The following is a 72,089-nucleotide window of genomic DNA, read 5'->3' on the forward strand; positions in this document are numbered from 1 at the left end:
ATGATGGCCGGCCACACCAAGGAACAAAAGAGGGAGAGGAATAATAGATGTTGTATCTTGTGAAGGCACCCTCACCCCTTCTTTTATATTCCTTGGCCTAGGTAAATTAGGAAATTTAATTACAATAAATTTTCCTTAATTTCCTTGACATGATTTAATTGAGAAAAATAAAATAATATTTCCCCAATTAAACAATGATGGCGGCCAAATCAATAGGAAGCAAATTGGACAAGTTTCAATCAACAATTAAAACTTTCCTTATTTGTTTCCGAAATTTTAAAAATAAAATTTCTCTTTAAAATCTCTTCATGGTTAATAAAAGGAAATATCTATAATTTTAATTTTATTAACATGTGAATAATTTTAAAGAGAAAATAAAACATCTCTCCAATCTACAAATAAGGAAAGAGATCTAATCTCTTTCTTTAATCTTTTGTAAATCTTTTACAAGAGAGATATTTTAATTTTAATTCTCTTTTAAATTAAATCTTCCACATAATAATAAACATTAAAATTAAATTTTCTTTTTAATTAATTATGGCCGGCCCTACTAGCTTGGGTTCAAGCTAGGGCCGGCCACCTCAAACCCAAGCTTAGGCCGGCCCTAGCTTGGTTCCCAAGCTAGCTTGGCCGGCCCCCTTTAGGTGGGTATAGAAGGTGGGTATATGTGGGTATAGTACTCTATAAATAAGAGGCTACGATAGGGACCGAGAGGAGGAATTGGTTTTGGTCTCCCGATAAAATTAAGCATCCCATGTTCGCCCCGAACACACAACTTAATTTTATCAATGATAATTCATTCCACTAGAGAACTATCATTGAACTACCGCACCAATCCCAAATTACATTTTTGGGCTCCTTCTTATTATGAGTGTGTTAGTCTCCCTGTGTTTAAGATATCGAATGTCCACTAATTAAGTGAGTTACTGACAACTCATTTAATTAATTTCTTAGTCCAAGAGTAGTACCACTCAACCTTATTATCATGTCGGACTATGTCCACCTGCAGGGTTTAACATGACAATCCTTATGAGCTCCTCTTGAGGACATTATCAACCTAGTATCACTAGGACACAGTTTCCTTCTATAATCAACAACACACACTATAAGTGATATCATTTCCCAACTTATCGGGCTTATTGATTCATCGAACTAAATCTCACCCATTGATAAATTAAAGAAATAAATATCAAATATATGTGCTTGTTATTATATTAGGATTAAGAGCACACACTTCCATAATAACTGAGGTCTTTGTTCCTTTATAAAGTCAGTATAAAAAGAACGACCTCAAATGGTCCTACTCAATACACTCTAAGTGTACTAGTGTAATTATATAGTTAAGATAAACTAACACCTAATTACACTACGACCTTCCAATGGTTTGTTCCTTTCCATCTTAGTCGTGAGCTACTGTTTATAATTTATAAGGAACCAATAACATGATCTTCTGTGTGTGACACCACACACCATGTTATCTACAATATAAATTAATTGAGCAACTACATTTATCATAAATGTAGACATTTGACCAATGTGATTCTTATTTCTAGATAAATGTTTATACCAAAAGCTAGGCTTTTAGTATACACTCTAACAGTTGTCTCGGTTCTTAATTGTTGATGGCTCCGGTGCTCACTCATTGCCCCATTTTACCCCATTGTGTCCCCTTAGGAAGAAATCAGTAGGTGAGGGTACTTCCAAGTCCAAAGATAAATCCAAAGCTCCTGCTGCTCCTTCCCGACCTCAACCATCCAGTTCGGGAAGATTTCCCAACCAACAGTTTGAACAATCCTTTAAGGAAAGGACCTTCAAATTGCTCCCATGTAGATCAGTCGATAGAAAATACATGAATGAGTTTTGTCCAGCCATTACGGAAACCATAGCCTACTATAAACTTGATTCCTTGGTCTATTTAGAGAGAGATATCAATTTTGACCTAGTCTCTGAATTCTATAACAACCTTCATCAGACTATTGATGGTAGTTATAGATCAAGAGTGGCTAAGCAAAACATTGATTTCAGCTTAATTGCCTTCTTTGGTTATTTAGGCTGTCGTATGTGTTCGGGGACGGTGTTCTCATTCTATCCTTCTTTGCCTGAACCCGTGCCTCATCCTCTTGATGTATCATCTGATTCGATTTATGAGTACTTCTTTGGACATCCGAGACCAAATGGATTAGATGAGTTAGATGTCGACTTTCCTATATTTGCAGCCCTTGGCCTTTCTGCTCCTGATTACATTCTTTTCAAAATTGTTACAAACTGTCTTCTCCCTATTACTTCTAAACCATTGGCAGAGATTCGACCGTATCATTGTCTGATGCTTTACGGGTTGCGTAGGCGTCTTGACTTTGATGTCATGTCGAGTGTCTATACTTCTATCATATCCCATAGCGAGCCAAGCGGTTACACCATCTATATGCCTTTTGGGCATGTAATTACTGACTGGCTTGAGACCCTGGGTATTGATGTCTCTAAGGGGAGGGTAGTAAAGATGGTTAAGTAGGATTGTCGACTTGGGAAACGTGCGTTTTCCAAGTCTGGAATCTTAGGACAGGATGAGACAGTTAGGTGGAAGGATGGGAGGGCACTTGGTGAGTTACCTCGACGACAGGTTGCTCCTGTTGCTGCTCCTCCTGCTGCTGACGATGGGGAGGCCGATCCTGATCTGCGCGCCGAGCTGGAGAGTCGCTTTGATCGACACGAGGAGATGGTGGCTGCTGAGTTCGATGGACTACGTATTCGGATAGACCAGCGCTATGATGACCTGCGCGGGCATATTGACCAGCGCTTCGATGATATGCGCAGTCATCAGGTGGTGACACAGCAGTTGCTACTCGGATGGATGACAAGCTACCCGCCGCCGCAGTCTTACCCAGGCTATTCATCCTCCAGCGTGCCGCCTCAGGATTTCACCCCTCCTGCCGATGATGGCGGTGTTCCTCAGTGTGAGGATGTTGATTGATACAGTTTGTTTGTTGGCTGTCTGCATTTTGGATGTTATTTGTTAGTCTTTATGTCGGACCTGGATGTTTGCACTTCTGATGCTACTCCTATATTTATGCTACTCGGTTTTATATTTGCTTGCTCCTTATTATGCTTCATTTTCTATGTTTTTTTTTTTATTATGCTGTTCCTATGCCATGATTTGATTGTATCTTTTGTCTTTCTTACTGTCATATTGTGACCTTAGAGGGAACTCTAGGTCAGTTAAGAGAAGGCAGTATGGATTTAGGGGGAGCCTTTTGAGTTTTTGTCACCTCATTTGCACCTTTTCGGTGTTTGACAAAGGGGGAGAGGATACCTAAGTTTAGAAATGTATGGAAGCTTGATTTTAGGGGAGAGGATAACGGGAAGGATCTTGATTCCCGTCATTGACTTGGTGGTGTATCCGTCTTAGGGGAGGATCCTGATTTCCCTAAAATTATGGGTAGATGAGCATTTCTGATCTAAACTTAAATCGTGTTGTCAAACAACAAAAAGGGGGAGATTGTTGATACAGTCTGACCTGGATGTTGTTTTGCTGTTGACACTGATTTAAGTTGTATCAGATATTTAACTCAGATTAATTACTAATCTAGGTTGACTAGGTTGACCTGATCGAGAAAGTCCTAACTGGGATGTTAGGCGGTTGGAAAGTCCTGGTGAGTGAAGCCGGCAGATTGGAAATCCTGGTGAGTGAAGCCGGTAAAACCCTAGTGAGTGAAGCTAGGTGCAAGTCCCGTGAGTGAAGCCAGGCAGGAAAATCCAGATGGATCAAGGGTGATCGGACATCCGGTGTTGAAAAGTCCAAGAAGGAAGCTTGGCATGCAAGTGAGAGAGGGCTCGGTAGCTCGTTCTCTAGGACCGGATGAAGTCGGAGAGAGCTAGGGAGCTCGTTTCTCCGGACTAGGTCGAGAGGGCTCGACCCGGACTGAGTCAAGAAGCTGGATCGGTCGGCACCGATCCGTGAAACCTGACACCGATCGGTGCGGACCGATCCAGCTTTATACCGATCGCCGACCGATCGGAATTGATCGAGCTATCGAACGCCATCGATGCGGGCACCGATCGTAAATCGATCGCAGCCTCATGATGTTACCGATCGGTCGAGACCGATCGTGAAGTAACGCTTGGGAAGAACGCTATCGATCGGTCCGGGACCGATCAGATATTCTCGATCGTCCGCGATCGTGATCACTATTTACTCATCGACCTCTGATCGGTCCGGGACCGATCAGATTATTCTGGTCCGCGAGGATCCTGATCGGTCCAAGCATGGATCGGTCGCGACCGATCCACGATTGTTTGTTTTGCATGTACTTTTTTCGATTGCCGTATTTGTCTTCACCATCTATTTTTAACCATCTGTGAGTCTTTCTAGCTTGCAGGTTGCAGGTCACATTCTCATGTTTGGATTCAAATTAAGCTTCATTAAGAGAAGGAGACAAGTACCCTTTTCACTGTAATTTGCTGCAACAGATACATTTGAGGCATCAACGTTCACTGGCGAAATCCAATTACGATTGGGCTGCTCAGTTTGACTTCTACCCATTGGTTGGTATCCAGAGACGCCAGTGATTTCCATTGGCATGTGTTCAGAGAATCAGAAGAGGAGGAGAGGTGATTGGCTACGCCTTGCTGGCAGCAGCGATTCTGCAGACGGCGGTGATTCGAGCCAGTAAAGCAGAGAGACATAAGAAGGAAGAAGAGGAGTTCAGAAAGGATATTCTGAATTCTCTGTCTTTTGTGATCAAGCCTTCGAGAGAGCAAGTTGGTGAAGCTGTGAGCTCCTTGCTGAGAAGGTTGATTGTGCGCTCTCTGCTCTGTTCTCTTCTTCGCGTGGCTGTAAGCTCATCTTAATATTTTTCTCAGCCACTGTAAGTCTTGTGCTTAAATCTATAATCAACTGAGACTTTGTTGAGAGGTTGCTCCACCGAGAAGGAGACATCTTTAGCCGGATCTTGTCCGGGGTGTGATCTACCGAAAGATCAAGGAGTTGTCCTCCTTACGGACACGCCGAGGAGTAGGGGCAAGTTATCCCCGAACCTCGTATATCCTTGTGTCTGCTGTGTGTTTGTTTTTCCTTCGCTTTAGTTTTCTGTTTCCGCTGTGCTGTGCTAACAAAGTTCTTGAAGAAATTTGCGTTTAGTGTTTTTCAAAGAGGCTATTCACCCCCCCCTCTAGCCATCTAAGATCCCAACAATTTGGACTTCCTACTCGGTATCTGATCCTCTAAACCCTAGGGCTTCCTCTCAATGTTTGGTCCTCCAAACCCCATCGACTTGCTTGACGTCGGGTCCTCCAGTCCTGTCTAGATTTCCCACCTAATTCACTCTCAATCTGTCAAGTTTTCCTATCCAATCCCAGCAATCAGGACTTCCTTGATAATTCCATTGACTAGGACTTCCTTGCCTAGCCGCAACTAATACTTTCCTTTTGCCTAGATCCACTAGGACAATTGCCTTGCCTAGTATCAGTCAACTTGACTTACAAGGACTTTTTGGTTGAGCTATCTGCACACTTAGTCAACCTCATTAGATCATAATGAAACTTAGCTTTGAACCTTTTGTCAATATCAAAACCTAGCTTCGACTATCTGGTGCTCCCTGCACTAACACAAAACACTTCAAAATCTTCTTTTATAAGGTTGTTGTTGAGGTTGATTTTCGCTTAGCAGTTAACTGATCTTACCCATCAGTCGACTGCCATGTAGAATCTGATTATTTAAATCTACAGAACAACTCTTTTTTGACATGTTTGACCACCATCAGTTGACTGCTAAACTCTGCTGTCGATTGATCATGAACAGTCGAATCCTACAGTCGAGTTCTGAACCTTCTATACGATGCTACAGTGCTATCAATTAACTGATTAAGATCAGTTGAGTTGAACAATTAGCGAGTTTCTAACTAAATTTTCTATTCGTTGTTGTAATAGTTGACTTTAACTGTTCATCAGTCAATTGGCACTCTAGCAAACCATAATTACGATAGTAACCCTGAAATTACTGTAATAAGCCCCTAAAATATCCCAAATTCCAATTTTGAGGTTTAAAGTTTATCAATCAATCGATACACTCTAACAATCAATTGATGCTCATGTTTTAGCCTTACCAAAGTCGTATTGTCAACTTGCCTAATATCCGGTTGACCTCAATCTACCAAGACTTCCTCTTCTCAGCATCTCGGTTGACCTTGACCTATTGAGACTTTTTGTTGCCTAGTATCTGATCAATTTTGACCTGCTGAGATTTCATCATTGTCTGATATCCGGTGAATTACCCTGACTTGTCGGGAGTTACGTATTATCTAGCATTCAGTCAACCTTGACTTGCTAAGACTTCATACCTCATGCCAACTCCCTGTTGGACTTTCAATTACTAAGTATCCAAGCAACTATGATCTACTTAGATTTTTCATATTTTGTCAAGTATCCAGTCAATCTTGATCTGCTTAACTCTTCTCTCAACAAACTTAACATATTGATCGACTGTCAAATATCTATCTATTTGACGTCTCATTCGACTAATTAACATATTGATCAAATATTAAAATCCTAATTCAATTTAACTCGAGCTTGGTCAACCTTGATTAGATGGTTGATTGCACTAATAATCTTTAACTTGGGGTTTTATCGCCTAATATCCGATCACTTAATCCGCTAGGATTTTTCTTTTTTTCAACAATTCAGCCTCTAATCATTTTGGACTTCATCACCTTGATCGGATTATCAAACCTATTGAGAATCAGGTCTCTTCTTGGACTTCATCATTTCTGTCACATTGATTACTTCTGCACATTTGACAATCATGTGAGACTCTACAATTTACCTTAACTTAAACACTATCCAATATCAAAACAAAGTCTTATGTGGAAGCTTTTGTCCGTATAAAATTTTGTTGAGGCATGATTGCATCAACTTATGAACTTATGTTTTCGATTTCTATAATAATGAAGCTTTTATTGGATCCCAATTTAAGCCCAACAACCCCTTATAGGGAAGCTTGTTTCACTATAAAATTAGTTCCCTTGAAGTGATTTAGTGGCTAACACATGAGATGCTAATAATCTAAGGTCTAAAGTTTGAATTTTGGTATAATCAAGGTAAATACTTCCCTCATGCGTCGTCAGTCATTATTCCAAGCATTAGTAGACACCCGTGATTTATCTCCTCTGTATTGGCCTTGAGACGGATTGACGGGGGAACTGAGGGTGAGCATAGTCGTCTTTTACCAACTTGTTTCTTCTAAAATTATCCCCTCAGGGCGGTGCGGTAGTTGAGGCATGGAGTGTTGCCACATTAGGTCATGGGATTGAAACTCGACACGTCTGAGTATGTTTTCTCGCATGCCTTGGCCATTGTACTAATGACTAGTAGTTATCCATGATTTATCTCCTTCATGTTAAACTAGGGACAAGTTAACAGGGATATTAGACAAGCAAATCACCTTTCACCCCATTATTTCCCTATAAAATTTTAAATTTGAAGGTAAGGGATGCAATTTTTAAATTTGAAAATAGGAATGTAATTTTTATAAAAGAGATCTCATTATACAAGAATTATAATTCACTAAGGCTGCGTTTGGTAGGGGGTAATCTGCCTTGTAATGTAATCCAGATTACATTACAAGGCTGATTAATTTGTTTGGTTTCATTTTTAACTTGTAATGTAATTTAATCTGGATTACAAAATGTAATGAAGTTTTGTAATCTGGATTACAAAACAAACACATTGTAATCTGATTACATTACAATGTCATCGTTTAACAAAAATTTAAATGTCAAATATATCCCTAATCAGTCGCCGCCCATCGTCGCCCGTCGCCGCCGCTGCCCGACAACCGGTGGCAGCGGCCGACGACCGGCGGCGGCGACGACAACGACCGCAAACTCCGACAGAGATGTAGCGCCCACCGGTAGAGGTCGTAGGATATTTTTGTCATTTTATAATAATACGAATTGCATTCCTTATAAAAAATAATGGACACCAAACAAAAGAATGTAATCACCCTTGTAATCAAAGATTACATACATTACATTACAAAACGTAGTAATGTAATCAGGATTACATTACATTACATTACAAATTTGATTACATTACAACCTCAATTATATTACACCCAACCAAACGTAGCCTAAAATCTCAAGTTATTTTTCTCTCTTGAGTTTTCCTTTCTTTCCTTTTCTTCGATAAGAGTATCAGATGTTGAACATTTGTCACATCTCAAAATTTTAAGTACTTCTATTAAAATAAAGATGAATATGTTTTAAGAGTTAATTATTAATAAACTGAAAGTATTTAGTGGAAGTAATATCATCTTAAACAGAGAGTTCAACTGTTAGTACCACTAATATGAAGTGGGTCGACTACCGAAAGGAATGGATCAACAAAGTTAAACAACTGTAATTAGAAATGATTAGCATCAAGGAGTGTGTGGATTACTCAAGGAGGAGTGTGTCAACTAAGTATGATAACTACGCATTAAAGATGACTAACCTAAAAAGTAAAAAAAAACACTCATGTCTAGTCTCATACGTGATGTGGCCGAAGAAAGCGGTGATTTCACGCCGGGCGTCATCAGCGGATTTGGTGCTACCGAAGTCAGGGTAGCAGCTGGTGGCGATTAGAAAAGTGTCGCGCGAGCAAAATCCTCTGCTGGTTCAGTTGTTGTCGGCCTGGTTAATGATGCCATCAAAGAAACCATGCATCACGACCTCGACGACTGAGCCGCGTTGTTCGGCGAGGAGTAACCTAGTGACATAAAGTGCCACATTGTAAAATTTTGACACTTTAAGTTGAGGATTGTTCTATTAAAATTCATATGAATTTTGGTAGATTATATCTGGTTTAAAAAATTATCCTTGTGTATTTTTATTTCTGAAATATAAATGGTCCATCCAATTAAAATTGTAAGCATTAGAAAATAACTCATGCCTCTTTTGTTGATCCATGATTGGATAAAATTAATGCTCAGACTAAAAATACTGATTATCTATTTCATCTCCAAAATATTAAAAATATGGATCCATGTTAAAATAAATCTCCTGTTCTTCTACTACAATACTAACAATCAATATTAGAAGACTCAAGAGCATATAGTTTCAAACACATGAATATATGAATATTAAAACCTTAATAATTCAAAAATAAGCCAACATGAAGATACAAAAAGATAAGCAATCAAATCAATAAATATGCTAACAAAGAAAACCAACCAATGCTGGATTCCCCATCAGTTTAGTAGGACAATTTGAGCTCATTTTCAAATTTCAAGTCTTGGTGTGGTTGTTAGCTTTAGATGTTACTGATGAAAATGATCACAACAGGTACTGGAAGTAAAGAGGTTGGCTCATAATTTTGAGATTGAATTGATAACTGTCCAAGATACATACAGTAGCCATCTGAAGAAGTTGTTCTTGTTTTTTTTTTAAAAAAAAAAATAGTAGCCACAAGTCAGCTAATGAATTCCAGAACTGTTTTATGCCAATTGTTGATGCTATTTTTGATCAGCATTGTAGTTACTTCATAGCTCAAGAATTCTCATGATATAAGTTGAAACTACCTTAATTTATAGATTTTGAAACTGCATAGCTTCACTGCATTGCTAGTAATTAGAGGTTGCTGTAAGATTGAGTTTTAAGCAGCAGTTTGCAATTTAGAATTCCTGAGCTATTTCAAGAAGCAGCAGCAGATAGCAAGGATACAACCTACAAGCTATTTCAAGAAGGGAAGTGAACAAAAGTGTTTGTAAATTGTCCATTTATGTTCAGTAAACTTGATAGCAGAAAAGGAAATGAAGTATAAGAGAGAAGGAAGGGACTTTCATATATCTAGTGTGCCATTTTGGGACTGTTGTGATGACCACCGACACTTTTAATTGGAGAATCTGTTAATTCATGTCCAAATAATACCAACTTCTAAAGTGAATTCTTTACTAGTTAATCTGAAGCTATTTTGATTCCTTAATTCTGAAACTATGAGCTTAAGTTTACAGAATTTCATAACCTAGCTCAGTTCTGGAAATTCTTAAATTGGAATCTGATTTCTGAAAAGGAGAATCTTAAGAAATCTGGCTAATTAGATGCCTGCTGATTCCCAATCAGTTTGATGTGTGAATTTTGAGTATCTTGTGTGTTGATTGGATAGGATAGGTGATGAACGCTATCAAATGTTGAAAATTCTGAATATAGATTCTTAATATGTAATGCAGAATGATTTTGAGACAATAAGAATTTGTAATGTGGATGGGAAGGAGTTAAAAGCATGCAAGAATTGATGATGGGCTCTTAGAGTTGCAAACAGAGGTTCAAGTAAGTAGAAACTATCACAAGAAGATGGGCTTACACAGAAAAAAAAAATAGAGTGCTGAAATGATTGCAACTTTGTGAAATCTGCATAAATGAAACATGAAATTGAAATATCAATTATTATAAGTTGTGTGCCAAGTATCCATTGCAAGTATATACTCAGTGAAAGTCTAAGAGGAACACATTGCTTTCTTATTGATGTATGGTGATTGCCCTTTATTAAAAACCTTTGGTGAATCGAATCTTGAAAAAAATTGATATTGTAATCTAGAAACTAGAATTTAAGAAATCCAAATAAATTTAAGCTATCTAAGATGCAAGATGGCAGTTGGCTTTAATTCAGTAACTCATGCATCCGGCCAACAAGGAAGCAGTTGGTATTGGAATGTTTTTACAAATCACATTCTGATTTCCTTGGAATTGTATTCTGCTTGATGGCAATACAACATTTGAGAGGATAAGAGACAACCTACCATAAATGCGAAGCGATGGTGAGCCCAACAATCCAACTTTTCCAGCGTTACATATCACTATAATAAAGGCAACTTTACCTTTGATTCGATGGACTGAGCCTCGGGGAGCCGTCCACCTGTCTCAAAGGATAAGAAGCTGAGTGTGCATCTAATAAGCCTATTACTAGGCCACTAGTAAAAGGAGATATGATAGGATGACGATGGAGCCCAATGAGCACCCGATTCATCATTTCTCCTCTCTTTATAAGCGCTTAGAAATCTCATTGCAAGACACAAGTCGAGTTCACGACACAAGTCTTACTCTGAGTTCTCTGTAAGTTTTCTTTTCAAGTTTCAAGTTTCCTTTCTTACAAACTTAAGTTTTGTACTTTCAAGTTCTTTTGGTACATTATCTTAGTTTGTTTGCAAAGAAGACACGCTTCCACAAACTTTTTGGTATCAGAGCTAGTTTCATGGCTGAGTAAACACTTAACGAGGTATTCTTGGCGAGCGGCACTGATAATAATTGTTAGAGTGTATACTGAAAGCCTAAGCTTTTGTAAACATTTATTTTGAATAAAGAATCACATTTGGTCAAATTGTCTACATTTAGTTATAGTTGTTCAATTAATTTATATTGTAGATAACATAGTATGTGGTGCCACATACAGAAGATGATGTTATCAATACCTTATAAATTATAAACAGTAGCTCACGACCAAAATGGAAAGGAACAAACCATTGGAAGGTCGTAGTGTAATTAGGAATTAGTTTATCTTGACTATATAATTACATTAGTACACTTAGAGTGTATTGAGTAGGACCATTTGAGGTCGTTTCTTTTATGCTGACTTTATAAATGAACAAATACCTCAGTTATTATGGAAGTGTGTACTCTTAATCCTAATATAATAACAAGCACATATATTTGATATTTATTTCTTTAATTTATCAATGGGTGAGATTTAGTTCGATGAATCAATAAGCCCGATAAGTTGGAAAATGATATCACTTATAGTGTGTGTTGTTGATTATAGAAGGAAACTGTGTCCTAGTAATCTAGGTTGATAATGCCCCCAAGATGAGCTCATAAAGATTGTCATGTTAAACCCTGCAGGTGGACTTAGTCTGACATGACGATAAGGTTGAGTGGTACTATTCTTGGATTAAGATATTAATTAAATGAGTTGTCAGTAACTCACTTAATTAGTGGACATTCGACATCTTAAACACAGGGAGACTAACACACTCATTATAAGAAGGAGCCCAAAAATGTAATTTGGGATTGGTGCGGTAGTTCAATAATAGTTCTCTAGTGGAATGAATTATTATTGATAAAATTAAGTTGTGTGTTCGGGGCGAACACGGGATGCTTAATTTTATCGGGAGATCAAAACCAATTCCTCCTCTCGGTCCCTATCGTAGCCTCTTATTTATAGAGTACTATACCCACCTTCGTACCCATGATGTAGGGGTCGGCCAAGCTAGCTTGTGGTTCAAGCTAGGGCCGACCAAGCCTTGATTCATGGGTGGCCGGCCCTAGCTTGAACCCAAGCTTAGGTGGCCGACCCCCATTAATTTTAAAAGAATTTTAATTTTAAATTTTTCTTATGTGGAAGATATAATTTATTGAAGAGAATTAAAATTAAAATATCTCTTCTACAAAAGATTGAGAAAAGAGATTAGATCTCTTTCCTTATTTGTAGATAGGAAAGATATTTTATTTTTTCTCTTTGTAAATTATTCACATGTTGAAAAATTAAAATTATAGAAATTTCTTTTTATCAACCATGAAGGGATTTTAAAGGGAAATTTTATTTTTTAAAATTTCTAAAGACAAATAAGAAATTTTAATTGTTGATTGAAATTGCTTTGTTTGCCCTTGTTGATGTGGCCGGCCAAGACATGGAGTTTTAAGAAATTTTGTTTAATTTTTCTTAATTAATTCATGTCAAAGAAAGTTAAGGAAATTTTATTGTAATTAAATTTCCTTATTTACCAAAGCTAAGGAATATAAAAGAGGGGGTTGGGGTGCCTTCATGAAAAAAAAACCTCTATTATTCTCTCCCTCTTTTCCTTGGTGTTGTGGCCGGCCATCCTCTCTCCCTCTCTTCCTCTTTGTGGTGGCCGAAACTCTACCTTGCTTGGAGCTTTTGTGGTGGTCGGATACTACTTGGAGAAGAAAAAGAAGAAGGAGAGAAAGCTTGCATCCCTTGGAGCTTAGTTGGTGGAAAAAGTTCTTCATCCTTGGATTTTGGTGCTTGGCCGAAACTTGAAAGAAGAAGAAGAAGGTGCTAGGTGGTCCTCATCTTGGAAGATCATTGCCCACACAACATCCGAGGTTAGAAGAGGAATACGGTAGAAGATCAAGAGGTCTTTCTAAAAGGTATAACTAGTATTTTTCCTTTCCGCATCATACTAGTTATTTTTGGAAATAATACCAAATACAAGAGACATACGATTCTAGTATTTCGAATTTATTTTCGATGTTGTGTTCTTTTATTTTTTTTCCTTGTGATTTGATTGTTCTTTTTGGTTGACCTAAAGTTATTTAAGGAAATTAAATATTAACTTTCCTTAAAAGGCTTTGTCTAGTCGGTGGTGGTTGTTCCCATATCCAAGAAGGTCATGTGCCTCGCCACGTCAGTACTGGGAGCCAATTTTGGAAACTAATATTTAATGAAATTAATAACCTAGGTGATTTGGATCGAACGTGTTAAGTTCCGCAGGAGATCCGAGTCTAAACCTAAAAGAACAAATAGATTAAGCTTTGGATCAAACGTGTTAAGTTCCGCAGGCGATCCAAGTTTAATTTAAAAGAACACATGGTAGCTAGGAAAAGGTTCAGACCTTTGTACAAAATTTTTGTACAGTGGAACCATTAGGTTTTCCGAGTAGCAACCAACAATAATTAGGATATAATAATACAAAGGCATTAGCGATTTCCCAAAACTCTAAATGGATATCCTTAAAAAAAAAGGGGGGGGGGGGGGTATCTTAAGGATCCATCATTCAACGGGCTTTATAGTTCTTAACTATAATAAGGCGACCGGGGAACGACGAGTGGGTTGCAAAAGGGCAGGTCCTAACTTGGCAATAAATTAAGGTAAGCCCAAGGGCACACCTGCATGAGCAAGAAATCTTTTAGAAACCTCTAAGCCGTAAGTAGTTAGGAAATAAAGTTTGAAGAAAGATATATACTTATGAGTGTCAAAACATAAAGTCTGAATTGAAAAAGGAATTGCTTGATCGCCCGCAAGCCTAGCAATTTTGGATAAGGTGGATAGCCAGAAGCCTTAGCTGGGTATGATTGGTGAATAGCCAGAAGCCAACCTAATCGAGAGACAACTATATGTCTAGACGTTGGGAAATAGCTATACAAGAATGATATTCTAAATCACCAACCGCAAACCTTGAATATCTCAACTTAGCAAAAACCAAGCCAACCTTAAAAGAACTAGCTCATAACATTGCAGTAACTTATGATATGGTAAGTTTGTCAATAGAATTAATTTAAAGAACTTCAAACAAATTCAAGAGTTGGAAGTTCTTAAATCTGAAAACAAAAGGCTAACCCAAGCATTAAAGGACCTAACCCAAGAAGTTCTTGAAAATAGGCCTTTGACAGAAAGACAAATCAATAGCCTATTAGCTAAAATAAAAGAACAACCCAAAGTTGTTGAAGAATGAATGGTAAAAGAAGACTCGAGTAAGAAGCTTGAAAGGGTTGAGAAACTCCTTTACAAGTTAGAAGCCTGGACCTCTTCATGAGTTATATAAACACCCAGGCAACAAACAGCTATAAAGAAGCATTGAAAGCTACGAAAAATATTGAAGCACCAAGCTTAGGGTTTGTTCGTCCAGCTGATCATAAAGGCCCTACATCAGGAGCAGCAACCACCATCAAACAAGCCAATACTCAAATACAACTTCTGGTGACAATTCTTGAAAGATTGGAAGCGCTTGACGAGCGTATTAGAAAGCTTAAAACAAAAGAGTCAAGCACTAGCACTAATCTCCCTGAAGATGTAATCAAAAATTTATCTGACAAAATTAAAAGTTTATCAATTCAGGAGAAGCCAAGGGAAGGGAAAGGCAAGCTTCACATTTTCAAGGACCCATACGACCTCTTCAAAGAACAAGCCAAGAAATAATGAGGACCACTGCAAACCCTCCAGTCACCACAATCACAAGAGGGACTGCAATAGAAGAAAATCCTCTTTTTGAGGACCAAGTTAGAAATTATTGCCAGCATCAACGAAGGCGGTACAATGCGCAACGAAGACTACAATGGGCATCCCAAAGAATAACTGGAAGAAGTTACAATCAGTCTCTAGAACAACAGCTAGACCCTCAGGCACAATTAAGACTTTCTATGCAAGAAAGAGTTGCAATCGTCCCTGCTGAAGTCTTATACCATTCTCGACAAGATGACACGCACCACCGGGTATACACCCACCATTCTGAAGAAGCTCTGCTCGTAACTACCAATCAAGTAGACAAACCTTTCATACAGCCAGAAAGCTTCAATCAACTACAACGTAGTGGGATGTGATTCATCCATATGGGAGTCATTCAGGTCCGCATTCAAATCTTACACCGACAAGAAGAAGGAACACTAGCTCTTGTGGTATTCAGGGATAATAGGTGGCAGGGAGATCAGGTCATCTTTGCAACGATGGAAATAGACTTAACACGAGGAAGTCAACTGGTATATGTAATACCTGATACCATGCTAACAATCTCTGATTTTTACAGAAATATTCAAATATCCATCCTTGCTCGAGGATACGAAGCATGGCAGCATGGGGAAGCTAACCTGCTACTTACAAGAGGGTTAGTTGGAAGACTTTCAAATACACCAAATGTAGGCTTCGCTTATGAAGTCCAAAACGTCGTTGACTACTTAGCAAGCAGCGGAATAAGAGCACTACCAGGGCGACGATATAATACAAGGGATGTTCTCGGACAAAATTGGATTATTAGACAATCTACAATCAACATTCCAATGCAACCTACTGAGGTAAACACAAGGAACCTCCTAGATGGTAGAATTTCACTACATTTTGAAAATTATCAAGTTGCAGCAGCATCTATGCAAGCAAGAGACGATCATTATGATAATGAAGACAAAGAAAGAGCTCATACTATTGCGGTCTTATTAAAGGATAACGAAGAAGATGTACTATACGTCAAATGTCTCACAAGCACAGCGGTCTTACCACAAAGAAAGACCGAAGGGGCCGCTGGGTATGATCTCATCTTCAATCAAAGCTACCATATTCCACCATATGGGCAGGCCATGCTAAATACAAGCATTAGCATCAAATTACCCAAAGGGACTTATGCGCGAATAGCACCAAGGTCTAATTATGCCATGAGAGGCATGACTATCGGAGGAGGAGTGGTTGACCCTGATTATAGAGGTGAAATCAAAATCCTTGTTTATAATTATTCTGATGATGAAATGAATTTTGCAGAAGGAGAAAGTATTGCCCAACTCATTTTAGAATGCTGTAAAACTCCTCCAATCATTCAAGTCCATGACCTTGATAAAATAAAACGACAAGACAAGAGTTTTGGTTCAACAAGCCAACAGTATCCATGCACTAGTGAAAAAGCAAATCCACTCAGTGACGGATGTCCTAATTGTAATGATGGTGAAGAAAGTGCAGCTCCATATGACTATTATGTGACACCCCACCCTGATTATATTGATGAGCGTGAATATATTGAATACCAACCACCCAAGTCAAAAGTTGCAATACAATACACAAATGACGACGACTGTCATGAGGTCCAAGCTCGCATCCAAACTCAAAGGGCTCTCATACGCGAAGAAACATTGGATGAGCCAGAGTGGTATTCCTATGGAGAAAGTTTTGAAGACACTTATCGGATACTGAGAGATTCCATAACATATCGTGCTGAATTAAAGCAGTAATTAGATTCCCTACCAACAACATCCTCCAGTAAATATTTATGCATGGCCCTTTCAGAAACAACAACACTGGAGTCCGAATCCGATAACAATAATTACATTGAATATTTACAATATTTAGCTTCACAACCCTTTGAAAATCTTTCCACAGGTTACTCTTCTGAAGAATTTACTAATCCCTTCGCAATGGAAGCTGGTGGGAGAATAGATGCTCCAAATACAGCTGATGACCCGAATATAATTGCCGTCACACTAAGATCTACATTTTGAATTTAGAAGACTATGGGTGTGTGGATGGTATCACTTGAGCCATTGAAGAACCTGAAGTCCAAAGGAAATAAGGAACAGGAATTGACAAGAATTCAGAGATTCATAACTTGGCATCTCAACCCTGTTTTGTGCCAACTTCTCTTGCTGTTTTTATTCAGAATACGAATTGAATTCCAGTTCTATCAATTCAATCCTAAATGGGATCTCATTCCAAGCTAAACATTTCATAATTCAGGTCAAAATTTCCTTGAATTGTGAATTCTAGAACTAAAACTGTTAGAAAATCAGAATCCAGAATTCAGTCTCACTGAATCTGATTTTGGAAACTTTGAAACTTTGGGCAGCTACAAACCTTTGAATTCTTGCCAAATTTTAATTTCTGAATTGTTGAAATACAGAAACTTCATTGAAACTGAATTTTGGAAATGTTTGACTGGATTCAATACCTAGGATTGAACCTTCACTACACATAAATGGACTTGGAGTATCAAATGAAGTTCTCTGAGAATTAATTTCTAAAACTGAAACTATTGTTGGTGCGGGAAGCATCCGATGATCGAACCTAAGTTTTGATAATGGCAAAGGATTCAAAGTTAAGGTGCTTTGTTATCTGACAGCTTTTGCTGAGTGTTTCAGGAAAGTCCTAACTGCGGTTAGGCAAGGTAAAACCCTAGGGGGTGGTAACCCTAGGTCATAGGGGGTGGTAACCCTAGGTCATAGGGGGTGGTAACCCTATGCGGAAAGTCTTGGCAGGTCGATGGCTTCAGGCAAAAGTCCTAGGGGGTGGTAACCCTAGGTGGAAAGCCTTGGTGTCGCGAACCAGGTGAAAGTCTGAACTGGCCGGTGAAGCGGATGTTCAGCAGAAAGTCCAGAAGCATCGAGTGCCGAGCAAAAGTCCAGTCGATCTGGAGGATCGTACTGGCAACAGGTAAATCTCCTGAGTAGAGTAGGTGAGGACGCGTTCCCCGTAGAGGGAACAGTAGGCGTCGGGTCGACCTAGGGTTTCCGGTAGGAAACCTGAAGTCAGACTCGGACAGTCAAGAGACTGTTAAATATTTCAATAGTTATATCATTGTTTTGTGCTAACTTTGTGCTGCAGGGTATTTTTGGGATTAACATATCTTGCAGGGACCAAAGTACAAAAAAGACCTCGGATGAACAGTGCCGAGGCTAGGAAAAGGCCAGCGCAGCAGACTGGAGGCGCCTTGAATGGAGTTCAAGGCGCCTTAGACCGGAGGTTGAAGGCGCCTTGGATAGGCTGAAGGCGCCTTGAACCAGATAGAGTTCGACCAGGTCTGTGCTGATCCACGCGGGTGACTCGGCTCGTTCAAGGCGCCTTGGTGAACAGTATAAGGCGCCTTGAACCCCCTTTATAAGGGGTCTCGACCAGCAGCTTCAAAAAACAACTTTCAAGTGATCTTACTGCTACAGGCTGCTCACGAGACGATTCCAAAGTGCTGTTGCGAGACATCGACGACCCGGAGCTCTGAATCTTCAGATTACGATATTGTCGTCGGTATAACTGTATTCTTTTTAATACTTAACTGTAATACTTGTACTCTTGTCGAGCTTATAGTTGTTGCCCACGGAAAGCGATCAAGGATCGCGGGCCTTCGAGTAGGAGTCGTCACAGGCTCCGAACGAAGTAAAAATCCCTTGTCTCTCTGTGTTATTTTATTCCGCTGCATTAACTCTTACGTTTTACGATTCCGATAATTGAACGATTATAGCCACGAGCGCTATTCACCCCCCTCTAGAGCGTCTCGATCCAACAACTATGAGTTGCAGAACAGATTTGAATCCCTGATTTTAAAACTAAAAAGAAGGTTTTCTACTGAGTCTTATTTCAGTAGTGACATTTCAGGAAGATGAATGAAGTGTTCCTTCCAATTGATAAGCATTTTTGGAAGAGGAAAACTATTTTAATGATGAAGGGGAGAACTCATTTTTGTTCCAATTGTTGACGAAGTTTTTGTTCAGTAGAATTCGAGTTCGAAGTAGGGAAGAAGGTTGCTGTTGGACAGGAAACAAAGTTTGAATCTGTAGGAACAAAGAAAAAATAGGAAAAACCTGTAGAATGAAGGAAGAAAAAAGAAAGAAAACAGTGGCTAAAGGAATATCAAGTAATTAGATAGTTGATGTATTGCATTGTCCGAGACAGACAATATTTTAAGTGTGGGGGGAGCTCTTCTTCATAAGGTGATTTGAGATTGTTTTAGCTTCCAAATTCTGGAATTGAAGTGTGGAAAAAAAAACAACAACAAACAGTGGCAAATAAAGAAAGTATCAAGTGTGGAGACAATGTATCAAGATTTTTGGATAGCTATCTAATTGAAGAAGGGTTAGGCTTGATATTTTGTGTTGGTATTGTCAAATGGTATTCATCTCTTTTCACATCAAATTGGTCAACTCATCAAGTATATTCCTCCAATACTCTCATTTCTTCATTAATTCCTTTTCCTTAACCATTTTGTTTACTTCACTTAATTCTTTTGATTCTATTTTAGTTCTTAATGAAATCCTTTTGATTCATGTATGCTATGTTTTATAGTAGTGGAGAATTAGAAAACAAGCAAGCTTATGGTAGTGAAATGTTGTGAGTGACATTGAGTTGAGCTCCACTTATATACATGTTTGAGTGTAAGAGTTAGAATAGGTGAATACCTTGTGAGATTGTATCTTGCTTAATTTTTCAATTGGATTGAAACCATCATACCTACTGATTATTGTTTGGATTGAATTCATGATTGTTTGTGATCTTTAGATGGTCTTAGTTAAATTCCTTTTACTATCTTCTAGGTATTACTAGGGAATTATTGCGGAGATGATTTTTAGTTGATTCTTAGGTTTTCTTGACTTGCACAGGACGTTCAAGACTAAGTGTGAGAGATTTGATAATCATGATTTTTCTATACTATTTTGATTCATACATGCATGATTTGATATCTTGTTTATAGATGAAACTCATATTTACATAACATTTTATGCATTTCATTTAATCTTGGACTTAATTATAAATTAGCTTATAATCATGGTATTTGATGTTAATATTCGATATATTCTTTGCAGGCATCAAAAGGGGCATGAACCCGATTAGATCAAACTAGATTTGTGCTTGAATCGTAGTTTAAACAAGACGATCAAGGATTGGAGCAAGTTGGACCGTTAATCAAGAACAAGAGAGATTTGAATCATCCATTGAAGATCTGATCCATCCAAGTCAAGGGGAAGTAGATCGCAACTATTGATCAAGATCCAAAGCTTTTGATCTAAATTTAAATTTATCTAGTCGTTAGATGAGATCTGAAGCATTCTCAGCCATTAATTGAATTTGAGTTGATTTAAAAACCAGTGAGAAGCTACAGTGATCTTGGACCTCTGTATTTCTCTTCTCGCGACATTGTCATGTTCATCTTCTTTCGCCCGATGCTCCCATCCACGTTCAAGATCGGAGAGCAAGTCTTCTTCACTGACGACGATCTCTGAGCTGTCAACGTTCATCTTCCAAGATCAGAGAGCGGCAGAGGGAGGTACCCCAGTCCGCGATTTGGATTCTATTTCACCACCGCGTTCCTGATCGAGGGAGGTTCCCAATCGGTGATCTTCGCATTCATCAGAACTTGAAGGGAGGTTCCCAGGAGTTTCTAATCCTATTTTCGATCCTCATTCTGCAACGAAACTAGATCGATTTGATCAATCGATCTGGTTTGTCAATTCCAGAATTCTTCCTCTGTTCTTCAGTTGATGAGATTACCAAACGAATGGAGCTTGAAGGGAATTCCCAGGAGCTGTGAGTGCCGCCTGGTAATAGCTGGAAGCTTGGTCATTCATCGTCGGAGCTTGAAGAGAGGTCGCCAAGAGCATCTCTGTGTCAACACAGAGAGAAGGAGTTTGATCTCGGGTTTGGGATGTGGAACATATTTGTTTTTATTTACCTTTTATTTCTGATACTCTTGTTCAGATCTGATGATCTGATACTTATTTTTGCAATTTGTTTCCTATTAATTTGTGCATTTTGTTACTGCATTTTCATCAATTCAAATGCTAAAATCAAAAACCCTTAATCTTTACATTCGGTTCATTGCAATTTGAATTGTGTTAATAATCTGAGGCTAGGATTTGAGTTTAATTAAGTGGATCTATTGATTTTTAGTTAAGAATCAGTTGAAGTCTGTAATCAACTCCACTTTATTTCTGATTATATTTTATAAACATTAGTGTCTGTATCTATTAGCTTGATTCTGAATAGTATCACTTGAACTGACGTTTCACTAGGTATTTGAATAAGAACTTAGTTTTATTTGAATGTTTCATATTGTCACTGATTGAGCTAGAATAATTACGTGTAGCACATGACTTGCTAATTAGATAATCTCTTTAATTGTAAACAAAAAAATAAAGCAATCACTTCCATTAGAAAAACCTGAAAATAGTTTTGAATCAAGAATTTACACATACACTCATTAGTTATCCTTAGAAAAAAATATGACTTAGGACTCCTTACTACAACTCTTATCTTTAGTTTCAGTAGGTTCCAATCTTTATTAATTTTGAAGTGCCTAGTGACATGTAAAATGGCAACATCAATCCACTAGGACAATTGTCTTGCCTAGTATCAATCAACTTGACCTACTAGGACTTTTTGGTTGAGCTATCTGAACACTTAGTCAACCTCATTAGATCATAATGAAACTTAGCTTTGAACCTTTTGTCAATATCAAAACCTAGCTTCGACTATCTGGTGCTCCCTGCACTAACACAAAACACTTCAAAACCTTCTTTTATAAGGTTGTTGTTGAGGTTGATTTTCGCCTAGCAGTTAACTAATCTTACCCATCAGTTGATTGCCATGTAGAATCTGATTATTTAAATCTGTAGAACAATTTTTTTTTGACATGTTGGACCACCATCAGTTGACTACTAAACTCTGCTGTTGACTGATCATGAATAGTCGAATTCTACAGTCGAGTTCTGAACCTTCTATACGCTGCTACAGTGCTATCAATTGACTGATTAAGATTAGTCGAGTTGAACAATTAGCGAGTTTCAAACTAAATTTTCTATTCGTTGTTGTAATAGTCGGCTTTAACTGTTCATCAGTCAATTGGCACTGTAGGAAACCATAATTACGATAGTAACCCTGAAATTACTGTAGCAAACCCCTAAAACATCTCAAATTCTAATTTTGAGGTGTAAAGTTTATCAATCAATTGATACACTCTATCAATCAATTGATACTCATTTTTTAGCCTTACCAAAGTCGTATTGTCAACTTGCCTAATATCCGGTTGACCTCAACCTACTAAGAATTCCTCTTCTCAGCATCCCGATTGACCTTGACCTATTGAGACTTTCTGTTGCCTAGTATCCGATCAATTTTGACCTGTTGAGATTTCATCATTGTCTGATATCCGGTGAATTACCCTGACTTGTCGGGAGTTACCTATTATCTAGCATTCAGTCAACCTTGACTTGCTAAGACTTCATACCTCATGCCAACTCCCTATTCGACTTTCGATTACTAAGTGTCCAGTCAACTGTGATCCACTTAGATTTTCCATATCTTGTTAAGTATCCAATCAATCTTGATCTATTTAACTCTTCTCTCAATAAAATTAACATATTGATCGACTATCAAGTATCTACCTATTTGACGTCTCATTCGACTAATTAACATATTGATCAAATATTAAAATCCTAATTCAATTTAACTCGAGCTTGGTCAACCTTGATTAGATGGCTGATTGCACTAATAATCTTTAATTTGGGGTTTTATCGCCTAATATCCGATCACTTAATCCGCTAGGATTTTTCTTTTTTCAACAATTCGGCCTCTAATCATTTTGGACTTCATCACCTTGATTGAATTATCAAACCTACCGAGAATCCGGTCTCTTCTTGGACTTCATCATTTCTGTCACGTTGATTACTTCTGCACATTTGACAATCATTTGAGCCTATACAATTTACCTTAACTTAAACACTGCCCAATATCAAAACAAAGTCTTATGTGGAAGCTTTTGTCCGTATAAAATTTTGTTGAGGCATGATTGCATCAACACATGAAATTATGTTTTCGATTTCTATACTAATGAAGTTTTTATTGGATCCCAATTTAAGCCCAACAACCTCTTACGGAGAAGCTTGTTTCACTATAAAATTAGTTCCCTTGAAGTAATTTAGTGGCTAACACATGAGATGCTAATAACTTGAGATCTAGGGTTTGAATTTTGGTATAGTCAAGGTAAATACTTCCCTCATACGCCTGTCATTATTCCAAGCATTAGTAGACACTCGTGATTTATCTCCTCTGTATTAGCCCTGAGACGGATTGACGGGGGAACTGAGGATGAGCATAGTCGTCTTTTACCAACTTGTTTCTTCTAAAATTATCCCCTCAGGGCGGTGCAGTAGTTGAGGCATGGAGCGTTGCCATATTAGATCATGGGATTGAAACTCGACACGTTCGAGTATGCCTTCTCTCATGCCTTGACCACTGTACTAATGACTAGTAGTCATCTATAATTTATCTCCTTCATATTAAACTAGAGACAAGTTAACAGGGATACTGGACGAGCGAATCATCTTTCACCCCATTATTTCCCTATAAAATTTTAAATTTGAAGATAAAGGATGTAATTTTTAAATTTGAAAATAGGAATGTAATTTTATAAAAGAGACCTCATTATACAAGAATTCTAATTCACTAAAATCACATGTTATTTTTCTCTCTTGAGTTTTCCTTTCTTTCCTTTTCTTATAAGAGTATCACTTGTCACATCTCAAAATTTGAATTACTTCTATTAAAATAAAGATCAATATGTTTTTAGAATTAATTATTAATAAATTGAAAGTATTTAGTGGAGCAATATCATCTTAAGCAGCGAGTTCAACTGTTAATACCACTAATATGAAGTGGAATCGACCAAAAGGAATGGATCAACAAAGTTAAACAACTGTAATTAGAAATGATTAGCATTAAGGAGTGTGTAGATTATTCGAGGAGGAGAGTATCAACCAAGTATGATAACTACGCATTAGAGATGACTAACCTAAAAAAGGAAAAAAAAAAAAAAAAAAAAAAAACACTCACGTCCGGTCTCATACGTGACGAGGCCGAAGAAAGCGGTGATTTCACGTCGGGCGTCATCAGCGGATTCGGTGCTGCCGAAGTCAGGGTAGCAGCCGGCGGCGCGCGGTCAAAAAAGCGTCTTGCGAGCAGAATCCTCTGCTGGCGCAGCCGCTGTCAGCCTGGTTAATGATGCCGTCGAAGAAGTCATGCGTCACGACCTCGGCGACTGAGCCGCCGTTGTTCGGCGAGGAGTAACAGGGGGCCCTCCTGGCATCCGTCGTTGCAGTAGTCATCCTCGGTACCGCAGTATCCAAATCTGCTGCAGCAGAGGTCGGCCGAGCAGCTGCAGTTTTGGGCTGCGGTGGCGGCGATTCCAGTGAAGGGAAGGTACACGAGCAGAACGGCATTTGAGCCATTGGTCTGTTTACTAGGAGGGGAAGAGGTGGACGAGGAGACGATGCAATTGAATGGAGAAGACAGTGGAATTTATAGATCATAACAGAACTAAGAGTTCTTCAGCCACAGGTAATCGATGACAAATGCACAAGTCTCTATAGAGAATACTTCTGCAAGGCAATTAATAGGGAAAGAAAGAACATATCAAAAATTTGCTTCTGCAAACTTATTTTGAGAAAATGGTTTGGTTTACGTTTTCCACGTTGTTTTCTGTTTTTATTTTATGAGAAAATGGAAAGCACGTTTGGTTTATTTTTTCCACGTTTATTTTTAAGAAAATGATAGAGCGTTTTATAAGAAAATGAAAAATACGGAAAAGTCATTTTTTAAAAAATGAAAAATCCATGTTTTTTAGAAAATGAAAATAAAAATAGGACAAACCAAATGCACCCTAAGTTTCTCAGAAATTCCAAAAAAGAACTATTCGATTTAATAATTTTCAAATGTTCATGAGATATTTATCCAGAAAAAAAAAATGAGACACGGAAACATCGTATACTAGTAACTAGCTGGGTACCACCCTTAGAGCCCAGGGCGCGGGCGCTAGCGGAAGTTATTATGGAAATATTTATGATTTAATTTCTAAATTATGATATATTTATAGAAATTTTTTTCTCTAACTAAGATGCATAACAGAATATTAGATTTTTGAACTACTCATTGTAAATATTTTTGATTTACCTGGTGCACGATTGGTGAAAAACTTTTATAAAATTGGACTAGTCTTCCTAAATTTAATGTCAATTTAATTTTTTTTTGGTACCACCCTTAGATGGTGTCACCTTCTTAATTTTTCAATTATTTAAGAATAAGTCTCAATCTCAATAAATTAATCTAATGATAGATAAAAAAAATTAATTATATAAATGTTGAGACAAATTAATAAATGTTGAGAATTAAAAACTAATTATATATCGAAGTCTTAATTTTCAGACACTCAAATTGATAAACTGTATTTAAAAACTATAAAACTATATGCTTTTTGTGTCCTTTAATTTTGTAATTATTTACGACTGGTTTTTATGAACTTTGAAAAATCAATAAATCCACTTCCAAGCACATTTATTCATTGTTACGTTATTAATGTGTAGTAAATCTGTGCCAGATTTATCTATGATCATCAATTAAGAACTCAACAAGTGAGATTGCTGCCGGGGTCAACGCCCAATTGACTGCAATAATCCCTGTAGTAGCCAACACGAGCGTTGACGGTCGCCGGATTGTTGCCGTCGCACTCTAGGGCGCCGTTGATCGCGCGGATGGTGGCGCCGAACCCTTGGCCGGAGATGATGAGGGAGTGGCAGTTGCTCATCCAATACCACAGGGCGGTCCTGAAGGAGATGACGACGTCATTGGCCACCGTCTCCGGCGCTCCGAGGCCGTCGAAGCCGATGTCCCGGCCGGCGGGGCCGTAGTTGAAGTTCCAGGACAGTTGGATGGGGCCGCGGCCGTAGTAGTTCCTCCCGGCGACGCACAGCCATTCGGTGTTGGTCTCGTCGCAGTAATCCCTCGACGCGCCGTTGATCTCTTCGATGTAGCAGAAATCTGCATATTTCCATTAGAAGTAAATGCGATGCATTTATGATCTTCCAATTGGTGGAGAAAACGATCGAACTCACGTCCAGTCTCGTGCGTGACGTGGGCAAAGAAGGCGGCGATCTCACGGCGGGAGTCGTTGGCGGAGCCGGTGCGGCCGAAGTTGGGGTAGTAGCCGGCGGCGGTCAGGAAAGCGTCGCGCGACTAGAATCCCCTGCCAGCGCAGCCGCCGTCAGCCTGGCCGATGATGCCGTCGAAGAAGCTCTGTGTCACCACGTCGGCGACCGAAACGTCGTTGGTGGGAGAGGTGTAACACGGCCCTTCCCGGCAACCAGCGCCGCAGTAGTCGTCGCTGGTGCCGCAGTAGCCGAAGCGGCTGCAGCAGAGGTCGGTGGAGCAGCCGCAGTTTTGGGCTTCCGCAGTCGCGATCCCAGCAAGAAGGAGGGCCACCGCGAGTGTCATAGGGATAGATTTGGGGAGAGCCATTAGCGACTCTGTTTCGGTGAAAGGTGAAATAAGAGATGATGGAAATGAGCGAAGAGAGAGTAGAATTTATCGAGCAGAGGAGGATGTTGAGCTGTGGCGGCGCGCTGACTCTCAATGGTTGACGAAGGTTCATGGATAAGTACAGGGAAAGCATTTTTGGAGTTTTATACAGAAGAGTCAAGGAGTGGACGAGTTGTTGTTAAAATTTTCTTCTTTGATTACACGTGTCAAAAATTTCCTTCGTACAATATGGCAGGCTGGCGGCCATCTTTTAAGAAGTCAAACCATAACAAGAATATCTTGGACTGTTGGCCTCGCTACCAATTTACAATTTGATAAATTATAAATAAATCCGGGTAACTTTAGAGGCTCGAGATAAATTACAAAATATCTTCCTAATTAGTTTAACGATAAAAGAGATTGGATGCATATTTTAAAAATGAATATTTGTGATTATAATTATATTGTTTAAAAAAAAGATATCTTAAACTACTTACTAAGTTAACTTATATGTTTATTAGATTAAATTATTTGAATAATTTCTTATGTACTTTTTATTTTTTTTAAGTACTAATCATCCAATTTAAACACTTATAATTAGGAAAGCTCTTTGATCATTATTTCGACTGGGACTATGGATGATTGAGCTATTGGAGAATGCACAAAGATTGAGGAAAGATTCTGAAGGCTCCCGAGAGAGTAGCAATTACAAGACCTAAAAAACTCAATCGAAGATGTTAGATTGATGATACCAAGGTGTAGAGTCATTCTGACGCTAAGTTAGTACAAGAAGTTGAAAAGTAGAAAGAGTTTGAGATGCACAATGTGTGCATACTTGTACCCACAAAAGCGAGCTCTCTTTTATACCATTTCCTAAGAGGTATGCATGAACCCCATATTCAAGCTCTAGGGTTGCCACGTAGGCTCATATTCTACAAAGATTGTATCTTCTCTTGATTAGCTTCGATTCTTCGTTCAATGACTATATAGCTAAGGAACTGACCACTCTTGACATTGAATATGTACTTATTCGGGTTCAACTTGAGACCGTATCTTTTAAGCGTACTATGTTTTCAACATCGTTGATCAAGTTTTCAGCTTGGACAGACTTGATTATGTTGGTTGCTACTCGGAAAACCTAGAGGTTCCACTGTACAAAAATTTTGTACAAAGGTCTGAACCTTTTCCTAGCTACCATGTGTTCTTTTAAATTAAATTTTGGATCGCCTGCGGAACTTAACACGTTTGATCCAAAACTTAATCTATTCGTTCTTTTAGGTTTTGACTTGGGTCTCCTGCGGAACTTAACACGTTCGACCCAAATCACCTTAAGTTATTAATTCCATTAAATATTAATTTCCATAATTGGTTCCCAGTACTGACGTGGCGAGGCACATGGCCTTCTTGGATATGGGAGCAACCACCACCGACTAGACAAAACCTTTTATGGAAAGCTAATATTTAATTTCCTAAAATAACTTTAGATTAACCGAAAAGAACAATCAAATCACAAGAAAAAAAAAAATAAAAGAACACTATATCGAAAACAAATTCGAAACTCTAGAATCGTATGCCTCTTGTATTTAGTATTATTTCTAAAAATAACTAGTATGATGCGGAAACAAAAATTACTAGTTATACCTTTTAGAAAGACCTCTTGATCTTCTACCGTATTCCTCTTCTAACCTCGGACGTTGTGTGGGCAACGATCTTCCGAGATGAGAACCACCAAGCACCTTCTTCTTCCTTACAAGTTTCGGCCATCAAAACTTCTCCTAGGATGAAGAGGTTCGGCCACCACCACCATGCTCCAAGGGATGCTAGAAAGAGGCTTCTGATCTCTCCTTCTTCTCCTTCTTAGATCCGGCCACCAAAGCTATCTCCACCATGAGAAGGTTTCGGCCACACAAAGGAGAGGAGAGGAAAGAAAGGGCCGGCCACACCCAAGGAGAAAAGAGAGGAAAAATAGAATAGAGTCGTTAGCATTGAAGTCTCCTCTACCCCCTCTTTTATAATCCTTGATCTTGGCAAATAAGGAAAATTTAATAAAAACTTCCTTAATTCTTTTGCCATTAAAAAGGAAAATTTATTTAATTAAAATAATTTTCTCTTTTCAAATTATAATGGCCGGCCACTCTTCTCCCCAAAACAAGGAGAGTTTTAATTAAAACAAAAATTAAAACTTCCTAATTTGTTTCTAGAAATTTATAAAAATTTCTCCAATAATTTTAATCCCTTCATGATTGGTTAATAAAAAGAAATTTTATAAATTAAAATCTTTCTTTTAAACATGTGGATAATTTCCAAAAAGGAAAGTTATATCTAAAAATTAAAATCTCCTTTCAATCTACAAATAAGGAAAGATATTGAATCTTTTCTTAATCTTTTGTAGAAACTAATAAAAGAGAATTTTTAATTTTTAAATTTTCTTTTAAATCATGAATATAATTAAAAGGAAAGTTTTTACCAAAATTAAAATCAACCTTTTAATCTACAAATAAGGAAAGAGATTTTAACTCTTCTCTTAATCTTTTGTAGAATCTTATAAAAGGAAGGATTTAAATTTTTAAACTCTCTTTTAAATTATATTATCCACATAAGAAAAATTTTAAAATTAAAATTCCTTTTTATTTTAATAGGGTCGGCCACATGAATTCACCCATGAACATACCCATGGCCGGCCTTAGCTTGGTCTCCAAGCTAGCTTGGCCGGCCCCTATAGGATGGGTAAGAAGGTGGGTATAGGTGGGTATAGTACTCTATAATTAAGAGGCTACGATAGGGACCGAGAGGAGGAATTGGTTTTGGTCTCCCGATGAAATTAAGCATCCCGTGTTCGCCCCGAACACACAACTTAATTTCATCAATAATAATTCATTCCACTAAAGAATTATTATTGAACTACCGCACCAATCCCAAATTACATTTTGGGCTCCTTCTTATTATGAGTGTGTTAGTCTCCCTGTGTTTAAGATAACAAATGTCCACTAATTAAGTAAGTTACTGACAACTCACTTAATTAATATCTAGCTCCAAGAGTAGTACCACTCAACTTCATCGTCATATCGGACTAAGTCCACCTGCAGGGTTTAACATGACAATCCTTATGAGCTCCTCTTGGGGACATTCTCAACCTAGATCACTAGGACACAGTTTCCTTCTATAATCAACAACACACACTATAAGTGATATCATTTCTCAACTTATCGGGCTTATTGATTCATCGAACTAAATCTCACCCATTGATAAATTAAAGAAATAAATATCAAATATATGTGCTTGTTATTATATTAGGATTAAGAGCACACACTTCCCTAATAACTGAGGTCTTTGTTCCTTCATAAAGTCAGTATAAAAGGAACGACCTCAAATGGTCCTACTCAATACACTCTAAGTGTACTAGTGTAATTATATAGTTAAGATAAACCAATACCTAATTACACTACGACCTTCCAATGGTTTGTTCCTTTCCATCTTGGTCGTGAGCTACTGTTTATAATTTATAAGGAACCGATAACATGATCTTCTGTGTGTGACACCACACACCATGTTATCTACAATATAAATTAATTGAACAACTACATTTATCATAAATGTAGACATTTGACCAATGTGATTCTTATTTCTAGATAAATGTTTATACCAAAAGCTAGGCTTTTAGTATACATCCTAACAGATTAGAATGTTGTCCACGTATACTTCAATGTTCCTCCTGATCTGGTTTTTGAAGACTCGATCCATGAGTCATCAGTAAGTCGTTCCTGCATTCTTTAGTCCAAAATGCATAAATGTATAACAAAAAGTCTCGTCAGAGATGACAAAACTAACATTTTCCTTGTCCTCGGATGCTAGAGGAATTTGATGATAATCCTAGTATGCGTCCATAATGCAGATGAGTTCGTATCCAGAGGTCAAGTCCACCAACTGGTCGATTCAAGAGATATAGTATCAATCCTTCAGGTAAGTTTTGTTGAGGTCGCGGAAGTCTATGAAGATGCGCCATTTGCCTCCTGGTTTGGGTATGACCACCAAGTTCGCTAGCCAAGATGGGAATTGGACCTTGAATATGTCCGACTTTCCAACATCTTGGTAATTTTGATCCGGATCACCTTGTTCTATTGACACTTTTTCTGTTTGACTGACCGGGTCTCGAGGGGTGATGTTGTGGCAATGCTCCATCACAAAAGGGGAGATGTTGATAACATCTTGGGGTGACTAGGGGAAGATGCCTTTGTTTCGAATGAGATAAACAATAATCTTTTATTTCAGCTAGGGTGTTAGGACGGTCACAATCTGAGTAACTTGATCGGGCAGACCTAGCACAACCTGACTCGATTAGGCTAGCTGGCAAAGTCATAGACATGTCTTGAAGAGCTTGTATACTTCTATTCTCTTAGCTCTTTGGACTTTACAAATATCATCTCATACCATCTCCACATAGCATTTTCTTGCTATATTTTGGTCTTCCCTAACTTCACTAACCAGGTCACCAATAGGGAACTTGATATTTTGGTAGAACACAAGTACCACCGTGCGGAATGAGCTTAACACCAGCCTTCACAAGATGATGTTGTAGAAGGAAGGAGCATCTGTTGGAGCAATCTTGCTCAAGACATTACTCATTGTTGATGTTTGGTTAAAATAGTTTAAGCTAGGCATTAATTGTGATCTAACATAAGTATTGAGTGAGCAGATACAAAGAAAAGACCAAGTATGAAGTTTTGGCAAGAAAAGATCAGGAGGTGTGATCTATTGGCAAAAAGGAGACTTAGCATGACGGAGCCAAAGGTAGCCCTTGAAGGCAAGCGCAAGGATGAGGAGTCGTGGAGACAGAAGCATCCTAGGGGCGTAAGGCTGAGGGAAGGTGCTTTGAGGCTTGAAGTCTAAGCTAAGGAAGTAAATTCAAGTGTATAAAATAATGTAAAACTGAGACGGTACAAACTGCTGTAAATTTCAGAAGTATAAGGTACCAGTCGACTGGTACTTATACCAGTCGACTGGTACCAAGGCACAGAATGGACAGAATGTCGCCAGGGTAATTGGAGGCAAGTACCAGTCGACTGGTAGATGACCGTTATGAAGTGGCGGCTCAAAATCTCGTCAAATCTTTAGTGCCGTTAAAGCCCATCAGTCGACTGATAGGTATACCAGTCGACTGATGTCGGGAAAACTATAAAAGCAATTCTTAGAGCTTGGAGATAACCAACTGTTCTAAAACTGAAAAAGTGCTCATCAAGTAATCCTCAAGCCTACAGATACTCATACTCTTCCTTCTGATCCTAACTTTCACTTTGTAAAAGGAAGAGAAGATTGTGTAAGGGTTTCTCCACCTTCGATTGTCATTCGAGAAGGAGAAGTTTACAGTGGAACTTCATTGTGTGGGTGTGTGCGCCTTGGATTAGTCACCTCAAGGAGGTGGAGACCAAGTAAACAAAGGGAGTTAGCATTGAGCTTTTGTTTTCATACTTGTTCATTTGTTTCCTTTATCTTCCACTAACAAGTTGTAGGTCAAAAGCGAAAGAAAGGCTATTCACCCCCCCTCTAGCCGAACACAAAGGTCCTAACAATTGGTATCAGAGCAAGGAACGCATCGGAAGAACTCATCGTCAACCGAAGCATCGAAATGGCGTTTCAAGAGGGATATAGCACCGCTAGACCACCCTTCTTTGATGGCAATGACTTTGCATATTGGAAAGGTAGAATGGAATACTATTTAATGAATGATATTGAGAATTGGTTTAGTGTTGTAGATGGGTTTGAAAAGCCAAAGGATGGATCGGGAGCACCTCTTCCTACCAAGGAGTGGACAAAGGAGATGGCAAGGAAGGCCCAAGCTAATGCAAAAGCCACAACAACCCTACAATGTGGACTTTCAAAGGAGCAACTAAGCAAAGTAGGACCGTTCGATTCCGCCAAAGAGCTTTGGGAGAAACTCATTGAGTTAAATGAAGGATCAAGCGAGTCAAGAAGGGCCAAGAGAGATGTTTTGTTGGGACAACTTCAAACCTTCACTATGAAGACAAATGAAACCGTAAGTCAAATGCACGGTAGATTCAAGGAAATAGTAAATGTTCTTCATGTTATAGGTGAGAAAATTGACAATAGGGACCTAGTAAGGTATGTTCTTCAATCTTTTCCTAGAACCACCTTATGGGCCTCAATGGTTGATGCGTATAAGGTTTCTAGAGACCTTTCTTTAGTTAAACTTGATGAATTATTTTGCGAATTTGAACTTCATGAGCAAGCTAATGCGGTTTCAAAAGAGAAAGGTATGGCTCTTGTTGTAGAGAAGAAGGAAAAGAAAAAGAAGAAGGAAAAGAAGGTGGAATCCTCATCATCCGAATCCGAGCAAGAATCATCGGATAGTGATGATGAAATGTCGGCAAGTGAAGTGGCTCACTATGTCAAAAAGATGATGGGAAGATCAAGAAAATTCACAAGAAAGGATGTGAAGAAGATGTTTCAACTCTCAAAAGGTAAGAGTAGCCAAAGTTCAAACTTTAATACTAATGTCACTTGTTATGGATGTAACAAGAAAGGACACATCAAGCCGAATTGCCCGGAATTAAAGAAGAAAGAAGAAAAGGAGAAGAAGAAAAAGGAGAAAAAGAAGGAAGCTATGATGGCCCAAGCTACATGGGATACACCAAGCATTGACTCATCGGATGAAGATGAGCTATGCCATGTTACTCGACATATGGCCTTTATGGCTTTTGAAGAGGGCAAAGATGAATCAAGTCAAGAGGAGGTGTCAAGTGAAGAGGAGTCATCAAATGAAGAGGAATCAAGCGATGAATCATCATCAAGTGATGATGATGAGGTAAAAGAATCTCCCAAAGTAGAATTTCTTTACAAAACTATTACTCATCTCAAAAATGCTTTTGTTAAATCACAATCTAAGGTAAAAACCTTGAAGGGAAAGCTTAAGCTTATTAAAATTGATGCATGTTCATCTAGTGAGTCAAACATGCTCAAGGAAGAAAACGAAAAATTGAAGAATGACGTGATTGAGTTAAGAGCATGTCTAGTGAAGTTTACAAATGGATCCAAATACTTAGATATGATCATTAGAGACCAAAGAGCCGTTTACAACAAAGTCGGTATAGGATATAGACCTAAAGAAAAGGAAGTTGCATACATGTCTCTAATTAATGGCACTAGAAGTGATAGAAACAATGTTAAGAAGAATGCTAAAGGAAAGGCAAGACAAGCTTGGGTGCCTAAGAAATATTTGAATGATATTTCCGAATCAAGTGCATGGGTACCAAAGAATTGTGTGTTTTATGTTGTCTAGGTAGAAGAGAAAAAGGATGCAAGTATGTGGATTGTGGATAGCGGTTGCTCAAGACATATGACCGGTGATGTGAGCAAGTTCTCCACAATAAACTATATAAAGAAAGGAACGGTATCATTTGGAAATAGTGGGAAGCTCAAGATTATAGGTAAAGGTACAATTGAGGTATCACCCACAATTATCATTCATAAAGTCGTGTTGGTTAAAAATATGAGATTTAATTTGCTTAGTGTTAGCCAACTATGTGATGCCGGATATAATGTAGAGTTTCACCCAAATAAGTGTATAGTTAAACACAAGAATCTTGAGAATGTGATGCTAGAAGGATTTAGAAAGGCAAATCTCTATTATATTGATCTTTCATATGCTTCTAACCCCTCTATTAAGTTTTTGATGTCAAAAGAAGAAAAAGGATGGCTATGGCATAGAAGACTTGGACACATCAACATGAAGAACATAGCCAAGGTAGCCAAGATGGAGCTAGTTAAGGGGCTACCAAAAATCAAGTACATCAAGGATAAACTATGTGATGCATGCCAAGAGGGTAAGCAATCAAGGTCATCACATAAAGGTAAAACCTTAACTAGCACTTCATTACCATTAGAATTATTGCATTTGGATCTTTTCGATTGTCATAGAACACCCTCTTTAACGGGTAACAAATATTGTTTGGTAATAGTAGATGACTACTCTAGATATACTTGGGTTCATTTCTTAAAACACAAAAGGGAAACTTTAGAAACTATCATAGGGTTTACCAAGAGGGTAGAAAATGAAAAGAACATCAAAATTGATAGAATTAGGAGTGATCATGGTGGAGAGTTCGAGAATTTGAACTTTTCTAAATTTTGTTTGGATAACGGTTATAAACATGAATTTTCTTGCCCAAGAACACCTCAACAAAATGGTGTAGTGGAGAGGAAAAATAGGGTCTTACAAGAAGCGGCTAGGACCATGCTCAATGCATACTCCCTACCTAGCTATTTGTGGGCCGAAGCGGTTAATACCGCATGTTATATCCAAAATCGTGTTTTGATTCATAAGTTTTTAGGGAAAACACCATTTGAATTATGGAATGGCACAATTCCTACAATTCACTATTTTAAGGTCTTTGGTTGTAAGGTTTATATTCTCAATACCAAAGATGACTTAGGAAAATTTGAGCCCAAGTCTAATGAGGGAATTTTAGTTGGATACTCATCCACTAGTAGAGGATATAGAGTATACAACAAAAAGACTCAAATGGTTGAGGAATCGTCTAATGTTGAGTTTGATGAGTCTACTAGAACTTATCCTAGAAAATCCTCTATTGACAAGGATATAATTGAAAATAATCAAAACATCACTCAAGAAATGCAAAATCTACAATTAGGGGGTATTGATCTAGGGGGAGAAAGAAATGGTTCGGATGATGAAAGAAACAATGTAAACAATGATACTTTCAACAATGATGATTCAATTACCCCAAGGACCTTAAGGCACCATCAAGATCATCCTATTAATCAAGTAGTTGGAGATGTGGCACAAGGGGTAAGGACTAGATCCTACTTTAGGGATCATACTAGTCAAATTGCTCTAATATCACAACTTGAACCAAAAACAATTGATGATGCTTTACTTGATACGGATTGGATTTTAGCAATGCAAGAAGAGTTGAACCAATTTGAAAGGAGTGATGTATGGGAGTTGGTTCCAAGACCTAATGGGAGTACAATCGTCACAACAAAATGGGTTTTTAGAAATAAGTTGGATGATCAAGGGAGAGTCACTAGAAATAAGGCTAGGTTGGTAGCTAGAGGTTTCAATCAAGTAGAAGGACTTGATTATGATGAAACCTATGCTCCGGTAGCTAGGTTAGAGTCCATCCGAATATTATTAGGATATGCCGCTTACATGGGTTTTAAACTCCACCAAATGGATGTAAAATCGGCTTTCTTAAATGGTTTCATTAAGGAAGAGGTTTATGTAGAGCAACCACCCGGATTCGAAAATATAGATTGCCCAAACCATGTTTATAAGCTTAAGAAAGCATTATATGGGTTAAAACAAGCACCTCGGGCTTGGTATGAGAGACTTTCATCCTTCCTAATCTCCAAGGACTTTAGAAGAGGAACAATTGACCCAACATTATTTCTAAAGTCTAAGGATGGGGAAATTTTTGTTGCACAAGTCTATGTTGATGACATCATTTTTGGCTCAACAAATAATGAACTTCTTCATGACTTTATCAAACACATGGAAAGTGAGTTTGAAATGAGTCTTGTTGGAGAATTGAGTTTCTTTTTGGGATTACAAGTCAAGCAAACTAGCGAAGGAACCCATGTTTACCAAACCAAATTTGCTAAAGAACTTATTAAGAAATTTGGGTTGGAAAATGCTAAAGGAGCATCTACTCCTATGGGGACTAATACCAAGATAGATAGTGATCAAGAAGGAAATTAGTTGATCCAAAACTATATAGGAGCATGATTGGTAGTTTGCTATACCTAACCGCTAGTAGACCGGATATAATATTTGCCGTAGGAATGTGTGCAAGATACCAATCATGTGCCAAAGAATCACACTTAGTAGCGGTAAAGAGAATTTTGAGATACATCAAGAGTACTCTTAATGTAGGTCTTTGGTATCCTCGGACTAGGAATTTTGAGTTGATTGGGTATACCGATTCCGATTATGCGGGTTGCAAATTAGATAGAAAAAGTACTAGCGGTGGTTGTCAATTTCTTGGACCTTCCCTTGTAAGTTGGAGTAGTAGAAAACAACCTTGTGTGGCCTTATCCACAACCGAAGCCGAGTATGTGGCCATGGGTAGTTGTGTAGCTCAATTGCTTTGGATGATGCATACTTTAGAAGATTATGAGTGTCACTATTCTAAAGTTAAGGTGTTGTGTGATAATATTAGCACCATCAACTTAACCAAAAATCCGGTGCATCACTCTAGGACAAAGCACATTGAGGTGAAACATCATTTTATTAGAGATCATGTGGCAAGAGGAGACATTGAACTACTTTATGTTGAATCTCAATCTAATCTTGCCGATATTTTTACCAAGCCTTTGCCCGAAGTAGAGTTCACCTCTATTAGGAGGGAACTTGGTATGTGTCTTGTAGAATAGTGAGTATAGCATCGCATGTTGTTACATCACATTATGTTTTTTCTTTTTCTTCTCACATAGCCCTAAGGAGCCTTGCTTGTGTATTTCTTCAATTAGATACCATGTGAGATGTTTAGGATGATGTCCTTGGTTCCACATGTTTGTCATGATACATGACTTTGGGCCAATATGACATCTAGTCACATTAATCCTTAAGTGGACCAATCATTGGGAAGGCTTGTGCACAATTAATGTGTACATAGCTCTTTGAACATGATTGGATATTTCCTTCAAATACAAATATCACAACCTATTGTATGAAATTTAAGATGATATGGAAAATACCATATAAAGAGGTGTAAGAAAGAAGCCTTGTTGTAATATAGGTACATCACCTATAGGGAAGTTCAAATTGGGACTTTCACTCACCGATATACTACATAATCCAACTAGTGTTAAAGCATGTGTCAATCTTAGGATCTATGATAGACATATTTTTCTACATATTTTTCCCGAATAGACAAGGTTAAAATATACTTCTCCACCAAATTTGAGAATTTTTGGAGGTTGGTATAATTATCTGTAGGTTTCTGAAATTTGGGCAGAATAAGGCCAGAATTGGTATCAGTCGACTGGTTCAGGTACCAGTCGACTGGTAACAGTGACTTTTGCGAACAGAATGATTCTGTGGGTTTCTGTTTTAGGCACCAGTCGACTGATGAAAGCATCAGTCAACTGGTACTCGCGTTTTTATATATCCTTCCGCGTGCAGTGGCCCGATGGAAAACCTAGTTTCATCTGCCGCCTGCTGCCGCCTGGATTCCAGCGCGGCTCGTCGCCGTTTCTTGTCCTCTCCGGCCGCCTAAACCTCCTTTTCTTTCTCGATCTGTCCTCATCTTCCCTCATTGCTCAGTTTGTTTCTCCTACGGCCTCTCCACGCCAGTCGGCTCGTAACCTCTTTCTTCCTCGGTTCTTCCTTGATTTCGTGGCTATGGAACGAAGGTAATCCTTCTCCCTCATCTTTTCTCAAGATCAAGTGTGATTTAACCCTAATACCTTGCTGTTTTTGCTGTGATTCTGTGCTCTTCTCCCTGTTTTGGGGTTACTTTTGGATCATATGCATTGCATTACCATATTTAGGGTTAGGCAAAAACGCAGGGCTGGTGAGGGAACCTCCCGGCAGTCTGCTCCCGTTCCCTCGGGGGATCGATTCCGATCCGAAGCCGCACGACAACGATTTGCGGCTACTGATTTCGCTATGATACCCTGTCGGTATCTGAATCAGACCTATTTTACTACAATTGTGCCAGATGTCATGGAGATCATTCAGTATTTTGGTTTAGATAAGTTAGTGCATTGCACGCATTTAGTCAATCTGGATTTATGTAAGGAATTCTACACCAATTTGCATCCTAGAGGTAGTGGAGGTCATACATGGGTATCTCGTGTAGGTTGTGTCGACATTGAGTTCACTCCCAGCATTCTCCAATCTTTTCTAGAGTGTCGGGCTTCTGAGAGCTCCTTTACGTGTTTTCCTACAGTTGTTGAGCCATTCACCGATTCACTCTCTCATTTGTCCATTGAAGTGATACATCAGTATTACTTCAATGCCCCCCGAGCTCCTCTGCGGCGCATCTTCAATGCTACCCGTATGTCTGCCCGCAGCAACATCCTTTATAAGGTTGTTATTGGGTGTATCTTACCTATAGTCACTCGGGGGCAAGCCAAGATTCGGCTGCCCCATCTGGTCATGATGTATGCTTTGGAGCACCGGCTCGACATCAACATCGCTCTTCACGTCTTTGAGTCCATCGTGCACTTCTCTAGTCCTTCTAATGAGAAGTTATACATGCCTTACTGTCACATCCTGACGTCTTTCTTTGCTTCTCGGGGTCTCGATGTCATGAGGGGTCAACTGCATCAATTATCTAAGGACTATGATCAAATTGGGGCCCGCCAGATGTCTCTTGCAGGTATTGAGCGACGCCAGGGGGAGATGGTATGGCGTGCTCAGGAGGCGGATGATTCTGACGCTGAGGAGGCTGACGTACCTCCTCCTGCATTGGCATCGCATCCAGTCCCTGTGACTGTCGAGGCTCGATTGACTCAGCTGGAGGAGACAGTACGCCAGGGGTTTCAGGAGTTTCGGGGGTTCCGGCAGGACTGGACTGCTTCTCAGCAGCGTCAGGCGGATATGTATGCGATGCTGCAGCGCTGGGATCTAACATACCAGGCTCCTCCACCTCCTCCCAGTGATGATCACTAGGACTATGATTCTGGTTTTCTTTGTGTGTTGGTGTCGAGATGTGTTTTGGCTTCGACAGTGCTATATTTTGTTCATCTCGAACATTTAGCTTCCTGACTATGATGTACGCCTGGTGTTATGACATTATGTGACTCGTGCTTATTTTCTTTCACTGCTGCTTCTTTTTCTCTTTCTTGCTAGTTTGTCAGCTCCTTTATATTCGCATATGTCTTCTTTTATTATCTGTCATTTGTGTCTTCCTATCACTTGCTCTTAGACGATATCATGGATTAAGGGGGAGTTGTAACTTTTTTTTGTGTATGGCAAAAAGGGGGAGATGTGGATATCTTAAGTTAGATATTTTGTATGCTTATGCTTCATTCATGATTCATGTTATATGAAGATATTTTGTACGCTTATGCTTTGTATGCTTATGCTTCATTCATGATTCATGTTATATGAAGATATTTTGTATGCTTATGCTTCGTGAATATCATCATACTTTCTAGATGTTGTATATTTAAAGACCTAACTTAAACACATTTTGCCAAACATCAAAAAGGGGGAGATTGTTGGAGCAATCTTGCTCAAGACATTACTCATTGTTGATGTTTGGTTAAAATAGTTTAAGCTAGACATTAATTGTGATCTAACATAAGTATTGAGTGAGCAGATACAAAGAAAAGACCAAGTATGAAGTTTTGGCAAGAAAAGATCAGGAGGTGTGATCTATTGGCAAAAAGGAGACTTAGCATGACGGAGCCAAAGGTAGCCCTTGAAGGCAAGCGCAAGGATGAGGAGTCGTGGAGACAGAAGCATCCTAGGGGCGTAAGGCTGAGGGAAGGTGCTTTGAGGCTTGAAGTCTAAGCTAAGGAAGTAAATTCAAGTGTATAAAATAATGTAAAACTGAGACGGTACAAACTGCTGTAAATTTCAGAAGTATAAGGTACCAGTCGACTGGTACTTATACCAGTCGACTGGTACCAAGGCACAGAATGGACAGAATGTCGCCAGGGTAACTGGAGGCAAGTACCAGTCGACTGGTACTGGTACCAGTCGACTGTTAGATGACCGTTATGAAGTGGCGGCTCAAAATCTCGTCAAATCCTTAGTGCCGTTAAAGCCCATCAGTCGACTGATAGGTATACCGGTCGACTGATGTCGGGAAAACTATAAAAGCAATTCTTAGAGCTTGGAGATAACTAACTGTTCTAAAACCGAAAAAGTGCTCATCAAGTAATCCTCAAGCCTACAGATACTCATACTCTTCCTTCTGATCCTAACTTTCACTTTGTAAAAGGAAGAGAAGATTGTGTAAGGGTTTCTCCACCTTCGATTGTCATTCGAGAAGGAGAAGTTTACAGTGGAACTTCATTGTGTGGGTGTGTGCGCCTTGGATTAGTCACCTCAAGGAGGTGGAGACCAAGTAAACAAAGGGAGTTAGCATTGAGCTTTTGTTTTCATACTTGTTCATTTGTTTCCTTTATCTTCCACTAACATGTTGTAGGTCAAAAGCGAAAGAAAGGCTATTCACCCCCCCTCTAGCCGAACACAAAGGTCCTAACAGCATCAACCACTGTGAATACAACAGTCCAAGTCTATTGCAAGGGCTCTTCCCCTAGGGACAATGGGAGGTTGACTTGTCCCAAGGGTTGCACTTCATGCCTTGTGAACCTAAACTGGGAGGTGGACATGGGGCATAGATCTTCTCTGTCGATTTACATATGATTAAAGGCCTCTTTTAACAACATATTGACCAAGCTACCATTGTTTACGAACACTCTACCCACACCATAGTTGGCTATGGCGGCTCGTATTACCAACGTGTTATCATAAGAGATGGTTACTCCCTCTAGGTCTCGAGATCTAAAATTGAGGAGAGGGCCTTCTTTTCACCCTCTTCCTAAGTTGACTCCATAGATTTTGAACCTCTGACCATGAACCTTTCCATCCCGATTTGAATCTCCATTAGTAAGACCGCTCAAGATCATGTCCATGTTGTTGGTGTCGATAGCACCACTCCTATATTTTGATGTATGAGCCAAGGTTTAAAGTTAGGATATGTATATTTTCTAATGTGTGGACTAAGTGTGCAAACTAAAATGTGTTGGAGCAGCTGGGCCGACAAGAGGGGAGGGGTGAATTGCCTACAAATAAAGAATACCCTCCTCAAGGCTTTTCAACTCAAAGAATAACAATAACAACAATAAAATCTAAAATAAACAGTAATAAAAGAGAGACAGGGAATTTAACTTGGTTACAACCCAGAGGATTGTTAATCCAAGATAGTCGAATAACTCTACTAGAATGTCTCTTTCACTGTAGGTGGAGAAGCCTTTTTACACACTAAGAATGCTCAGAAGTTGCTAGAAAGTTGTTACAGAGTTGATTCAATAATTTCCTAGCTCTAGGGGCCTTTATATAGCTTCTGGAAAACTTATCTCGAGCCTTGAAAGTACCTCCAACGAGGTTGAGGGCGCCTCCAGCCGAGTAGATGGATAAAACTTTATTCATCTGCGAAAACGGTCACTAGACTGGGTCTGAGGCGCCTCCAATGACCTTGAGGCGCCTTGGACAAGGTTGAAGGCACCCTCAAGGCCATGAGGGCGCCTCCAGCACTGTAGGTAGCGCAGGCGCCTTCAACTTTTCGTTGAAGACACCTCAAGCTAGCTTTTCCAGCTCTTTTTGCCTTCTTTTCGTCTTCTGAAGCTCTGATTGCTTGGGTTATTGCGACCAACCAAAATAGGGCTCACCCGAACCTAATTTCTGGCCTTCTCCTCGAGTAGGCTTCCGTCCCGACTTCTCATCCCTTGAATGCCACGCACGTCCTTCTCGTCCATTAGTGTACTCTTCTACAGCTCTTTCATCCTTCGGATGCACCGAGCCCGTCGGCTCCCTTCCCTTGTCGTCTTTCTCGCTAGCTGCGTCTTCCGCTCGACTTCCTATGCTCATAAACTACTGCACACTTAGACACAGGGATCAAATAACAAACAGGACCTAACCTAACTTGGTTGATCACAACAAAATAACCACAGGGTCCAACAATTACCCCCTTTTTGATTTGCATCAATTCAAGTTCAAGTTAGGGAAAAAACTGTTGACCCCCGGGTAGCTTCTGGAGTATGCAAACTGATCGTCGAGGCTAGTGTTCGACACTATCTTCATAAACGATATTACTCCGCTACGGTGCTTAACGGATTGTTGCAATTCGTTCCCAAGATACAACGACGACGAACGTCTCGGAATCGTAGTACTCCGACTTCCGAGACCAGCGAACCTTTTAGTAGACTTCTTGGACTCTTGAATTCACAAGATGAGATGAATGCTTGAGGAAGAGAAGAGAGGATTGAGTGATTGAGTCAAGTCTCATCCCAAGCCGTCAGATCGTTACTCTTTGCGATCCAACGCTTTAGATCGCATCACAAGCGATCCATCTTACCTATTTGATCAACGTTGATCAACGGTAGCCATCCATTCCCTAAGTCAACTGTCCAGTCATCTCCCTTTGCCCACGAGGATGCCGCATAGGTGCTGCCACGTCAGGTAAGTGCGCCTACAAAGCGCCCATTGCGCCCATTGCGCACGTGCGCACGTGGCGGGTGGCGGGCTCACAGGTGCGAGCACCTGCTTGCCCTGGGCTAAGGGGTAACCTGTCCTTTTATTTTTGTGTTAACTCCATTAACACATCTTCATTAATAAGTAGAGAATACACATCGAGAATTTTCGATGTGGGACTATTCTCCCATGCACTTTATTAATGAATAATAAATGTTATTTTGGGCTGACTTTAAACATTAATTTCTCATTCACCCTTAATCGGTTTTGAGCAAATTAATAGTCTAAATCTATCTACGCGAATCGTAGATTTCAATTTTGAAGTCAATTACGACTTTCAACAATTGATGGCTTCCTTCTTCTAAATCGTTTTGGTCCATTTAAGGCCCCAATATCCAACAATCTCCCACATGAATGGAAATTAATGCAATGCGTGTATGCATGCTGACATTTTACAAGAGTCCAATCGATAAGTCACTGCATCGGGAGAGGTAGCTTGTGGCTTTGAACCTTCCGTAGTGAAATGCTATCGAGTATACTAGGCTGCGCAGTGAACGTGATGTCTTGAACTGCTCAGCTGTTGGTGTATACTGAGACAATAACACCCACGCAGAGATCTATCTCACCTACTTTAGGTTCTCATGGTTGGTTCCGTTTCGGCCATGGATACCATCTTGGATTCATGAGTGTTTCATTGAAGCGGCCTGTCTTCACACTCACATAGGTGACACTTCTATCAAGAGTATCCTACCATACTCCACTTTATCAGGTATAGAAGTCACTAAAAGCATAAGCTTAACCTCACTACATGAGGTAGGATAGCACAAATTCATCCTAGGATTGGGATAGAGATAAACTATCTAATGTGCTGGACTACAACTTCTGTAACTTCGTTGTGCCATTGAACCAAGATCTTGGGATCTCCAGTCAACAAGGTTGGGTTACCGCTACAGTTGTAAAATACCAGAAAAATGACGATTATTAATAAAGGAATTTTTCAGAATTTTTGGACATTTTTCGGGAATTTTTCGGAGCTCGTACGGATGAGTAAACGGGGATAAAAACGGGGCCGGGGGAAAAGCCTGTTTAGGCTACCCGATTTAAGCGAGGAAAAGATTATATTTATATATCCTTTTCCTTTTTATTTTCTTTATTTCTTTCTTTTTGTCGCCGAACCCGAGCCATTCCCCGCATCTCTTCCCTTTTCTCCCCGACGCCGCCGCACCCTCTCTGAGCCCTAACCGCCGGAGCACCAACCGCCTATCCCACTCGTGCCTAAGCCGGACCAAGGGAGAAGCCGACCTTCTTCTTCTCTCTGTGTTCCTTCTCTCTGTGCTTCTGCCGACTCCGCCGATCCCTTGTCGCTGCTCTCTCTGGACCGAAGCAGCGCCGGCCACCGCGACCCCCTCCTTTCTTCTTTCCGAGACATCGCCGGCCACTAGGTTCGACCCAGCGCTGCCGCCTATCTCCGATCACCTCACATCAAAGCCGAGCTTTCCTCCATCTCGAGTGCCCTAGTCGGCTCCGACGCCACTGCCGACCACTGTCTTGTTCCTTGCTTGAGCAGCCGGCGATCGCAGGGATCTTCCTCACCAGTGTCGTGCCCTAGGTTATGATCTGTGATTTCAGAGGGTATTCGGTTGCTTCGACGCGAACTTGTAGCAACCTCCATTGGTTTGCAGTAGCCGGCAGCCTGATCCGGCAACAAATCCATCCAGCAGTTGCTAAGAAATCAAGGTAAAATACTTGGTTTTTGGTCTTGTTGTGGAGTATTTTTAGTCCAGCAGACATTATGTGTCCTGCAGCCACGATCCTTGTTGTTGATCAATAGGAGGCAGTGAATTGAGGTGAGGTGTAGAAAATGGATTTCGTAATTAGTTGTATATGTGTAAATAGAATTAGGTTTATATTATGTGTTAATTAGGGTTTGCCCTATTTTAAGTGTTAAAGATTTTTATTTAGCTATTTCATTTGGATATTGGCTAAATAAAAATGTATATATTGGTGATACAGGACTTCGATTTGAGACGGTGTCTCGACGGGTATCTCGATTAGCGTATTGGACCATTTCGATTGGAGGCGGGTACTTTTGACTTATGTCATTTGATATGCTTAGTAATTAAATTAACATGTTGTATTAATTGTGTTTCTTATCTGTTACGGTTAATCACTACCCAAATCTTACATGCTTGATTGATTGATTGGTTTTACATTTCAGGTATATTTTACCTGTTTATACATGCTTATAGGGGTAGTGATATGCCATGCTTGACCATGTTCAGGACCTAGGTTTTATACCTTCTGTATACCTTTGGATTGTTTTGGATTCGTTGACCTTTGATGCATTTTTATATATATGTGGATTAGGTCAGGATATTCTTGTGGTTAGTGCCATGCACCATTTGCATGATTGCATGCTGTGCGATAGTCCGCTCCATTATTGTTGAGCACATCGCCAGTTACATGGATCTGCACACACCACCACTCATGGGTTAGTGGTCGATTCAGGCTGAGTGTGTTGCAGCAGGGACTCTGTTAGGCACCGTTGGTCCGCTCATGGGTAGTGTGACACAACGTGTTATCCGGCAGGGATTCCTCCCCGTCTTTGAGTACCGGGAGTTGAGAGCATTGCGCTCCCCCATTTATGATTTGGGGTAGGAGGATAGGTGTACTCGACAGCATCCCGTCCACTTGGTCACTCATCGGGAGTAGTGACGACAGAGTGCACATAGCCCTACCCACTTGGCCTCACTTTTGTATGAGATGATCGATGGCGTCGGGTGACCAGACGCATCATTGGCATCATATGCATGATGCATTTATTGCTTGTGTTTGTGTTTCCTGCATTTATGCTGCATATTGTTTATATACCTATGTTTGACATGCATACGGATTTCCTTATTCCTCGACTGTTTGACCTTATACTCAGGGGTTAGTACAGTATTCTCTGTTTATTTCAGATGCATTCTTATCTTTCTTATCGAGAGTATGCATGATTAGTGCTAGGTGTTGTTTCTTTACTTTGCATATCAACTGCCTGAGTGTTGGACTCACCCCGCCTCCATTGTTGATATTTTCAGGTTGATGCTGTCAGGAGGGAGTTCCAGTCGCTAGTTCTCACTGCACGTAGTGCTGGTCCTGCAGACCTCCAGGATATGTTTGGTTTTCTTTGGTTTCTTTCTGTTCTAGACTGTTTGAACTCGTTATGTTCTGGATTTATTTGCTTATGGACATGATATAGATTTTATTATATCGATGGATTTGGATTTGGTTTTTATTCTACTACATGCCTGCCTGGTTGGCAGAAGAGGTGAGTTCGTCGGTTTTGAGCTTTACGAGTGTAGTTGAGTAGGGTGGTTTTTGAGTCAGAGTATTATTACTGCGTGGTTGTGTCAGCCAGATGCTGAATATATATATAAACTGCGTGGTGATTGATTTTTATTATTTTTATGATTCCAGCCGCCTGTGGCTGAGTATTTAGTGCTTGTAGAAATTTTTGATTGTCCGCCGTACAGGGGAGATGGTGCCGAAATTTTCTCGGACAGGGACTCTTCTGGGGCGTGACAATTTAGTGGTATCAGAGCACAATTTTACGATCTTTTGTTTCGTATTTTAGATTTTCGGGATTTATCTGATACCAATTTATTGGTATCAGAGCGGGTTATGATACCTGCTTTTGGTATTCTGGAGATTTATCGGATACCTGTTGTTGGTATTCTGGATATTTGGGTTAGCCAGGTTTGCGAGTCAAACTGGGCATTATCGGATTTTCGATATGGTTATGTTTCGGATTTCCGTTTCGGATTTATTTGGATTTCCGGCGATATGTACGTTCGAAATTTTGAGGTCAAATTGGGGACTGGACAGCGACGGAACATCTCCAGACGGCAAATAGGTATGTTGTTATTTTATGTTGGTTATATTGGTATTGATATCTGTAATTTAATTTAACAGATATGAGACGATCTACTCGTATTGCTGCGAGACGTGGTGCTGGACGACCACGTGCGAGGACCACGGGATCTCTGGATATGCCAGAGATGCCCACTGTTAGTGAGCCTGTCAGTCAGAGATAGACTCAGGATGCAGCGGGAGCATCGGGCTCTCAAATTCCGATAGCTCCTGTAGAGATACCTACTTTGGCCACACCGACGGTATCCACGCCTACCCTGTTTACAGTACCATCAGGGGTACCATTGGTGTACCCGACATCTGCTCCAGCGCAGCCTACGGCGTATTCAGTGCCACCACCACTTGGATCTACAGTGTATCCTATACCAGTGCCTACAGTAGCAACTGCTGCACCATATCCGGTACCTTTTCCTACCGTACCTCCAGTTGCCACCACTTTTGTTCCCCAGACAGTACCACCGACGGCTTATGCTCCGGTATATACAGCAGCACCGGGAGTTCCTCCTCCGGTTTATTCCGCGGTACCACCTGTAGTATCAGCTCCAGTGTTTCCGCCAGTTCCTGCAGCCGTCCCGACACAGTTCACTGATACTGTCGCTGCACGAGCTAGGATTCCAGCACTGGCCGAGTCGATGAAGACTCGTTTCACTCTTTTCCGCGGAGATCTCGATCCGAGTATGGCTCTGTCATGGATAGAGACTATGGAGCAGACTTTCTTCTATATGGCTTGCTCCGAGTGGGAGAAAGCAGAGCTGGCTGCTTACCATTTACGGGATGAAGCTAATGCCTGGTGGGTTACTCAGCGTTCTATTATTGGTGAGCGCAACGTCACATGGACCAGGTTCAGAGAGGCTTTTGAGAGTCGTTTCTTTCCACTGTCCTATCAGATGTCTCGCCGACAGGATTTTATGAGTCTGAGGCAGAATAACCGCTCAGTGATCGAGTATAATACAGAATTCCTCCGGTTGGCTCAGTTTTGTCCAGAGTTAGTTGCGGAGGATAGAACTCGCATGATGCAGTTTATATAGGGATTGGATGGTTATCTGCATGTACAGCTTGCCGGATTAGGGATTTCATCTTACTCTGATGCATTGAATCGAGCTTTGATGATAGAGTTAGCTCGTCAGACAGCATATCCGGACAGGAAAAGAAAGCATACGGGTCAGACATCAGGGCAGGTCCAGCTGACATAGGCGACAGGACAGCCTCAGAGTAGTCACAGATGGTCAGGTCAGGGTACTTCTGGGGCGTCTCGTAGGCCTCAGAAATCAGGGCGGTCTTCTTCAGGACGTTCCCGGTTTTCTCAGCAGAACCGTCAACCACCTTCCGGTGATACTCATTGTTTCAGATGTGGATCCAGAGATCACCTCACCCCAGCTTGCTCTCTGGGACAGTCAGTTTGCTTTTATTGCAAACTGCCGGGGCACCAGAGTCAAGATTGTCAGCTGAAGGCTCAGCACACGGCTTCCGGAGGGTCAGGTCAGAGGGGACAGTCTAGTCAGTCAGGGGCATATCGAGTGTTAGAGTGTATACTAAAAGCCTAGCTTTTGGTATAAACATTTATCTAGAAATAAGAATCACATTGGTCAAATGTCTACATTTATGATAAATGAAGTTGTTCAATTAATTTATATTGTAGATAACATGGTGTGTGGTGTCACACACAAAGGATCATGTTATCAGTACCTTATAAATTATAAACAGTAGCTCACGACCATAATGGAAAGGAACAAACCATTGGAAGGTCGTAGTGTAATTAGGTATTAGTTTATCTTAACTATATAATTACACTAGTACACTTAGAGTGTATTGAGTAGGACCATTAGAGGTCGTTTCTTTTATACTGACTTTATAAAGAAACAAAGACTTCAGTTATTATGGAAGTGTGTGCTCTTAATCCTAATATAATAACAAGCACATATATTTGATATTTATTTCTTTAATTTATCAATGGGTGAGATTTAGTTCGATGAATCAATAAGCCCGATAAGTTGGGAAATGATATCACTTATAGTGTGTGTTGTTGATTATAGAAGGAAACTGTGTCCTAGTGATCTAGGTTGAGAATGTCCCCAAGAGGAGCTCATAAGGATTGTCATGTTAAACCCTGCAGGTGGACATAGTCCGACATGACGATGAAGTTGAGTGGTACTACTCTTGGAGCTAGATATTAATTAAGTGAGTTGTCAGTAACTTACTTAATTAGTGGACATTTGTTATCTTAAACACAGGGAGACTAACACACTCATAATAAGAAGGAGCCTAAAATGTAATTTGATATTGGTGCGGTAGTTCAATAATAGTTCTTTAGTGGAATGAATTATTATTGATGAAATTAAGTTATGTGTTCGGGGCGAACACGGGATGCTTAATTTCATCGGGAGACCAAAACCAATTCCTCCTCTCGGTCCCTATCGTAGCCTCTTGCATATAGAGATTTATACCCACCACATACCCATCTTCTTACCCATCCAATGGGGCCGGCCAAGCTAGCTTGGAACCCAAGCTAGGGTCGGCCAAGACCAAGTGGATGAGCCATGTAGGTGGTCGGCCAAAGCTTGGGTCCCAAGCTTAGGTGGCCGACCACTAGAATATTAAAAAGGATTTTTATTAAAATTATTTTTTATGTGGATATCATGATTTTAAAATAGAGTTTAAAAATTAAAAATTTCCTTTTATAGCTTTCTACAAAAGATTAAGAGAAGAGATTAATCTCTTTCCTTATTTGTAGTTTAAAAGGATGGTTTTAATTTTTGGTAAAAACTTTCCTTATTTGTAAATCATCTACATGTTTAAAAGAGAGTTTCAAATTTGAAATCTTTCCTTATTTGTTGATTAAAGGAGGATTTTAAATTTTAAGAAAACTTTCCTTTTAACCATGTTCATGATTTAAAGAAAGTTTAAAATTAATAATTCTCTTTTATTAGTTTCTACAAAAGATTGAGAAAAGATTTGATATCTTTCCTTATTTGTAGATTAAAAGAGATTTTAATTTTTAGAGATAACTTTCTTTTTATCCACATGTTTAAAAGAAAGATTTTAATTTATTAAATTTCCTTTTTATAAACCAATCATGAAGGGATTAAATTATTGAAGAAATTTTATAAATTTCTGGAGACAAATTAGGAAGTTTTAATTAATTAAAACTCTCCTTGTTTGTAGCTTTGGTGTGGCCGACCATGTAAATTGAGAAAAGGAAAATTGTTTTAATTAAATAAATTTTTCTTTTTCATGGCAAAAGAATTAAGGAAGTTTTTAATTAAATTTCCTTATTTGCCAAGACCAAGGATTATAAAAGAGGGGGTAGAGAAGGCTTCATGAGTGAACAACCTCTATTATTTCTCTCCCTCTTTTCCTTGGTGTTGTGGCCGGCCAACCTCTCTTCCTCTTGGTGGTGGCCGAACCTTCTCTATTGGCTTGGAGCTCTTGTGGTGGCCGGATACTACTTGGAGAAGAAGAAGAAGAAGAAGGAGAGAAAGCTTGTATTCCTTGGAGCTTGGTTGGTGTTTTGTTCTTCGTCCTTGGTGAAGCTTCTTTGTGTTGGCCGAACCTAGCTAGGAGGAGAAGAAGGTGCTTGGTGGTTTCTCATCTCGTAAGATCGTTGCCCACACAACGTCCGAGGTTAGAAGAGGAATACGGTAGAAGATCAAGAGGTCTTTCTAAAAGGTATAACTAGTAATTTTTCTTTCCGCATCATACTAGTTATTTTTGGAAATAATACCAAATACAAGAGGCATGCGATTCTAGTATTTCGAATATGTTTTTCGATGTTGTGTTCTTTTATTTTTTTTTTCTTGTGATTTGATTGTTCTTTTCGGTTAACCTAAAGTTATTTTAGGAAATTAAATATTAGCTTTCCATAAAAGGTTTTGTCTAGTCGGTGGTGGTTGCTCCCATATCCAAGAAGGCCATGTGCCTCGCCACGTCAGTACTGGGAACCAATTATGGAAATTAATATTTAATGGAATTAATAACTTAAGGTGATTTGGGTCGAACGTGTTAAGTTCCGCAGGAGACCCAAGTCAAAACCTAAAAGAACGAATAGATTAAGTTTTGGATCAAACGTGTTAAGTTCCGCAGGCGATCCAAAATTTAATTTAAAAGAACACATGGTAGCTAGGAAAAGGTTCAGACCTTTGTACAAAATTTTTGTACAGTGGAACCGTTAGGCTTTCCGAGTAGCAACCAACAATTGGTATCAGAGCTAGGGTTTTGCCTCTGTGTATTTGGTATTAGTTTAATTATGCACATGTCATACATAATTTAGGCAGGATAATAGTAGGATGTGCTAACTTTGTGGATGCAGGATCCAACTATTATGGCTTATAGTTATTATGTGTGTGATTGGACCCTTGGACATGTCAAGGGCATTTTATTGTGTGTGCATGATTGTATTATAAAATACAGCAGGAGCTGTATTTAGTTTTATTAGGATTTTATTTTTGATCTAGATACATGTACATTCCTTCGAGTAATATAGGATCGAAAAATGTAAAATTCTATTTATGTCGCGGATCGAATCTTGCAAGGCGTGGAACCTTTTGAGGACCAAAGGCGCAGCGAACAAGGAGCAAGATGGATGCGACAACTAGACCCGGTGGCAGTGGCCAAAGATGGCAGCAGCTAGGGTTGGTGACACACGGAGGACAACAATAGATAAAAGCCATAATAGTTGAAAATTAGATTTTCTATTTATTGCTTTTATATTGTACTGTGTGTGCATGTTAGTATACATAGACTAGTATAGTTAAAAATTCCTCGTTTATAAATAACTAAGTGGGAGAGGGGTTTTAAATAAATCCCATGGTCTCCATTACTGGTTTGTAAGTGATGCAAACAAGCTTGCGCGTTGGCTCTGAGTGCCTTCCTCCATAACGGATGAGCTTGTTTGTGGATCACTAGAGCAGACTTCTCATTTTGGATGACTATAGGAAGTTAATTAAGAGCGTGTGATCTTCCCCAACGGAAGGGGCATAATCTTATTAATGGACTTAGTGTCAAGTAATGGTATACACTTAGGCATGTCTAATAGTATCCTCCCCATCGGAGTCACTGCTATTATTTGTGTGACTGAAGAAAACCAACTATTAATTTGTCAAATAAAAAGGTTGACAAGATAATAAAATTAAAAACCCCTCTTACAAATGTTTGATTTTGTATACGTCCACACTAACGTGGCATACAAAATTCACGGTGTTTGAGGTAATTTTATTTGTCATAAAGATTTATTGACAAGATAATTAATGGGTAAAACCCTCCTCTTACAAATGTTTAAATTTTGTATACGTCCACACTAACGTGACATGCAAAATTCACGGTGTTTGAGGTGTTGGTGAATTTAAATAATATTGTTTGAGGAATCAATGTTATTTTAAATTCAAAGAGTTTTGACCAAATATTATATCAAAGACAGATCAACTATTAATTTTATTCGTCATAAAGTAAAGTTGACGAGATAATAAAATTAATGAATAAAATCTCCTCTTCGATTTTGTATATACAAAATTCATGGAGATTTTAAGGAGTTGATCTTGACCAAATATTTTTGTGATTCTTAGGATGTTTGTCAATCCCTAGTAGTCATACTATAGAAAAAGACTTAGTAGTCCCAATTGTAATGATTGGAAATAGGACTTGGACATTAAGGTAGACTGTCTTCTTAGAACTAAGAACAATTTAGGTGTATTTAATTCATTAGTTGAAACATGTCTAGTGGTGTTATCTACCAGAACCTGGAGTGTAGATACAAGATGCCATTAATCATGTCTGCAATTCATTGCAGGGTTCCAGGAAACCCGACAACTAAATGAAAGGTAAATCACCGTCCACATGAGCACTACTGTAAAAGTGGTAGTTGTTGCAGTGGGAGATGTTTATCCTTTGATAAGAATAAAATATGGATTTTAAGTAATTGTCTTTACGTACCAAGTTTAGAAAGAACCTGATTTCAGTTTCTAAACTATTATAGATATTGTGTCTATTTTGATAACAAAGATGTTATCAAGAAAAATAAGGAAATTATCTATTCTGGTATGATGTTTGACAATTTATAATCCAATAACTCCCACGATGCAACAAATGGAAATTAGTAACACATCTTCTAATTTTAAGAGAAAGCAACCTTCAGAAAAGAACCAATTATATCTTTGGCGTCTAAAAGCTAGGTTATACTTGAGTAGGATTCATTGGTAGCTGATGAACTTTTGGGTTCATTGGTAGTGGAAATCTTTCCAACCTGCAAGTCTTACTTAGAAAGAAAATAACCAAGAAGCTTTTAAGGGGTATGGAGTCAAATATATGTTGAAATTGGTTCATTCTAATTTGTGTGATCCTATGACTATCCAGACAAGAGGTAGTATTGAATATTTTGTCTATTTTATAGACAACTATTCAAGATACAAATAAATTTACTTAATGTACCGCAAGACTAAGTACTTTGATTAGTTCAAAGAGTACAAAGTTGATGCGGAGAAATGTTAAAGTAAAAAGTCACTATGGAAGATCGTAGTGGCAAGTACCTCTTGAGAGATTTTAGGAGTCACTTATCAGAAGTTGGATTTCAATCCCAACTAACTGCATCTGATACAGCCCAACAGAATGGTGTAGTAGAAAGAAGGTAAAGGACTCTTATGGAATAATTAGATAGATGATGAGTTATTCAGAAAATTACCAAATTAGTTTTAAGGATAAACTCTGAAAACGAAAGTGAACACAGTACCTTCCAAGTTAGAACTCTCTACTCATATAGAATTGCTGAATAGGTGAAAACCTATTTTGAAGCATATTCGGATTCGGGTAATCCAGCACATATGTTAAAGAGAGACAATGATAAGTTGGATAGGAGTTCACTTGTTTGTAAGTTATCCTAGATAAACAAAAGTAGGTTTATAGTCTTAAAAATCAGAAGGTCATTGTTAGCATCAATGACTGATTTTTTAGAAAAGGACTATATAATGAACCACGTGCTCATAACTAAATTTGTAAAGGACATGTCTAACCTAGTACCAACTGTACAAGATGAGATACCACAAGAAAACTGCAACACGTATCACAAATGATACACAATTGCAGTAAGTGCCTTGTCGTAGTGGGAGGGTTGTTAGGCAACCTAAAAAGATTCATGTTTTGGGAGAGTTTTTGGACTCGATCCCTGGAGGACATGAACCTTATCTCCGGTCATATGATGAAGCACTCCAAGATAAAGATGCATCATCTTGGCAAAAAGTAAAGAATAATAGAATTAGAATATATGTATTCTAATAAAATCTGGAAGCTTGTAGAATCACCAAATGGTGTAAAAGTCGTTGGGTGTAAAAAGATCTATAATAGGAAAAGAGGGATAGACAGGAAGGTAGTGACTTTCAAAGCAAGACTTGATGAAAAAGGAAACTTTTTCAATGGTAGCCATGCTTAAGTCTATCCGGATTCTTTTATCTATTTGGCAAGTGGATGTCAAGACAGCATTCCTTAATGGAAGTCTTGAAGAAAGCATCCATATAAAGCAACCAGAAGGGTTCATTGCAAAGGGCTAAGAGCATCTTGTGTGCAAGCTCAATCAGTCTATGGACTGAGGCAAAGCTTCAAGGTCTTGGAACATCCGGTTTATCAAAGTAATCCAGATCTATGGATTTAGTAACCGGATAAGTCTTGTGTATACAAAAGGTGTGATGGAAGCGTGGTGGTATTTCTTGTACTATATGTAGATAACATTTTTGGTAGTTGGAAACAATATCAAAATGTTGTCAGAAGTAAGGGTATGGTTGTCCATACAATTCGATATAAAGGACTTGGGAGAATGTATATATTCTTGAGATCAAAGTAATAAGGGATCGCAAGGAAAAAATATTTTACTTATCCCAAGCTTCATACATCGGAAAAATCCTTGCTCGTTTTAAAGCATGCAAAACTCCAAGAAAGGTTTCTTACCTTTTCAGCATGGAGTTGTTGGTGCAATATCCCTCAGGTCAAGGTTGACCTGGGTAACCAAGCTGAGTCTTGGTTTGGGTTTAGATGTTTGACAATAAGATATTGATTGAAGAAGAGTCAAGTAGGTCAAGGTTGACTGGATACTTGACTGGGAAGTCCTAACTGGAATGTTAGGCAGATGGAAAAGTCCTGGTGAGTGAAGCCAGGCAGAAGAAAAGTCCTGGTGAGTGAAGCCAGGCAGAAGAAAGTCCTAGTGAGTGAAGCTAGGTGAAAGTCCTAGTGAGTGAAGCTAGGCAGATGGAAAACCCTAGTGAGTGAAGCTAGGTGAAAGTCCTGGTGAGTGAAGCCAGGCAAGGAAGGAAATCCAGATGGATCAAGGATGATCGGACATCTGGTGTTGGGAAGTCCAAGTAGGTCAAAGGATTGACTGGATACTTGGCAAGGAAGGAAGTCCAGATGGGTCAAGGTTGACCAGACATCTGGTGGAAGTCCAAGTAGGTCAATGGAGTGACCGGATACTTGGCACGACGAGTAAAAGTCCAAGTGGGTCAAAGGGATTGACCGGACACTTGGTGGGGAGTCTGGCAGGTCAAGGAGTGACCGGATGCGAGGCATGATGTACCAACAGTCAAGGTTGACCGGATGTTGGTTAGAGGTTTGGGACTTGGTTTGGGCAAAAACCAAGTCTGGATCGATCCGTGGATCGATCCAGTGGATCGATCGGTGGATCGATCAGATTCCTCAGAAAGCTTCCGGATCGATCCGTGGATCGATTCAGGTGGCTACTGTATCACCGATCGACGGATCGATTGGAATAGCCGGATCGATCCGTGGATCGATCCAGCGCTTATCACAGGCGCTCGGATCGATCCGTGGATCGATCCAGCCTCTCGATTCGGAACATTTGAATCGATCGGGATCCAACCGTTGCGTGTTTAAAGCCGCAGGCGAGCGTGGTCTTCGGCAATCTCTTTACGAGCTCTTCTCGATTCATTCTCCTCCACGACTCTCTACAAGCACGTGATCGCTAGTTCTTGAAGGTTCTTGGAGGCTTTCCAAGTCAAGAGGCGGATCTATTGCAAGAGGAAGAAGTTAGGGTTAGGGTTTTTACGGCACATCTTGTAAGCTTTTGCTTAACTTGTATTTCCCTTTCTTCTTCTTGTATTGAGAGTGTTGTAGGGCTTCTCCGCCTTTGGTAGTTACCATAAAGGAGTGTTATTCATAGTGGAGGGTGTGTGCGTTGGTGTGGATCCTTGGATTAGTCACCTCTTGTGAGGTGGATACCAAGTAAAATCCTAGTGTTAGCGTGTTTGTGTTTGTTTCTGTATTTTCCGCTGCACATCCAAGAAGAAACAAGCAACGAAGAGCACCGAGCGAACGCGACGAGCTATTCACCCCCCCCCCCCCTCTAGCTACTTTTGGTCCTAACAGGAGTAACTTTATCTAAAGATATGTCTCTGTAAACATCAAAGGAGATAAAGGAAATAAAGGCAGTTCTTTATGCTTCGGCTGTCGGAAGCCTAATGTATGCTATGCACGAGATCAGAAATCTGTTTTGCCAAGGGCATAGTTAGCAGATATCAAAGTAACCCAGGACAAGGACAGTGGACTGCAGTAAAGCATATATTGAAGTACCTTAAAGGCACTAGAGATTATATGCTAGCTTACAAGGCAGTTAGTTTGGTCCTTGTGAGTTACATGGATTTTGACTTCCAATCGGATAGGGACAATAATAAGTCAACCTCGGGGTTTTGTGTTTACTTTAGGAGGTAAAGTCATAACTATGGAAGAGTGATAAGCATAGGTGTTTTTCTGGACTCCACCATAGAAGCTTAGTATATGGCAAGCCTCTGAGGTAGCCATAAAAGCTGAATGACTCAATAACCTCAAGATAGACTTAGATATGATTTCTGGTTTGTCCAAAGATTATTACAATTTATTGTAATAATGTTGGTGCAGTAGTAAACTCGAAGAAACCATAAGTCTATAAGGCAAGTAAACACAATAGAGCGCAAGTACCACCCAATACGAGAAATCGTATAAACGAGGAGAAGTTGTTGCTGCCTAGAATGCATCAGATGATGACCTATAGATCTTTTCACTAAGGTCCTTAAGGCGAGAGCTTTTGATGGACATGTTGAAGGGTTGGGAATCAGATGTATGGCAGCAGATATGGCAGCTTAGTCTTTTAGTATAAGTGGGAGATTGTTAGAGTGTATACTAAAAGTCTAGCTTTTGGTATAAACATTTATCTAGAAATAAGAATCACATTGGTCAAATGTCTACATTTATGATAAATGAAGTTGTTCAATTAATTTATATTGTAGATAACATGGTGTGTGGTGTCACACACAGAGGATCATGTTATCAGTACCTTATAAATTATAAACAGTAGCTCACGACCATAATGGAAAGGAACAAACCATTGGAAGGTCGTAGTGTAATTAGGAATTAGTTTATCTTAACTATATAATTACACTAGTACACTTAGAGTGTATTGAGTAGGACCATTAGAGGTCGTTTCTTTTATACTGACTTTATAAAGAAACAAAGACTTGATTATTATGGAAGTGTGTGCTCTTAATCCTAATATAATAACAAGCACATATATTTGATATTTATTTCTTTAATTTATCAATGGGTGAGATTTAGTTCGATGAATCAATAAGCCCGATAAGTTGGGAAATGATATCACTTATAGTGTGTGTTGTTGATTATAGAAGGAAACTGTGTCCTAGTGATCTAGGTTGAGAATGTCCCCAAGAGGAGCTCATAAGGATTGTCATGTTAAACTCTGCAGGTGGACATAGTCCGACATGACGATGAAGTTGAGTGGTACTACTCTTGGAGCTAGATATTAATTAAGTGAGTTGTCAGTAACTTACTTAATTAGTGGACATTTGTTATCTTAAACACAGGGAGACTAACACACTCATAATAAGAAGGAGCCTAAAATGTAATTTGGGATTGTGCGGTAGTTCAATAATAGTTCTTTAGTGGAATGAATTATTATTGATGAAATTAAGTTGTGTGTTCGGGGCGAACACGGGATGCTTAATTTCATCGGGAGACCAAAACCAATTCCTCCTCTCGGTCCCTATCGTAGCCTCTAGTATATATAGATTTATACCCACCGCATACCCACCTTCTTACCCATCCAATGGGGTCGGCCAAGCTAGCTTGGAACCCAAGCTAGGGCCGGCCAAGACCAAGTGGATGAGTCAAGTAGGTGGCCGGCCAAAGCTTGGGTCTCAAGCTTAGGTGGCCGGCCACTAGAATATTAAAAAGATTTTTATTAAAATTATTTCTTATGTGGATATCATGATTTTAAAAGAGATTTTAAAAATTAAAAATTTCCTTTTATAACTTTCTACAAAAGATTAAGAGAAGAGATTAATCTCTTTCCTTATTTGTAAATTAAAAGGATGGTTTTAATTTTTGGTAAAAACTTTCCTTATTTGTAAATCATCTACATGTTTAAAAGAGAGTTTAAAATTTGAAATCTTTCCTTATTTGTTGATTAAAGGATGATTTTAAATTTTAAGAAAACTTTCCTTTTTAACCATGTTCATGATTTAAAAGAAAGTTTAAAAATTAATAATTCTCTTTTATTAGTTTCTACAAAAGATTGAGAAAAGATTTGATATCTTTCCTTATTTGTAGATTAAAAGAGATTTTAATTTTTAGAGATAACTTTCTTTTTATCCACATGTTTAAAAGAAAGATTTTAATTTATTAAATTTCCTTTTTATAAACCAATCATGAAGGGATTAAATTATTGAAGAAATTTTATAAATTTCTGGAGACAAATTAGGAAGTTTTAATTAATTAAAACTCTCCTTGTTTGTAGCTTTGGTGTGGCCGGCCATGTAAATTGAGAAAAGGAAAATTGTTTTAATTAAATAAATTTTTCTTTTTCATGGCAAAAGAATTAAGAAAGTTTTTAATTAAATTTCCTTATTTGCCAAGACCAAGGATTATAAAAGAGGGGGTAGAGAAGGCTTCATGAGTGAACAACCTCTATTATTTCTCTCCCTCTTTTCCTTGGTGTTGTGGCCGGCCAACCTCTCTTCCTCTCTTTCTCTTGGTGGTGGCCGAACCTTCTCTATTGGCTTGGAGCTCTTGTGGTGGCCGGATACTACTTGGAGAAGAAGAAGAAGAAGGAGAGAAAGCTTGTATTCCTTGGAGCTTGGTTGGTGTTTTGTTCTTCGTCCTTGGTGAAGCTTCTTTGTGTTGGCCGAACCTAGCTAGGAGGAGAAGAAGGTGCTTGGTGGTTTCTCATCTCGTAAGATCGTTGCCCACACAACGTCCGAGGTTAGAAGAGGAATACGGTAGAAGATCAAGAGGTCTTTCTAAAAGGTATAACTAGTAATTTTTCTTTCCGCATCATACTAGTTATTTTTGAAAATAATACCAAATACAAGAGGCATGCGATTCTAGTATTTCGAATATGTTTTTCGATGTTGTGTTCTTTTGTTTTTTTTTTCTTGTGATTTGATTGTTCTTTTCGGTTAACCTAAAGTTATTTTAGGAAATTAAATATTAGCTTTCCATAAAAGGTTTTGTCTAGTCGGTAGTGGTTGCTCCCATATCCAAGAAGGTCATGTGCCTCGCCACGTCAGTACTGGGAACCAATTATGGAAATTAATATTTAATGGAATTAATAACTTAAGGTGATTTGGGTCGAACGTGTTAAGTTCCGCAGGAGACCCAAGTCAAAACCTAAAAGAACGAATAGATTAAGTTTTGGATCAAACGTGTTAAGTTCCGCAGGCGATCCAAAATTTAATTTAAAAGAACACATGGTAGCTAGGAAAAGGTTCAGACCTTTGTACAAACTTTTTGTACAGTGGAACCTCTAGGTTTTCCGAGTAGCAACCAACATCGAGGAGGGCAGAAAGCCCAATCTTCACAGCGTCAGCAGGGAGCAGCTCCCTCCGCAGCAGCATTTGGCATGCTTGGACAGGAGTACTCCAGTGCTTCTGTAGCACCCCAGAGTTTTGCTCCAGGACCTTATTATCCGACTCAGGGGCAGTATCAGACTCAGTTCCAGCCAGCTGCACAGTATCAGTCACCATCCTCTCAGTCTTATCTGGCACATAGTCCAGCAGCGCCTCAGTGGCAGGCTTCTGCCCAGCCGCAGCAGCCGCTGGCAGCATTACCACCTCCTCCTCCGCCAGAGACTGGTCGTGTTCATGCTATTACCAGAGAGGATGCTCAGCGGGCCGACGGATCCGTTTTCCGCGGTACGATTTCCATTTATGCATTTACTGCTGATATTTTGATTGATACTGGTAGTTCGCACTCTTTTATATCCCGTACCTTTATGCGGGAGATTGGTAGATTACCTACTGTTAGGTTGCGACGATTGACTGTCTCCCTACCGTCCGGTGATACTTTAGACGTCACCCAGGAGATCAGAGGTTGCCCGTTAGATTTTGGCAACATGATACTTACGGTAGATCTTCTAGTATTGGAGATGGTCGAGTTTGATATCATTCTTGGTATGGATTGGCTATCAGTATATCATGCTACCGTTGATTGCCAGACGAGGGTGGTCACCTTCCGCCCTCGTGGAGTTTCACCGCATCGAGACGACGGCATCTCGATTATTTCGCGATTCGGTGTAGAAGTTGCCGTCTCACGGCTGTCATGGTTTTCTATTATCGCTGATTAGTACTGAAGACAGCCGACGTTCCTGTTGTCCGGGAATACCCAGATGTATTTCCAGAGGAGCTGCCAGGTTTGCCTCCCAGAAGGCCAGTGGAGTTTGCTATTGAGCTTATTCCGGGAACTGCGCCGACATCGAAAGCTCCGTATCGTATGGCACCAAAAGAGTTGAACGAGCTGAAGGTTCAACTCCAGGAGCTTTTAGACAGAGGATTCATTCGCCCTAGTGTTTCACCATGGGGTTCTCCAGTTCTATTTGTCAAGAAGAAAGACGGCACCATGAGGTTATGTATTGACTACAGACAGCGGATCAGAAATAAATATCCATTACCACGGATTGAGGATTTGTTTGATCAGCTCGGAGGTACATCATCATATTCTAAGATTGATCTACGATCCGGATATCATCACCGAGGGTCGAGACTCGATATTCGTAAGATTTTCGCATCGGATACGGTCATTATGAGTTTTGGTAATGCCATTTGGCTTACCAATGCTCCGGTGTTTATGGACTTGATAAACCGCATATTTCGAGTATCCGGATCAGTTTGTTATCGTTTTCATTGATGACATATTGGTCTACTCGCCCGAGGAGGAGCATGCACAAGATCTTCGCACGATCTTGGAGATTCTTCGACGACATCACCAGACGCAAGTTCGCAAGTGTGCATTCGCTATCCTCATCGGTTTTCGGGACACGTGGTTTCTAGCAGAGGTATTTCACTTGATCCTCGAAGATCGAGGCGTCACCGGCTGGGCAAGTCGGCTCAGAGATCCGGGATTGGCCGGATATTACCGACGCTTTGTCGAGGGCTTCTCGCATATTGCTGCCACCGACACGTCTTACCCGGAAAGGCGTGAAGTTCATATGGTCCGAGGATTGCGAGACCAGCTTTCCGGGAAGATTAGTGTCGGCCCGGTTTTGGTTTTACCTTCCGGAGAGGATGGATTTGTACTTTACACCGACGCGTCTCGTGGTTTGGGCGCTGTTCGATGTAGCACGGCAGGTAGTCTCTTATGCTTCTCGTCACCGAAGGAGCATGAGAAGAACTACCCAGTTCATGACTTGGAGTTAGCTGCCATCATCTTTGCTCTGAAGCTTTGGCGTCATCATTTATACGGTATCACATTTGAGATTCTCACTGATCATAAGAGTCTCAAATATATTTTTACTCAGAAGGAGCTTAATCTCCGACAGAGGAGATGGATGGAGTTCCTGAAGGACTATGATTGTACCATTAGCTATCACCCGGGGAAAGCTAATGTGGTTGCAGATGCACTCAGCAGGAAGTCCAGAGGGACTTTAGCTTGCCACCGGACTTCAGTCACGGACTTGATTCAGAGTTTCTCGGAGTTAGATCTTGAGGAGCAGGGACCGACAGAGCAGGGTATTCTGGTTACCATGGTTGCTCAGTCGTCGATCAGGACGAGGATCCGAGAGGCACAGGCCAGTGATCAGCATTTGCAGTTTATTAGCAGTCAGATAGCTTCCGGGCAGCAGACCGAGTTTACACGAGACGAGGAGGGTATTATATTCTTCCGAGGCAGATTATGCGTACCTCAGTCTCATCCGGTCTTACAGGAGCTACTTCAGGAGGCACACCGTTCTCGATTTGCGATCCATCCAGGCGGGACCCGTATGTATCGAGACTTGAGACGTTCCTATTGGTGGAACGGTATGAAGAAAGACATCGCGGATTTCGTAGCTAGATGTCTTGTTTGTCAGCAGGTGAAGGCTGAACACTAGAGACCTGCAGGATTACTTCAGCGGATTCCTATTCCTGAGTGGAAGTGGGATCACATTACCATGGACTTTGTGGTAGGGTTGCCGAGTACACGACGAGGTCATGACGCGATTTGGGTAATCGTTGATCGATTAACCAAATCAGCGCACTTCTTAGCGATTCGGAGGACTGATTCCCTGGATCGATTGACAGATCTGTATTGCTGAGAGATTATCAGACTACATGGTGTTCCATTGAGTATCATTTCGGATAGAGATCCCCGGTTCAAGTCTCGTTTCTGGCAGAGTCTGCAGCAGGCCTTGGGCACACAGCTCCGTTTCAGTACAGCTTCCCATCCACAGACAGATGGACAGTCAGAGCGGACCATTCAGACTTTAGAGGACCTGCTGAGGTCATGTGTTATGGATTTCGGAGGCAGTTGGGAGGACCATCTGCCGTTAGTAGAGTTTGCCTACAACAACAGCTTCCATTCGGCTATCCAGATGGCACCGTTTGAGGCGTTGTATGGTAGACCTTGTCGGACACCCGTCCTTTGGGATGAGGTTGGAGAGGCTCAGTTGTTGGGACCTCATAGGGTTCAGCAGGATGCAGAGTTGGTCCGTACTATCAGACGGAGGATGTCAGAGGCGCAGGATCGCCAGAAGAGTTATGCTGATCGGAGACGCAGACCACTAGAGTTCTCTGTTGGCGACCATGTATTTCTACGAGTTTCACCCACGAAAGGGGTGAAGAGATTTGGCCTCAGAGGTAAGCTAGCTCCACGGTACATTGGTCCCTTCGTGATCTTGGAGAGGATCGGAGCAGTAGCTTACCGACTGGCACTACCACCGTCCCTGTTAGGCGTGCACGATGTATTTCATGTATCCATGCTGAGGAGATACGTGCCCGATCCGACGCATGTGCTGACAGATATTCCAGTTCCCCTTCAGCCTGATGCTACCTATGAGGAGGTTCCGGTACGGATTCTCGACCGGAAGGAGCGTCAGTTGCGGAACAAGACCATCCGGCTGGTTAAAGTCGGATGGCAGCATCATTCGGACGAGGAGGCTACTTGGGAGCTCGAGGACACTATCCGAGCTCGATATCCCCATCTTTTCACTTGAGGTATGTGATTTATTTACCGTTCAGCATTTATACTCTATATCTGTTGTTTGTACTTGCTGATGGTAGATAACGAAATTTGGGGACCAAATTTTTATTAGTGGGGGAGAATGTAAAATACCAGAAAAATGACGATTATTAATAAAGGAATTTTCTGGAATTTTTGGACATTTTTCGGGAATTTTTCGGAGCTCGTACAGACGAGTAAACGGGGATAAAAACGGGGCCGGGGGAAAAACCTGTTTAGGCTACCCGATTTAAGCGAGGAAAAGATTATATTTATATATCCTTTTTCCTTTTTATTTTCTTTATTTCTTTCTTTTTGTCGCCGAACCCGAGCCATTCCCCGCATCTCTTCCCTTTTCTCCCCGACGCCGCCGCACCCTCTCTGAGCCCTAACCGCCGGAGCACCAACCGCCTATCCCACTCGTGCCTAAGCCGGACCAAGGGAGAAGCCGACCTTCTTCTTCTCTCTGTGTTCCTTCTCTCTATGCTTCTGCCGACTCCGCCGATCCCTTGTCGCTGCTCTCTCTGGACCGAAGCAGCGCCGGCCACCGCGACCCCCTCCTTTCTTCTTTCCGAGACATCGCCGGCCACTAGGTTCGACCCAGCGCTGCCGCCTATCTCCGATCACCTCACATCAAAGCCGAGCTTTCCTCCATCTCGAGTGCCCTAGTCGGCTCCGACGCCACTGCCGACCACTGTCTTGTTCCTTGCTTGAGCAGCCGGCGATCGCAGGGATCTTCCTCACCAGTGTCGTGCCCTAGGTTATGATCTGTGATTTCAGAGGGTATTCGGTTGCTTCGACGCGAACTTGTAGCAACCTCCATTGGTTTGCAGTAGCCGGCAGCCTGATCCGGCAACAAATCCATCCAGCAGTTGCTAAGAAATCAAGGTAAAATACTTGGTTTTTGGTCTTGTTGTGGAGTATTTTTAGTCCAGCAGACATTCTGTGTCCTGCAGCCACGATCCTTGTTGTTGATCAATAGGAGGCAGTGAATTGAGGTGAGGTGTAGAAAATGGATTTCGTAATTAGTTGTATATGTGTAAATAGAATTAGGTTTATATTATGTGTTAATTAGGGTTTGCCCTATTTTAAGTGTTAAAGATTTTTATTTAGCTATTTCATTTGGATATTGGCTAAATAAAAATGTATATATTGGTGATACAGGACTTTGATTTGAGACGGTGTCTCGACGGGTATCTCGATTAGCGTATTGGACCATTTCGATTGGAGGCGGGTACTTTTGACTTATGTCATTTGATATGCTTAGTAATTAAATTAACACGTTGTATTAATTGTGTTTCTTATCTGTTACGGTTAATCACTACCCAAATCTTACATGCTTGATTGATTGATTGGTTTTGCATTTCAGGTATATTTTACCTGTTTATACATGCTTATAGGGGTAGTGATATGCCATGCTTGACCATGTTCAGGACCTAGGTTTTATACCTTCTGTATACCTTTGGATTGTTTTGGATTCGTTGACCTTTGATGCATTTTTATATATATGTGGATTAGGTCAGGATATTCTTGTGGTTAGTGCCATGCACCATTTGCATGATTGCATGCTGTGCGATAGTCCGCTCCATTATTGTTGAGCACATCGCCAGTTACATGGATCTGCACACACCACCACTCATGGGTTAGTGGTCGATTCAGGCTGAGTGTGTTGCAGCAGGGACTCTGTTAGGCACCGTTGGTCCGCTCATGGGTAGTGTGACACAACGTGTTATCCGGCAGGATTCCTCCCGTCTTTGAGTACGGAGTTGAGAGCATTGCGCTCCCCATCTATGATTTGGGGTAGGAGGATAGGTGTACTCGACAAGATCCCGTCCACTCGGTCACTCATCGGGAGTAGTGACGACAGAGTGCAGGTTGTCACAGCCCTACCCACTCGGCCTCACTTTTGTATGAGATGATCGACCGGCGTCGTGACCGAGACGCATCATTGGCATCATATGTATGATGCATTTATTGCTTGTGTTTGTGTTTGCTGCATTTATATTGCATATTGTTTGGATACCTATGTTTGACATGCATCTGATTTCCTTATTCCTCAAACTGCTTGACCTTATACTCAGGACCTGGTTAGTACAGTATTCTCCTGTTTATTTCAGATGCATTCTTATCTTTCTTATCAGGAGACTGTACGCATGATTAGTGCTAGGTGTTGTTTCTTTACTTTGCATATCAACTGTACCTGCTGAGTGTTGGACTCACCCCGCCTCCATTGTTGATATTTTCAGGTTGATGCTGTCAGGAGGGAGTTCCAGTCGCTAGTCCTCACTGCACGTAGTGCTGGTCCTGCAGACCTCCAGGATATGTTTGGTTTTCTTTGGTTTCTTTCCGTTTTAACTGTTTGAACTCGTTATGTTCTGGATTTATTTGCTTATGGACATGATATAGATTTTATTATATCGATGGATTTGGATTTGGTTTTTATTCTACTACATGCCTGCCTGGTTGGCAGAAGAGGTGAGTTCGTCGGTTTTGAGCTTTACGAGTGTAGTTGAGTAGGGTGGTTTTTGAGTCAGAGTATTATTACTGCGTGGTTGTGTCAGCCAGAGGCTGAATATATATATAAACTTCGTGGTGATTGATTTTTATTATTGTTATGATTCCAGCCGCCTGTGGCTGAGTATTTAGTGCTTGTAGAAATTTTTGATTGTCCGCCGTACAGGGGAGATGCTGCCGAAATTTTCTCGGACAGGGACTCTTCTGGGGGCGTGACAACAGTCGTTTTTAGTTGTAGATTTTTTAATCTCATTCCTCTTGATGAGCAGTATACTTGATCTCGACTCAACCCCTTCGTTAGAGGATCTGCCAAATTATCTTTGGACTTAACATAGTCGATTGCAATCACTCCATTCGAGATCAACTGCCTAATGGTATTATGTCTACGACGTATATGTCGTGACTTCCCATTATACATATTACTCTGTGCCCTTCCAATCGCCGATTGACTATCACAGTGGATTAGTATGGCAGACACAGGTTTCACCCAGCTAGGAATATCTTCCAAGAAATTCCGCAGCCATTCAACTTCCTCAGCTGCTTTGTCTAGTGCTATAAACTCGGATTCCATAGTTGACCGAGCAATGCAAGTCTGCTTAGTGGATTTCCAAGATACTGCTCCCCCACTGATCGTGAATACGTATCCACTAGTGGATTTGGAGTCTTTTGTATCTGATATCCAATTAGCATCACAATATCCTTCCAACACAGCGGGATATTTTCCATAATGTAATCCATAGTTCATAGTATATTTCAAATATCTGAGAACTCGCATCAATGCTTTCCAATGGGTGTCGTTTGGATTACTCGTAAAACGACTCAGTTTGTTGACCGTACAGGCAATATCCGGACGTGTGCAGTTTGTGAGATACATCAAACTGCCTATTATCCGAGAATATTCCAACTGCGATATGGTCTCACCATGGTTTTTCGCTAAGTGTTGACTTAGATCCATAGGTGTTTTCACTATAGAGAGATCGTACGCATTGAATTTTTTCAATACAGATTCTACATAATGGGATTGTGTTAAAACTATCCCTTCTGATGTCCTGAAAATTTTAATTCCCAATATAATATCTGCCTGACCCATATCTTTCATATCAAAATTTCTGGTCAACATTTTCTTTGTAGTCATGATTACATCATGATTACTGCCCATTATTAGCATGTCGTCTACGTATAGACAGACAATTACATAGGCTTCAGGTGTGTTCTTGACATAAATGCATTTGTCACATTCATTTATTCTGAATTCGTTTGACAGCATTACTTTGTCAAATTTTTCGTGCCATTGTTTAGGCGCTTGCTTAAGTCCGTACAACGACTTAACAAGTTGACACACCTTTTTCTCATTTCCAGGAGCCATGAACCCTTCGGGTTGCTCCATATAAATTTCTTCTTCCAACTCACCATTTAAGAACGCAGTCTTAACATCCATTTGATGTATTTCAAGGTCATACAGTGCTGCAATGGCTATTAGCACTCGTATGGACGTAATCCTTGTCACCGGTGAGTATGTATCGAAGTAATTAAGGTCTTTCTCTTGCTTGTACCCCTTGGCTACAAGTCTGGCCTTATACTTGTCAATTGATCCATCAGCTTTATACTTACGTTTTAGTATCCACTTACAACCTAATGGTTTATTACCAGAAGGAAGGTCTACTAATTCCCAAGTATGATTATTCATGATAGACTCAATTTCACTATTGATGACTTCTTTCCACATTGGAGCATCGGGTCTAGAGAGCTTCACTTAATGTTCTTGGTTCCATTTCGACATGAAAGTCATGAAATCGGCCCGAACGATTTCTCAACTCTAGCCCGTTTGCTACGACGTGGCTCTTCACTTTGATCGTCAATAGTCCTTTTATAACAGCTAAGTTCGGTAACGTCATTTTTGTTTGAACTTCCGTTGTTATCACTTTCAACGTTTCCCTTTTTATTTGGGAATACGTTTTCAAAGAATATCGCATTCCGAGATTCTATGGTTGTTCCCACATGTATATCAGGAATGTCTGATTTGTGAACTAGGAAATGATATGCACTACTATTATGGGCATATCCGACAAATATCGCATCGAACGTTTTAGGTCCGATCTTTACTTGCTTTGGTTTAGGTACTTCGACCTTTGCCAAGCACCCCCACACTTTCAGGTATTTGTACGATGGCTCACGGCCTTTCCATAGTTCATATGGAGTTTTATCATTTTTCTTATGAGGGATTCTGTTGAGAATGTGATTTGCCGATAATATTGCTTCCCCCCACAAGTTTTGAGGTAAGCCTGAATTTATCAACAAGGCATTCATCATTTCTTTTAGTGTCCAATTTTTACGTTCGGCAACACCGTTTGATTGAGGTGAGTAAGGCGCCGTTGTTTGATGGATAATGTCAGATTCTGTACAAAATTCATCAAATGGTGCACCATATTCTCCACCTCTATCGCTTCGAATTATTTTAATTCGTTTGTCAAGTTGGTTTTCAACTTCTGTTTTATAGGTTCTGAACGCCTCTAGGGCTTCGTCTTTACTTCTTAAAAGAAAGACATAACAGAACTTTGTGCAGTCATCGATAAAAGTAATAAAATATTTTTTACCTCCTCTAGTTTGCACAAATTTCAAGTCACATAGATCACTATGTATTAACTCTAGAGGAGTTGTTGTCCTTTCCACCGAATGAAAAGGTAGTTTCGTCATTTTCGCTTCCACGCACACTTCACATTTGTGTGTTCCGTCAACATTGACGTTTGGTAATAAATTTAATTTGATGAGACGTTTAAGAGTATTATTATTCACATGTCCGAGTCGATCATGTCATAAATTAAAACACTCAACAACATAGCTGGAAGCATTTATTTTATTACCATCAAAATTTCGGAGTACAGGCATTACAACCATTTTGAATAGACCCTTTTCTAGGTACCCCTTTCCTACGAAGACACCATTCTTCGTAAGTACAAAGTTGTCTGACTGGAACACTAGCCTAAATCCGGCCTTGACCAATGCCGCTCCAGAAACTAGGTTCTTACTGATGTCGGAAACATGGAGTACATCAATGAGTGTTAGCTCCTTTCCGGACGTCATCTTCAGAACAACCTTTCCTAGTCCAACAATTGGCGACGTCGTGGAATTACCCATATAGAGCTTCCTGCCATTTATTGGAGTATACTTGGAGAACATCGCTTTATCGGAACAGATATGACGAGTTGCTCCAGTATCAATGAATCACTGCTTCGGGTTGGTAACCACCAAGTTGGCTTCAAATACAACCGCAGTGAGATCCAAGTATTGGTTGCTACACGGAAAGCCTAGAGGTTCCATTGTACAAAATTTTGTACAAAGGTCTGAACCTTTTCCTAGCTACCATGTGTTCTTTTAAATTAAATTTTGGATCGCCTGCGGAACTTAACACGTTTGATCCAAAACTTAATCTATTTGTTCTTTTAGGTTTTGACTTGGATCTCCTGCGGAACTTAACACGTTCGACCCAAGTCACCTTAAGTTATTAATTCCATTAAATATTAATTTCCATAATTGGTTCCCAGTACTGACGTGGCGAGGCACATGGCCTTCTTGGATATGGGAGCAACCACCACCGACTAGATAAAACCTTTTATAGAAAGCTAATATTTAATTTCCTAAAATAACTTTAGGTTAACCGAAAAGAACAATCAAATCACAAGGAAAAGAAAAACAAAAGAATACTATATCGAAAACAAATTCGAAACTCTAGAATCGTATGCCTCTTGTATTTAGTATTATTTCCAAAAATAACTAGTATGATGCGGAAAGAAAAATTACTAGTTATACCTTTTAGAAAAACCTCTTGATCTTCTACCGTATTCCTCTTCTAACCTCGGACGTTGTGTGGGCAACGATCTTCCGAGATGAGAACCACCAAGCACCTTCTTCTTCCTTGCAAGTTTCGGCCATCAAAACTTCTTCTAGGATGAAGAGGTTCGGCCACCACCACCATGCTCCAAGGGATGCTAGAAACAAAGCTTTCTTTCTCTCATTCTTCTTCTTCTTCTCTAAACTTGATCCGGCCACCATATGAGTCTCCACAAGAAGGATGAGGTTCAGCCATCAAAGAGAAGAAAGGAGGAGAGGATGGCCGGCCACACCAAGGAAGAAAAAGAGAGAGGAAAAATAATAGAGTTATTTTCAATGAAGGCACCTCTACCCTCTCTTTTATAATCTTTGGTTTTGGAAAATAAGGAAATTTAAATAAAAATTTCCTTAATTCTTTTGCCATTGATAAGGAAAATTTATTTAATTAAAAATAATTTTTTTTCTCATCAACAATGTGGCCGGCCACTTTAAACCAAGCAAGGGAAATTTAATTCAATCAAGAATTAAAACTTTCCTAATTTGTTTCCGGAAATTTTATAAAAAATTTCTCTAATAATTTTCCCTTCATGATGGTCAATAAAAAGGAAATTTTATAAATTAAAATATTTCTTTTAAACATGTGGATAAAAAGAAAGTTATCTTTAAAAATTAAAATCTCTTCCAATCTACAAATAAGGAAAGATATCTAATCTTTTCTTAATCCTTGTAGAAGCTTTATAAAAGAGATATTTAATTTTTAAACTCTCTTTTAAATCATGAACATGATTAAAAGGAAAGTTTTTACCAAAATTAAAATTAACCTTTTAATCTACAAATAAGGAAAGAGATTTAACTCTTCTCTTAATCTTTTGTAGAATCTTATAAAAGGAAAGATTTAAATTTTTAAACTCTCTTTTAAATCATGTTATCCACATGAAAAAAAAAATTAAAAATAAAATTCCTTTTTATTTTAATAGGGCCGGCCACCTAAGCTTGAGTTCAAGCTAGGGTCGGCCACATGAATTCACCCATGAACCAAAACATGGCCGGCCCTAGCTTGGTCTCCAAGCTAGCTTGGCCGGCCCCCTATAGAATGGGTAAGAAGGTGAGTATAGGTGGGTATAGTACTCTATAATTAAGAGGCTACGATAGGGACCAAGAGGAGGAATTGGTTTTGGTCTCCCGATAAAATTAAGCATCCCGTGTTCGCCCCGAACACACAACTTAATTTTATCAATAATAATTCATTCCACTAGAGAATTATTATTGAACTACCGCACCAATCCCAAATTATATTTTTGGGCTCCTTCTTATTATGAGTGTGTTAGTCTCCCTGTGTTTAAGATAACAAATGTCCACTAATTAAGTAAGTTACTGACAACTCACTTAATTAATATCTAGCTCCAAGAGTAGTACCACTCATCTTCATCGTCATGTCGGACTAAGTCCACCTGCAGGGTTTAACATGACAATCCTTTTGAGCTCCTCTTGGGGACATTCTCAACCTAGTATCTCTAGGACACAGTTTCCTTCTATAAACAACAACACACACTATAAGTGATATCATTTCCCAACTTATCGGACTTATTGATTCATCGAACTAAATCTCACCCATTGACAAATTAAAGAAATAAATATCAAATATATGTGCTTGTTATTATATTAGGATTAAGAGCACACACTTCCATAATAACTGAGGTCTTTGTTTCTTTATAAAGTCAGTATAAATGAAACGACCTCTAATGGTCCTACTCAATACACTCTAAGTGTACTAGTGTAATTATATAGTTAAGATAAACTAATACCTAATTACACTACGACCTTCAAATGGTTTGTTCCTTTCCATCTTGGTCGTGAGCTACTGTTTATAATTTATAAGGTACTGATAACATGATCCTCTGTGTGTGACACCACACACCATGTTATCTACAATATAAATTAATTGAACAACTACATTTATCACAAATGTAGACATTTGACCAATGTGATTCTTATTTCTAGATAAATGTTTATACCAAAAGCTAGGCTTTTAGTATACACTCTAACACCAAGTCCTCAAGAGAGGTTGCGACATGATTCACAACATCCTTTGGCCCCTTGGTTGGCTTCTTTGGGCGTCTGCAGTCCTTGGATAGGTGTCCTGCCTTTCCACAGTTGTAGCAGGAGCCTTTGAACTTCTTTGCTTGAGCCTTCTTTTTGAACTACTTCAGCTTTTTGGCGTTCGGCTCGACCAGGTTGGACATTTCATCTATAGTCCGTTTGGTTCCTCTGGAGTCGGATAACTTTCGATTATCCTCCTCTATTCGTAGCCTCAGGATCAGGTCTTGCAGCCCTATCTCCTTTTGCTTGTGCTTTAGGTAATTCTTGAAATCTTTCCATGACGGAGGGAGCTTCTCAATTACCGCAGCAACTGCGAATGTCTCGTTCGGCTTCATTCCTTCGGCGTCCAGATCATGCAGTATTAATTGCATATCTTGGACTTGAGATGAGACGCTTTTTGAGTCCACCATCTTAAAATCCAAAAACCGACCGACGATGAATTTCTTCAATCCAGCATTTTCGGTCTTGTATTTCTTCTCAAGGGATTCCCACAAAGATTTCGCCGTCTCCAGAGAACAATATACGTTATATAACGTGTTGTCCAAGGCGTTGAGTATATAATTGCGGCACAAAAAATCTCCGTGAGACCACG

At 39.8% G+C, this 72,089-nt stretch overlaps 1 pseudogene; it reads right to left on the reverse strand.

Annotated features, from left to right (window-relative positions):
* Window positions 1–25,567: 25,567 nt before the first annotated feature.
* Window positions 25,568–26,516, reverse strand: LOC122008223 (annotated as a pseudogene).
* Window positions 26,517–72,089: the final 45,573 nt, after the last annotated feature.

The sequence above is a fragment of the Zingiber officinale genome, chromosome 8A (assembly GCF_018446385.1).
Source record: "Zingiber officinale cultivar Zhangliang chromosome 8A, Zo_v1.1, whole genome shotgun sequence".
Classification (NCBI taxonomy): domain Eukaryota; kingdom Viridiplantae; phylum Streptophyta; class Magnoliopsida; order Zingiberales; family Zingiberaceae; genus Zingiber; species Zingiber officinale.